The sequence below is a fragment of the Erythranthe guttata genome, chromosome 12 (genome assembly GCF_056151865.1).
Source record: "Erythranthe guttata isolate IM_541 chromosome 12, IM_541, whole genome shotgun sequence".
Taxonomy (NCBI): domain Eukaryota; kingdom Viridiplantae; phylum Streptophyta; class Magnoliopsida; order Lamiales; family Phrymaceae; genus Erythranthe; species Erythranthe guttata.
Window position 1 is genome coordinate 15,903,236 of NC_142544.1, and position 72,089 is coordinate 15,975,324.

At 35.6% G+C, this 72,089-nt stretch overlaps 4 protein-coding genes and 5 long non-coding RNA genes across 13 annotated transcripts; 3 read left to right on the top strand and 6 right to left on the bottom strand.

Annotated features, from left to right (window-relative positions):
- Window positions 1-10,724: 10,724 nt before the first annotated feature.
- LOC148766583 (uncharacterized) lies at window positions 10,725-11,858 on the top strand. The gene is made up of 2 exons (XM_088827345.1): window positions 10,725-10,751; window positions 11,115-11,858. Exons 1-2 carry the CDS (start codon window positions 10,725-10,727, stop codon window positions 11,856-11,858), a joined length of 771 nt encoding a protein of 256 aa, XP_088683471.1.
- An 18-nt stretch (window positions 11,859-11,876) lies between these two features.
- LOC148766584 (uncharacterized) lies at window positions 11,877-13,930 on the top strand. Its single transcript, XM_088827346.1, has 2 exons — window positions 11,877-12,449; window positions 12,559-13,930. Exons 1-2 carry the CDS (start codon window positions 11,950-11,952, stop codon window positions 13,928-13,930), a joined length of 1,872 nt encoding a protein of 623 aa, XP_088683472.1. The 5' UTR covers window positions 11,877-11,949.
- A 755-nt stretch (window positions 13,931-14,685) lies between these two features.
- PHYLLO (2-oxoglutarate decarboxylase/hydro-lyase/magnesium ion-binding protein) lies at window positions 14,686-23,685 on the top strand. The gene is made up of 28 exons (XM_088826285.1): window positions 14,686-14,905; window positions 15,017-15,211; window positions 15,469-15,689; window positions 15,833-15,950; window positions 16,054-16,170; window positions 16,322-16,408; window positions 16,505-16,564; window positions 16,653-16,724; window positions 16,816-16,926; window positions 17,008-17,202; window positions 17,281-17,379; window positions 17,671-18,234; window positions 18,339-18,563; window positions 18,640-18,939; window positions 19,028-19,095; window positions 19,190-19,348; window positions 19,419-19,544; window positions 19,652-19,771; window positions 19,866-19,983; window positions 20,106-20,261; window positions 20,343-20,579; window positions 20,662-20,829; window positions 20,926-21,069; window positions 21,585-22,046; window positions 22,584-22,883; window positions 22,968-23,125; window positions 23,217-23,324; window positions 23,419-23,685. The coding sequence occupies exons 1-28, from the start codon at window positions 14,756-14,758 to the stop codon at window positions 23,651-23,653; spliced, it is 5,073 nt and encodes a 1,690-aa protein (XP_088682411.1). The 5' UTR covers window positions 14,686-14,755; the 3' UTR covers window positions 23,654-23,685.
- Window positions 23,686-24,663: 978 nt separating this feature from the next.
- UBP15 (ubiquitin-specific protease 15) lies at window positions 24,664-30,095 on the bottom strand. Of its 2 annotated transcripts, none has more exons than XM_088826245.1 (15): window positions 29,961-30,095; window positions 28,606-28,984; window positions 28,400-28,477; window positions 28,219-28,306; window positions 27,902-28,124; window positions 27,688-27,791; window positions 27,500-27,588; window positions 27,346-27,431; window positions 27,071-27,233; window positions 26,840-26,963; window positions 26,606-26,763; window positions 26,418-26,502; window positions 26,109-26,321; window positions 25,528-25,589; window positions 24,664-25,400 (listed from the first exon to the last, which is right to left on the bottom strand). In XM_088826245.1, the coding sequence occupies exons 2-15, from the start codon at window positions 28,887-28,889 to the stop codon at window positions 24,896-24,898; spliced, it is 2,262 nt and encodes a 753-aa protein (XP_088682371.1). In that variant the 5' UTR covers window positions 28,890-28,984; window positions 29,961-30,095; the 3' UTR covers window positions 24,664-24,895. The 2 variants fall into 2 exon arrangements, with proteins under 2 accessions (XP_088682371.1, XP_012847742.2); XM_012992288.2 differs by having other exon boundaries at window positions 27,881-28,124.
- A 2,457-nt stretch (window positions 30,096-32,552) lies between these two features.
- LOC148766585 (uncharacterized) lies at window positions 32,553-33,584 on the bottom strand. The gene is made up of 3 exons (XR_016034960.1): window positions 33,458-33,584; window positions 33,036-33,182; window positions 32,553-32,782 (listed from the first exon to the last, which is right to left on the bottom strand). It is a non-coding gene; the product is annotated as an uncharacterized LOC148766585 (long non-coding RNA).
- An 11,361-nt stretch (window positions 33,585-44,945) lies between these two features.
- Window positions 44,946-45,851, bottom strand: LOC105955746 (uncharacterized). 4 transcript variants are annotated; one of them, XR_001172626.2, is made up of 5 exons: window positions 45,624-45,851; window positions 45,460-45,517; window positions 45,301-45,359; window positions 45,150-45,232; window positions 44,946-45,037 (listed from the first exon to the last, which is right to left on the bottom strand). It is a non-coding gene; the product is annotated as an uncharacterized LOC105955746 (long non-coding RNA). The 4 variants fall into 4 exon arrangements; XR_016034879.1 differs by having other exon boundaries at window positions 45,150-45,237; XR_016034881.1 differs by lacking the exon at window positions 45,301-45,359 and having other exon boundaries at window positions 45,150-45,237.
- Window positions 45,852-49,722: 3,871 nt separating this feature from the next.
- Window positions 49,723-50,750, bottom strand: LOC148766586 (uncharacterized). The gene is made up of 3 exons (XR_016034935.1): window positions 50,622-50,750; window positions 50,326-50,454; window positions 49,723-50,035 (listed from the first exon to the last, which is right to left on the bottom strand). It is a non-coding gene; the product is annotated as an uncharacterized LOC148766586 (long non-coding RNA).
- Window positions 50,751-57,058: 6,308 nt separating this feature from the next.
- Window positions 57,059-57,665, bottom strand: LOC148766587 (uncharacterized). The gene is made up of 2 exons (XR_016035045.1): window positions 57,556-57,665; window positions 57,059-57,398 (listed from the first exon to the last, which is right to left on the bottom strand). It is a non-coding gene; the product is annotated as an uncharacterized LOC148766587 (long non-coding RNA).
- Window positions 57,666-59,155: 1,490 nt separating this feature from the next.
- On the bottom strand, window positions 59,156-59,871 carry LOC148766588 (uncharacterized). Its single transcript, XR_016034917.1, has 2 exons — window positions 59,732-59,871; window positions 59,156-59,566 (listed from the first exon to the last, which is right to left on the bottom strand). It is a non-coding gene; the product is annotated as an uncharacterized LOC148766588 (long non-coding RNA).
- Between the last annotated feature and the right edge of the window lie 12,218 nt (window positions 59,872-72,089).

A 72,089-nucleotide genomic window follows, 5' to 3' on the forward strand; every position in this document is an offset into this window, starting at 1 on the left:
GAAAATATCGTAGACTAACATAGTAAAATTTAATAATGTAATATTATTCATATTTTATATAACATTGGTTTTTTTTTAAATCTGACATATTAAGATTTATAATCTAAATATATAGATTAAGATTTTAAAAATCGTATTTCTATCTTTATCTCTTAAGATTTGAGATTTATTGATGAAAAATCGGAGATTGATAATTGTTAAAAATTATAGTTAGAAATTAGTAGAAAAAAAATATTAAAAATAAATAATTACAAAAATACCATTAGGGCTTTTTAGGGTTGCCCAGCGTTTCTTTCTTTTATATATAAGATTAAGATTTATAATCCAAATATATAGATTAAGGAAAAAAAATATTAAAAATAAATAATTACAAAAATACCATTAGGGCTTTTTAGGGTTGCCCGGCGTTTCTTTCTTTTATATATAAGATTAAGATTTATAATCCAAATATATAGATTAAGATTTTAAAAATCGTATTTCTATCTTTATCTCTTAAGATTTGAGATTTATTGATGAAAAATCGGAGATTGGTAATTGTTAAAAATTATAGTTAGAAATTAGTAGAAAAAAATATTAAAAATAAATAATTACAGAAATATCATTAGGGCTTTTTAGAGTTGTCCATCGTTTCTTTCTTTTATATATAAGATATATGCTATAATATTTTTTGAATTAATGCTAATATTTAAAGGGTATAAAAGAATATGGGGTCCTAAATTTTAAGAAAGCCCGAGGACCCTACTTCACCTCCCCTATGAACCAGCCATGTCATACATGTTCATACATTATTGTTGAAATTCAATTTCTTTAGAAGAACTCAATTAATTTTCTTAATGGCATTTGGCTGTTCTCTAAGGTGGTATTTGTGAAAAAGAAATCATAAAATAAAAGTTGGTGATTGCAAATGAAACGTGTGATCGATCATGTACATTTAGTTTTGAAATAATTGGGGTGTTTGTAAATTTCTTCAAAATTTAATTTTAAACCGTCAATTTAGATGTTGAATTTTTTTACAAAATTAACTTGACTTGTCAACTTACTTTTTTTTTTTAAATATCTCTGTTTAAAAGCCCCTTATAAAATGGATATATAAAATTCAGAAAAAAAGAAAAAAAGAAAAAAAAAAAAAAAAACGAACGCGGCTGGACGAAAATTCATTGAGAAGTTGAACAACAAATAATCAACAAAAGTGGGTGAAACGTGAAAATTAAGGAACGTTATTAGCTTCTACAATCTACTCCGCATTCTACCCAAGTGTGTATTATCAATAAATATACACTATTTAATGAATAAACCATAAAAATGAATTACAAATGCTGATATCGAAAAATATAAATATGCTAGATATCAATTTTGTGTGTATATCTATTTAATATACACCTTCAATTTAATATGGTATATATCTATTTTGTATTTTATTGACCATCATTTTTCCCGTGCGATGCAGGGGATAAGCATTTAAGAATTGAAAATAATGATTAGTTTAAAATACGACAATAAAAATTATAATAAAATTTATTAGTGGTATCAATAACAACATCAATATTTATATAAATTTAAGAATACAAACGAGAAAAATATATAAACTTAATTGTCATAATATGAAATTAATCATTGAATAAATGAAGCAAAGAAGAATTAGAGAAAATAGATTGGAAAATAAGAGATAAAAATTAACAATTAGAAAAAGATATAGAGTTAGTTGATTAGGAGTGTGCTAATCGAGATTTAATGTGAAAGTAGTTAGAAAAAAATGGCAGTAAAATAGGAGATTAAAAAATGTATAAACATAATTTTCTTTTTTCTTTTCAAATACGTCATTAGGATTTCTTAGATTGCCCTAACGTCATTAGGATTTCTTAGATTGCCCTAACGTTTCTTTCTTTTATATATAAAAATCTGTTATCAGAATATTTGATAATATATACGAATGTGGGATGCTGGTACGTATTTAGAACTTTTTTACTTAAAGAAAGAACCAACTAGCATATATGTGCACTAGGTAAATATAAACTATTGTGCAATAGTTAAAAATAAATATAAGGGTAGATTCCACTTTCCCCCCATTGTAATTGGCTCGGTATAATAATAATAATAATAATAATAATAATAATAATAATAATAATAATAATAATAATAATAATAATAATAATAATAATAATAATAATAATAATAATAATAATAATTCAAGACAACGAGAAAACATAGTCCACGACATTAGCCACAATTTGTTTTTTAATTTTTAATAATTATTTAAAATGGGAGGGTTGGCTTTTCGATAATTTTCAAACTTAAATCAAATGGTGTTAATGTCAAATGTGTGAAAACTAACGGTGATGGCCACATTGAGACAATTTTTCAAGTACATGGAGCAAATTGATGCAATTGAGAGTAGAATGGGTAAAGTGATATTGAACCAAAGTATAAGAAGACAAATCGATGCAATTAAGAGTAAAAAAAGATAAAGTGATATTGAGCTAAAGTACAAAGAAAAAGTGAAATTCACCCTAAATATAATTATGTACCACAAGTTTGATCTAAAAAATGAAAAATGTAGGCAAATACTCTCTTGCTCTACGAACTAGACTACTTCCGCCGCAAAAAATGACCTATGCGAGAGAGAGAGAGAGAGAGAAACTTCCTTGAAATTAGAATGCATTTTAGGTGTAAAGATTAGAAAGCAAGTCATTAGAAAAGACAGATTGGTACTACTGCAGCTTAATTCCATCGGCACCCGCAGCACTGTGTGATTGTTTTAATTTCTAAATTTTTTTGTGGTGTACACTGCAATATTATTATTATAATTATTTCGCAATATGGAACCCACTGCAAATTCTCCTTGCGCTGATCAACAACAAAATCATCAGCTTATTCTTCATCCTCATCCACCTCCGCGGCCCCCCGGTCGTCGGGTTTCAGGCGGCCGTACACTCCGCAGCGCAAACAAATAGATTACTCCCACCTCATATTCACCAAATTTACCAGGATCAATTACCATGACATCTTTAAATCATTGGACGAATCGGAATCGGAATCAGAATCCACGACTTTCTCTGTCCCAACTGGTCTTTTCTTATCTTCTCTCGATGAAGGAATTTGCAGTACTACTACTAGAGCAGAAATCTCGGAATGTAAGAATTACTTTGTACCGATAATAATAATACCCGATCACGAAAAAGAAGTACGGATAGATATCCGCCCACCGGAATCGGAAAACGGGGGCGTCACCACCGTCGATCACCACCACCATCTGATGACTCACGAGGCCGCGTGGACGACAAAGCACATAAAACAACTGAAGCAATCAAAACTCGGCATCAGCTCATCAACGTCAACAATGGGCGAGACGACGACGCTAGCACTGTGTGGACAGGCCCTTGGCGCTGTCATGGCTAATGTATTATCGACTAATACTAATAATGATAATTCATCTTCTTGTTCGTGGGCCGTGTGCTTAGTGGAGTTTGGTGTTGTGTTAGGGCTGAGCTTCACCCTAGCAGGCATCGGCTTACGCGGAAAGCAGAGGCGGCCGTTTTTGTCTCTTCTGCTGACCAAAATACTTCGGTATTTTATACGCTATTATCTCACTGGCTTTGCAACTTCCGCCGCCCATGGCATGGATTTGCAGCCTCGCCGCTTTCTTCATTGTGGCGGTGGTGGTGGCGTTGGCTTGATCATCATCATCATCATCATATAACACCATCATTTTAATTTGTTGGGTTACCCTCTTAATTTTAACTAGTTATTAATTAATGCAATCATATGCTTTTTATGTATGTATGTACAGAAAGAATTTAAGTAGTATCGATTATATGTTGTGGATTTTCTTGTTTTTTTCTTTTTTGCTTTAATTAACCTTTTCTGTTAGTTAAGTAACACTTCATATATATAATGTGCCGATACTTCCATCTACGCAACGTAACGTATATAAGCGATGAATAATTTATCACTCCATATAAATAATTTCAAAGGGGAGTTTTTGCTAGTTTATTTATCACATGGGCGTTTTTACTATTTAGAGATTACACATGGGTATTTTTTGCAGTTTACTCCCAATTATTAATTATTTTTTAATCTACTCATAAAATTTCATCAAAATCCAAATATTTGATATTTCAATCTAAAACAACTACAATCATATGTGCGTCTCGTCTCCTATTCAGATTGATGCATAATTTTGATATAGAACTGTTAATGTTTACTGAAATTGCATTTCATGTATATGAAAAAACGATATATATGTTAACAACGAGTAATAATTATTAATTAATGTAATATACCATGAAGTATTATTCTTAATTATATATATGATCAATTCATCTGCATAACTAGTGAATCATAGATGCCGAAAATAGCAGCACGGATCAATAGAAGAAAAGCAAAAGAAATCCAAATCACGGCACACAATCTGAAAACTCTCGTCGCGGCCGCCTGTTTCCTGCGAAGAAACACGGCGCTTATTGCGCACGAAAATGCAAACATCACGGCCACCACAAAGGCATGATAAGCAGACGTAATCCCCTCCCCGGAGGAGATGGTCGCCGGAGCATGTCCTTTCAACCGCCGCCCATTGGGGAACAGTGGTAGAAGAAGTGCTGCGGTGGACGTCAGCAAAACGATTGTCGGTGAAATCCAGTCTTGTTCGGAAATTCCTGATTTTGTTGTACTTGTGTAATAAAAAGACGAAGAGTGGTTTTCCGGACAAGTGTTGAGAAGGATCCAGAAATGTTGGATGCGTTTTGCCATCACAATCTGCAATAGTTAAAATCAAGAAATGAATGAAATTTCTTCGGGCTCGATTCGTAAAGAATTATGAAGGGGGGTTTCTCCTCGAAAAGTTAATGGCTTTATATGAAGCTAGTTTCATGAGTTGACTCACATGCTGAAAATTGGTTCTTGGAATAAATAAAATTAAAGGGTCATAGTCATAGAGATATACAATACAATAAGACATGCATCAGAAATTTTTAATTAATTGAAGAAATTAACAGAGTCATTACCTAATTAATGTCGATCGTCAACCAGTCGTCATTAAGGTAACTTCTTGGAATTCACAACAGACGAAGCGATCGTAACAAAGTTGTTTCACAACTTACAAGAAATATGAGCCTCGTGAATCACGGCCAACGTATACTTCATATATATATCTTCTACTCACAGATTTAATTTAATCGTTTGATTAATTAATTATTTAATTTTGACATTTATTGCTCACGAGCTTAGCTTGATGGAGACATCCATGCGTACGTATAGGAACTCGTGAGGAAATTTCTCGATGAGTCCAACGAGAGAAGCATTTTGGCGCTTCTTGAACAATATTGTGACTAGCTAAAAAAGTCTTGATTATATTACTACACTACTAGTAGTATAACCAAGAAAATCTAGAGAGAGAGAGCGCCTTGTGTGTATATCACCTTCGCCCGTAAACCCCGTTGCGTATTTAGCTTTTCTGTGTTAATTAGCACATGGAAAAATCAGGCAAACATCATTATATGACTGAATTCAGTTGGGCTAATTATAGAGCACAAATTCAACAGAACCCTATTTATAATATGAGTGAAAAGATTGATGTTAGTGATTTGCCACCACATGCCGTAGCAGGTCAAGCTTACCGACAGTCAACAAGTCCTTACTACCGTGGACTTACAAGCTTCGGCGACGACATACACGGTGAATCGGTAATTGGAGAAATATTCCAGCAGCCCCATAAGCGGTTCGTTGGGATCATCCCGCAGCGGCCATTAGGGCGGTGGATGGCGGAGATAATAAACACCACACAAAAGCCGGAGGAAGCTGCACGAGCACGTTTGCTTCGTGGGCCCAATACAGGAACAAATTCTAGGCAACGCGATCCCAATTCTTCGAATTTCACAAGTCTTGTTCTCAGCAAGGCTAGTAACACTTCCAACATCTCCAATTGGAATTCGTCCTCGTCTACTTCTTCTTCTTCTACGCCTTTTATGAATCAAATTCACGTAATCCGATTCGCACACGAAGAGAGTAATTTCTCAGAATCCCACTTTACTGATTACGAGCGCCCGAGTCTCGGCTGGGACATAACACAAACACTTGGTGGGCGTCCTGATAACTCTGGTTCAAACCCTAATTATAATTTCAAACTTCTTCTTCCACACACTGGAGGGTCAATTAGCAGTACTGCATCACCCAATGATCATCATGAAGTACTCATCGACATCATCAGATTGATCGAAAACGATTGCATTAATTATGACAGACGAGTACACTCAGACAATTATCACCCGGTGGCAACAACTTTTCATGATGAACTCAAACTCGAAAAGAAACCAAGATTATTATTCGACAGGGGCTACGGAATGATGAGGGAGACGACTGTAGCGCTTTGCGGGCAAGCTGTCGGTGCTGTAATGACTAATGCATTAGCCACCTCTTCATCGTCTTCTTCATCGTGTGCTGTGTGGATGTCGGAGATTGCTGTTGCATTGGGCCTCTGCTTCATCATGGCAGGAATCAGCCTGCGTGAGAAAAGGCGGGACTTTTCGATTATGATGACCAAATTTGGCGCCATTGCCACGTCATGGGCGATTATCATCTCACTGGGTTCGCACCTCCCGCCGGTGATGGGGTGGGCGGTGGCAACGGTGGCTTTCTTCACCGTCGCAGCCTCCGTCGCATTTGCGTGACTGTTTGTTTACCATACTTCTCCCACTGATCGATTAGGATGAAAATAAATGCATGCAAACAAGGTTTAGTAGTTAATTGATTTCAGATGCGTGTTTGCTTTTTTTTTTTTTTTTTTTTTGAATAAATAATTTGATGGGTGATGGATATATAAAATAGACCACAAATTAATGATTTAATTTAATTATATTATCTTATCAATCCAAATGTATGTAGCACGGACACGGAAACGGTGATACTGAGAAACGGGAAACAGACACTGAAAAACGGTATATTCCAAAAATAGGGATACGGGGAGCTTGCGGGAAACGTGCAAATATTAAAAGTATACGTGTTATATTTATAAATATGTTATATAAGCATATTTAAATTTTTATTTGCATATAAATTCTTTTTATATATTTTCATGAAAACATATTCAAAATAAATTTTGCTAGCTATCAACTATCAATTTGCAACTGATCATTAAATCACGTAAATAATTAGGATATTAACAAATATATTTGAAAAATTAATATTCAAATATGTTTCTAACTTTTTAGAAATTGCAAAATGACACATAAGTTTTCTAACATGTATTCTCGAGTGTCCGATACGAAACGTGAAAACGTTAACAAGTTGAAAATTCGGTTTTACATACACCCAAATTCCAAATCATACTTAATATTTACCATTATATTAATGTAATTTGTAAATGCATTAATGCAGCGCCTAACTAGTTTCACCCGCGGTGAAAATAAAGGCATTGACCGTGGTCTTCACAATTTGAGTATCAAAATCTTCTAACCAAACTCAATTTTTAATGATTATTGTTAATTAAAAATTTCAATGACAAAAAAGAAAAAAGAAAATATAGGTGTGTAAGTTGTAACAATTGGTACAATATTTTTCTAATTCGTATAATATTTTATTTTTATTTTTATCATAGACACGTTTGTTTGCGTTAGTGTGTGTTTTGTTAATCCAATATTTTGGACTCTAGTCTTTGGGCTCATTCAATTTAAAGCCCGTATTTTAAGTTGGGCCTCCTAATACATCATTTATGGTAAATTACGATCAACTCCCAAGTTAGGGTCAAATTACGAAAAAAATTATGTTTGAGTAATTACAACCAACCCTTAAATATAATTTTTCTTACACGTCCACTCTTATGGTGTCAGATTTAACATATTCTTTTAGATCCGTGAAATGTTCTCTAGTTTGTACTCTGATGATGCTATAAATAGACCACCTTAAGTAGTTGAGTTGGAAGGAGCTGGGAGAGCAAAGTGGATCACTGCCCACGTGCTAAATGGTCCTGAGATATCTGCGAACAGAGAACACGTGAACTAGGCTGGGGATTGATCCGGGCGAAACCCCTCCGACGCTCAAGTCAGACGTGCAGATAGTAGAAATAGTTGAGATAATACCAATTGTAGAAATTGTCAAGATAATAGGACGTACCTTTAAATGAATTAAATCGTTATTTACACATTGTCGATTGGGTTGATATTAATTTGTTGGGCCCAAACGAAAGTGATTGAGCTTTCGTAATAGTGTTCTTCTAAATCGGGCTCATGGCCGAGTAGGTAGAGAAATTGTAAGCTAATTGGGCTGGCCGAATTAGGCATATCATACTTGTTTTGTACAAAAATGCAGTTTCTGATGCACCACAATCTGATATTTACAAGCCCCAAAACACATTTTATTATCATCTTGTTTCAAAATGTGGTGTTTGGAGTCGAAATAGGGTAAAATGAGTACAAACTTGAGATTATTCCCATAAACTATAAGATTCCGTTAAATTTAACATTGTAAGGATCGTGTAAGAAGATTCATAGTTGATGGAGTGGTTGTAACGACTCCAACTTGATGGATTTTTTCCGTAATTTGACTTTACCTCAAGGGGTGGCCGTAATTTACCCTATCATTATTATTCATAAATTTAATGTTTTGAAAACAGGACCGGTCATTGACCCGGACAAGTTACTGAGTCACGGTTAGATCAGCTCAACCAGAGTCAAATGGATTTATGCATTTTTATTTTATAATTATTTATACATATTTTTTATAGTAATTAATAAAGCATATTTTCTTTCACATACATTAACACATTACTCATTTCTAATTAAAACGTAAATCAAACTTATTTTTCTTGTACATACATCACACCGAATCAATTAGAAATTATAATAAAATATAAAATGCCTTCCAATTTCAAAAACATTTATTTTGATGTAATTGTTTTTTCAACTGCGCATTAATAAGATGTCGTTAGGCCATTTTAATTTTTGTAAAAAACGTACAATTTTGAGCAAAAAAATCCACTTTTCACTCAAGTTCCGATTTACGGTTCAACCGTTCAAACTGGACCAAACAAGGCAGTGGTTTATAATTTAACCAATTCAACCGATCGATCCAATCCAGAGTTCAGAACACTGAAATCTAATGTTATAATATAAAGTTCGTAGTCATATTTGGCTTCCCAATATAATATATCAAATTTCCACCTAATTTCTTTTTTCAATTTGGAAGTGATTAAAATATATATGGCATGTTGCACGTACCAAAGAAGACATGTCACATGCAATTTTGAATCGATCGGGACATGCTTGGGTTGCGCCATTTCAACTTATTAAAATGAGTTTAATTAAGTTTGGAAAGATTTGCCCAACAAATTAATATTCTGTTTTCAAAAAGAAAGAAAAAAAAGATTTCAAATAATTATGCACCCATCTTCTAACAAAATAAAATAAATAGATTTAATTAATAAAACTTAAAAAAAAATTATTATATTTTCAGTAAATTTCAATGAGTGTAGTATAAAATAACGAATAACGAGAATCTAACCTGATTCAAAACTACGTCTCTAAGAAATCTATCTATGGACTATGTAACAAATAATTATTTAAAAAAAAAATAATAATAAAAAAATTTCTCTTGGCAAATATTATTCCAAACATTAAATGAAAAGCACCATAAAAGCTATTTAGTCAACTGCAGCAATTTCACCATAACCTCACCTAACTCATTAACAAATCCTACTAAATAGCGTGATGTTATTATATTATATAAATATGAGTTAAATACAAAAATGCCCATATACTATAAACTTTGTATCATATACCCCATTACTACACATAAATACAAAAATTCTCTCATATTACATTTTTTTTCAAAATATGACGAAAATACCCCTACTCAAGCATATATATATATATATATATATATATATATATATATATATATATATATATATATATATATATATATATATATATATATATATATATATATATATATATATATATATGTTTGATGGGGGTTTTTGTATTTACGTGTTGTAGTACATGGGGATATTTGATACAAAGTCCATAGTATATGGGTGTTTTTGTATTTAACCCTATAAAGATAAATACGGAGGAGAAAGTACAGTTTACACTCCTAAAATATAGGGTTTGTCACAAATATTTCCTTAGATTACAAAAATTACCAAATTGGTCCATGTCATTTATGATCAACGTCTAAAAACCTCACACCGTCAGTTTTCTTGCATAAAATTTGCCCTTAACATAATATGTTGTAAAACTGCAATTTGGTCCCCTTCAGTTGACCCTTATTTGGGGTCAGTTTGAAAGAATCAAAATTTTGATTTACGTCCCCATACTTTCCGGAAGGTATGTTTGGGTCCCCACACAACTTTATTATACAAATTTGAGGGGCAAAAACGTGACAAATAAAATAAAATTCAATAATCATAAAACTGCTACAAAACCACAAAGTCAACACGCCACGCCATCATCCATAAAAAAATGGATGGACTATTTTGATACGTTCTGTGATTTAATGGGGTGTTTGGGACAAACCCTATAAATCAGGGGTGCAAACTGGAAATAAAATAAGGTCAACTAAATTAAGGGGCTTGCTATTATCAGTGCGGTTTTTTCCAGCTACAGTGCGAAATAATTCATTTGTCAAAAAACACTTTAACCTTTTACAAAATCCTCTCAACATCCAAATATTTCGACTTTCGTAGATCGTGATTTGTTTTCGTAGAAATCAGTTAAAACCCAACGATTATCAAGATGGCCAACATCGATCCCGTAAATGAGGTAAAAAAATACGTTTTAGTGTGATTTTTTTCGATTTTCAGTCGTTTCGTGTAGAATATCACGAAATTATTCAAGTCATTTCGTGTTGTTTTGCACGAAATGAACACTTTATTCGTGTTTTCCAGTCATTTCGTGTACAATACTACGAAATTATACCTATTATTTCGTGTAAAGTCACACGAAATAGCAGTAAAACTGTTTTGTTATTCATTTCGTGCAGTACTATACTAAATGTATGAATACATTTCGTGTAAAATTACACGAAATGTATGCATATACTTCGTGTGATTTTACACGAAATACCTAGTATTGTTATTAATTTTTTTTGTGCAAGTATCTAACCTTTTTTTTGTATTTACGCAGCCATATGACGACAATTTGTATTTTGATCCCTCGGTTTTGGATAAAAAGGAATATGAAGATTTCTCTCACTTCTTCCAAGTTGATATTGTGTTCGGCAGTAGGGAAGAATTAATCAACTGGGCGAAAGAAACTGCAGTTAGTCATTGTCACCGTTTGATTTGTCAGTCTAGAAGGGAGAATGCACAGTACATGACGTGTGACAAATACGGACATGGCCGACAAACGAATATCGATGTGGAAGATCCTAGAAACTCAGGAACAAAAAAATGTGGTTGTCCGTTCAAATTGATTGGCAAAAGGTCAAGGTTTGATGAATTATGGCGGTTGACTGTCAGCGATGGCAGGCATAGTCATCGTCCGACTTTGTTTCCTCACGGACAAGGTACGACTAGTCGTATAACTCCGCAACAGAAAGCAAGAATTAAAGAATTGCGAAATTCTCACGTGAAGCCAATGCTGATCATGGATAGACTGAGAAAAGATGATCCGACGATACAAACCTCTATGAAGCATGTTTACAATGAGTTGGCCAAGATTAAATCTGAGGAAATGGAGGGCATGACTGTTATTCAGTTTATGATGCATAACTTTCAAAAAGGCGAGTATCGATATTGGCATCGCGTCGATAGTGAAACGAGCAACACGATTACAGATATTATGTTTGCATGTCCCGAATCTATTCAGTTATTACGGTTGTTCCCGTATGTTATATTGATGGACTACACATACAAAACCAATAAGTAAGTAAAAATTACGATTGTTCAAATTATGATTATTGTGTTTTAATGTCTTGTATTGTTTAAATATGTAAAAACAACATTGTTGTAGGTATGGAATGCCTCTTTTGGAAATAATTGGGATAACTCCAGTTGGGAGGAATTATACAATTGCTGTTGCATTTATGTCGCATGAAGATGCAGACACCTACGAGTGGACTTTGAATTGTTTGAAAGAGTTGCTAGATGGTGTCGAACCTGATGCGATCTTGACAGACAGAGAGTTGGGTCTTTTGAAAGCACTGCCAAATGTCTTCCCATTTTCGTATCATATGTTGTGTATATTCCATATAAACAGAAATGTTGAGGCAAATGCGACGAAATTTATGGGAGGCAACAAGGACCAAGGTCTAATATTCCGACGTGTGCTGTGGGCTAAGCTGGTGAAATCAGAAACCGAAGAAGAGTATCATTACAATTACAATGAAATTGTTGGACGGTATGCAGGGTATCCTAGGCTGATACAGTATTTGAATGATACGTGGTTGATATACAAGGAGAAGTTTGTTCGTGCCTATACTCGCAATGTGTATCATTTTGGCAACACGAGCACCAACAGGTATTACATGTTTTAGTTATTTAAATGATAAAAGATATTATATAAAAATAATATTTATTTTGTAATTTGATTGTCGTTGTATGCTCTGATTGTTGTTGTAATTGGATAGGGTGGAGAGCGCTCATTCTTCAGCGAAGGGTTGGTTAAATGCTTCGACCGGAGGTCTGGATAACGTGCAAGGCAAACTTCGGGACCAAGTTTATATCCAAATTAGTGAGCTGAAGTGCGATTTTTCATTATCATCCAAGATAAGGAAGCATACTGCAGCATGGCCGTGTTTTCAGGGTTTGATTTGTTATGTTACGCATCTGGCATTAGAGAAATTGGATGAAGAGATGGAGTCCCCGGCGATGCAAGATCCGAGTATTTGCACACACTATCTTTGGAATACTCATGGGCTCCCATGCGCGTGCAAAATTGTGCAGAAAATGGAAGATAATGACACGTTCGTCATTTCAGACTTGCATCCATTCTGGAGTACCATGGCAGTTGAGCCTTCGGAGCTACCTGAGTATCAAGTAAACCGCGAGGAGATTGTGGATAGACAGATTGATGACCTGAATTGCAATTTGAAGAAGATGAATTACACGAGTAAGATAAATGCCGTGGCCTCATTGCGTGGCATCGTTTATCCGTCTACGTCGCATCTGTCCGAGCCATCATTTGTTAAGACCAAAGGACGACCAAAGAATAACTCGACAAAGAGAGACCCTTCTGGATGGCAGTATCATATTGATGAGGAGACAATTAAGTCGTCGTGTGGTTCCAAGGGTCGCCAAACCTCATCTGGTGCAAAGATTCCTAAAACAAAGGTTGAGAGAAGCACTGATGGAACGCCTCAATCGAAGATGAAAGGTCGTGGTTCTCGTATTCCCACACAAGAATCTGCTGCCCCTACAATACCTGCACATGAAGGAATCGACTTTTATTCTTTCGTGCCCAGATTTATGGTCCGTCTTATTCAAGATTATGTTAACGTGATGGCGGATGACAACTGTGGGTACCGGTGCGTTGCTCAAGCCGTGTACGGGGATCAAGAAAGATGGCCGCAAGTGAGAGGGGAGTTGCTTATTGAGTTATACGAGCATGCTAGTGTCTACACGGCGATGTTTGGCAGTACCGGATACGTTGAGGTCATACGCAAGTGTGACTGGACCTCAGGGCCTTGTCCACAAGCTTATTGGATGGACATGAATGAAATGGGATTGGCCATTGCTACCAGATACAGTGCATTAGTGGTACTTTTGACTCAAGTAGGGAGTATGACTTACCTTCCTATGTTTGGCAGTGGTCACTTATCATGTATGATTGTTGTGACATTGCACAACAATCATTTCATGTTTGTTAATTTGGCCGCAAATAGTCCACTACCACCAATCCATCCGGCATGGGTACACCATAGAGCTAAAAACTTGAGGCACTTACTCAAAACGTACAAACCCCGACTACTCTTGTACGAACAATTAAAGTCTGGTCGGTAGTTCAATTTGTAGTTGTATCTGAAATCTAGTTCAATTTTATTCGTATTTGAAATTTAGATCAATTTGTAGTTGTATTTGAATTCTAGTTCAATTTGTAGTTGTATTTGAATTCTAGTTCAATTTTTAGTTGCATTTGAATTCTAGTTCAATTTGTATTTGTATTTGAATTTTTAGTTATTTCGTACTGAATTTACCGAAATGTCACTTCATATTTCGTGGAAAAATCTACGAAATATGGTCTTCCATTTCGTAGAAAATTCCACGAAATATGGTCTTCCATTTCGTAGAAAATTCCACGAAATATGGTCTTCCATTTCGTAGAAAACTCCACGAAATATGTTCTTCCATTTCGTGTACGTTTACACGAAATACACGATTTTTTTTAATCTAACAGTTTCGTCCTTCGTGTTCTATAACAATAAACACCGCTATTTCGTGTGAAAAGACACGAAATTATTGAGTGTATTTCGTGTAATAATACACGAAATAGCGGGCGAATTTGGTTTTTTTTTAGGAAAGTTACAAATGAAATAAATCGCACTGCAAGCCGGTAAAAACCGCACTATGAATAGCATTTCAGCTAAATTAATGTATATTATAGTAAAAGATATATTAGACAAATAACTTAAAATACAATTAAATGTCTTTCTACTTGGGATTTCCATTCAAGATTCTTGAAACACAGGCAAACTATTTTTTTCAAATAAAATGTCAGAACAGCTATGCAGTGTATATATATATATATATATATATATATATATCTATACACACACACACACACACACACACACAGGTGTGTTCTTGTACCAGTGACCTCCATTACAGATGAACCCATTCGCCATACACTCTAAAATCACTCTTCCTTTCACCATCCAACCCCACCACAAAACCACACTCACAATCACCAGGCGCGCAATTTTTTTCAAACCGCCATGTTTCAGCCGCTTCAACTACCGCCAAAACCCAGTTTCTAAGGTAATTTCCATTCTTTATAGACTTCTGCATCGTGGGCTTCGTTTTTTTTTTTTTAAATATGTTTTTTTTAATTTTTACTTATTTTTTTTCTGTAATTTGTGATCTCGATAGGTTGTGAGAAGCTCAATGGGAAAAGAAAACAATGTATTGGATGGTAAAGAAGCCGCATTGCTTGTAAATACTTGCATTACGCGTAATTTGCCGCCGGTGTTGAGTTTAGAGCAAGGATTGGATATAATTAAGGATGCCGTCGATGAGATTAAGGCCAATCCCCCTTCTTGTTCAAGTGGGATGTTCAGATTCCAGGTTTGTGATTTGGCTCTTCGATTTTAGAAAACATCGAGAGCATCAGAATCCTATTTTCGTGTCGATTTAGTTAAGGTTGTAGAAGTTGCTTCTCTTGTTACATAATGTGTTTGACAGAATGCCTGAAAGAATCAGCTGGATATATTTCATTTCGTATGTTTTCTGCAGTTTGCACTTTGTAGTGTAAAATTCTCGTTAGAAATTTCGTCGTCTTAGATAGAAAGATTAATCGATTTGTGGTTTTTATATTAAAATAGGTTGCGGTGCCTCCGAGCGCAAAAGCTTTGAACTGGTTTTGCTCTCAACCCGAGCAATCGGAGGTGTTTCCTTTATTCTTCATATCGAACGAGAAGGAGAATCCGACGTATAAATCACTTTCATTAGGCAGAAGCAGAGGGGTTTTCGGTATCGGCTCGGCTGTCAACTTTAGGGGGCCGCCGCCCCCTCATGCTTCAGAAAAAGGCAGTGCTATTCAGAGGTAAATTTTATTTTTTATTTTTTTATACTTATCTGCTGCCATCGTTAATTTGATACGTGCATGTGTTCGTTAATTTTGTTATTGATTTCTGAACTTAGCATCATGAATATTTAATTAGTATGTTGGTTTAATATACGGTGCAGATATCTTAGAGCTGAATCAACATCTTCAAAGGCTTACGGTTTCTTGGATATCGAGTTTGATACGGAGACATCGACTATAAAGCATCAGAGCGGTTCGTTTTACCTTTTCATTCCCCAAGTAAGATATCATTTTTTTATTTTTTTGTATTTCCACGTAGGCATCGTCCGAATAATACAAAAGTACTTATAGCTCTTCTATAATCAGACAATATTTTCAACAGATTGAGTTGGACGAGTTTGAGGATATCTCTTTCTTACATGCAACATTGGCATGGGACGACTCGTCACTCTGTACTTTTACCGAAGCTGTTCAGAAATTTGAGCTCGCTTTCGACCAGGTAGTACAACCGTTTGTTGCTATCTGCCTCTCGATTTTTTTTTGAATAAAATGTTAGAGGCTACGATAGAATGAAAGTTAGAAGTTGCATATCTTGAATTTCATTTACTAGGTTCGTATTTTTCATCTCATCGATTATTTTCTTGTTCCAGGCCAGACATTCCTGTGCAAATAATAGTAGCCAGTTGATTCACTCGTCTCTATCAAAATTCAACATTGCAGAAGAACATACGGAGATGGTACGTAAAAGACGAAACTCATCTTCGAGTTTTTGCCTTTTCCTATGCTTTTTGCTTTTCAACTCAAGGGTAAACCTGGAATTATGTTTTTGGTAGGTACGTCTGAATGCTCTCTTACTGGACCGGAAGAATCTCGAAGCCAGCGCATTGAAACTGGTAATAGAATCTTTCATTACCATAAACAAGTACGCTTATCGATAAATACGCAAACACCTGATTGTTTTAGTGCATATATCACTTACAGGAAGATCCTTCATCGTTTTGCAACCAGTTCTCCGCCAGGCTGTCACCATCTTTACTAATTGCAAATAACATGGTACTGAACTAGTCGCATGACAAAAACGACATCTTTCACTTTGCAACTTAATCCAAATTAATTTTGGTTTATTTTTTTGTCTCTTTTCCAGCACCAAAAAGACGACACGAATAAACTCGACTATCTAACTAAAGATTTTCCCAACATCAATGCCTTGTGGGCATCCCTTATAGTTGAAGAATGTACTCGACTCGGTTTGACGGTGAGACTTAATTATCGAAATATTTTCCGAGCATATTTTATATTTACTCGTCAACTTTTTCTAATTTATTTATGTATCCAGTATTTCTGTATAGCTCCTGGATCGAGGTCGTCTCCTCTTACAATTGCCGCAGCCAGTCACCCCCTCACAACTTGTATTGCATGCATCGATGAACGATCACTCGCATTTCATGCTCTTGGTTTCGCCAAAGGCTCTCAGAAGCCAGCTGTCATCATTACATCATCCGGCACAGCTGTCTCAAATCTTTTTCCCGCCGTGAGTTCTAAATTTCCCGCAACTATAATTTATTAATTTATGTCTTTTTATTTTTAATAAATTTGTCCCGGTATGTAGGTAGTGGAGGCTAGCCAGAATTTTGTGCCGATGGTGGTGCTTACGGCAGACCGTCCACCTGAGCTGATTGACGTCGGGGCAAACCAAGCAATCAATCAGGTACATAATTTTCAGAACGATGAATATATATATATATATATATATATATATATATATATATACATATATATATATGTATATATATATATATATATATATATATATATATGTATATGTATATATATATATATATATATATATATATATATATATATATATATATATATATATATATATATATATATATATATATATATATATATATATATATATATATATATATATATATATATATATATATATATATATATATTCGACTATGAATTATTACAAATGTAATTTTTATCGCAGGTCAATCATTTCGGAACATTCGTGAGGCAATTCTTCAGTCTTCCTCCTCCATCCGACGAAATTTCCGCAAGAATGGTCCTGACAACAGTCGATTCGGCGGTGTCTAAAGCAACGTCTTCACCAAGCGGTCCTATACACATCAACTGCCCATTCAAGGAGCCACTAGCGTACACTCCGAGAAATTGGAATCGCAAATGCTTAAACGGATTGGACTTTTGGATGTCGAATGCGAAACCGTTCACCACGTATATTCCGCTACAAAATTCACTGACACGCAATAACACAAACGGCCACATGACCGAAGCTTTGGAATTAATTCGAGCGGCGAATAATGGGATTTTAGTGTTCGGTTCGATTCACAAAGAAGACGACATGTGGGCAGCGCTTTTGCTAGCTAAACACTTGCTGTGGCCGGTTATTGTTGATGTCCAATCAGGGTTAAGATTAAGGAAGTACTTATATTCGATTCTTGATAGGAAGGATATATTATTCGTTGACCAGGTCGATCAATTGTTGCTGTCGGATTCTGTTAGAGATTGGATGAAGGCTGATGTCATCATACAGGTATAATTCTATTTATGAATTGATCTAAACAAACATCATTTGTTGTTGCTTAAAGTTTTTTTTTTTTTTTTTTTTTATATATTTTTTTTTAATTCGAATAACAGATTGGAAGTCGGATAACAGGGAGACGAATTTCTCAGATGATAGAACAGTGTTTTCCTTGCCCTTACATCATGGTCGATAATCATCCTAGTCGACATGATCCTTCTTACATCATCACACACAGAATCCACAGTAGCATCTCACATTTCACTGAATTCTTGATTAAATCTTGTCTCCCAGATTTAAGCAATAAAAGAAAGGAATTTATACGAGGATTGGACATGACGGTAATTTTTTTTTTTTTAAATTTATTGCTATTTTTAATATAATATATTTGACATTCTATTGTCTCTTATTATATAGGCTGCATGGGAAATATCGAATTTTATTAATTCCGAAAAATCGCTAACAGAGCCATACGTGGCAAGAAAAATCTTCGAAAATATTCGGTGTGGATCTGCTCTATTTTTCGGAAACAGTATGACAGTGCGTGATGCTGACATGTATGGTAGTAATTGGGTGCAAAGCACCCATAATGCTTCCCTTATGATTAGCTCCGGTTTACCGTGCCACGGAGTTCACGTCAGCGGAAATAGAGGTGCTAGTGGTATTGACGGTTTGATTAGTACTGCAGTTGGATTTGCAGTTGGCTGCAACAAACGAGTAAGTATATATATAAAGCATGCTGTGTATGCATTTTGAGTTAGTAAATGAAATGTTTTTGCATTTGTTTGTAATATATATATATCAGGTTCTTCTTGTGATGGGAGATGTTTCGTTTCTGCACGATACGAATGGATTGTCACTACTGAGACAACGGTATGTTTATTTTCTCCGATATATATATACGTTTTCTCTAGTGTAATTTGTAAACTTTAGTGACGTATACATTTTTTTTTTTTTTTTTGTAAAGGACATCCCGGAAACCGATGGTCATACTTGTAGTCAACAATCACGGTGGTGCAATTTTTAGTCAACTGCCGGTTGCAAATACGACGGATAGAAGTATACTGGATCAGTTTTTCTACACGACTCACGATGTTTCGATACGTCATCTATGTTTGGCACACGGGTAAGTAATTAGTATTTTCTTTTTTACTTATTTATGATTATTTTTCATATGTAATTTATTGTTCGTGCAGAGTGAAGCATGTACAAGTGCAGACGAAAATCGAGTTGCAAGATGCATTGTTCGCATCTCAGAGAGAAAATGGTGACTGTGTAGTGGAAGTTGAGAGCGGAATTGATTCAAACGTCGAGTTTCATAGGTAGTTAGTTCACTTCTCAAATTAAAAAAATATTTACATATTTTTTCCCCATATATGTATATATATATATATATACATATGTTGATGTATTTTATGCACGTTTTCAGTAATTTGAGGAATTTTACTCGCCAAGCTTCGGATCATGCTTTAAGCATACTCTCGAAGCTTTCAGTTGAAGATTCCACCTTGCACTACAAAATTAGTAAAATGGAATATTCTTTATACCGGTGAGCTTTTGTGTAACGTACATTTACAAAGATCAATAAAAGCAACATATCTTAGTCTTTTATTTTAATATTATTTTTTCCCAAATTACGACAGGGTTAAGCTAAATGCTCCAACTACTGCAGCTTCTCAAAATTCCAACACCACCACTTCTTATAGAGAAGGCTTTGTTATAAGCCTGTCTCTTGAAGATGGTAGTATTGGATTTGGCGAGGTTAGCTTCAGCCTCGTTTTTTTTTCCTGTCTCTTTTCCATAACCTCTCTCTCTCTCTCTCTCTCTCTCTCTCTCTCTCCGTGCATGCTGGCCCATAATGATCATATTTAATGATTGTACAGGTGGCACCTCTTGAAATCCACAAAGAAAACCTGCATGATGTGGAAGAGCAGCTTCGTTTCATCATTCATGCCATGGAAGGAAATACGATCGATAACAGCCTACCTTTACTGAAGTCGTCAATTTCTTCTTGGATATGGAACAACTTAGGAATTTCAGTAAGTCTTTTTTTTCAATCTTTATTTTGCATGTATCGATTACTTGCGATATTATTATCTTTATTTTCAAATGTACTATAGCCAGGTTCGATCCTTCCCAGTGTCCGATGCGGCTTAGAAATGGCTATCCTCAGCGCAATCGCGAGTACACACGGCACCACTCTATTGGATATAATTCATCCACAAAAAGACGAAATTTCGAAGAATCCCTCTCCAGTTCAAATCTGTGCTCTTATTGACTCTTACGGGACTCCAATGGACACAGCTTTCGTAGCATCAAATCTCGTCGCGGAGGGTTTTACCGCCATTAAAATAAAGGTACCATTTTTCTATCCCCGATTGTACACATTTTCCAATTATCGAATATTCTTATCCGAACTTTTTAATTGTTTCTGTGTAGGTTGCTCGTAGATCAGAACCCGATGAAGATATTGCTGCAATAAAAGAGGTGAGAAAGAAAGTGGGCCCGCATATTGTACTCCGTGCGGATGCAAATAGGAAATGGACTTACGATCAAGCCGTTAAATTCGCTCACTCCGTCAAAGATTGCTGCTTGCAGTATATTGAGGTACGTATGATGCAAAGTTCTTTGAACAATGATACGGTATTCGACCCCGTTTTTATTAATTGAGTTATTATTCTTGGTAACAATTTTTATTTTCAGGAGCCTGTTAATGACGAAAATGATATAGTCAGATTTTGCGAAGAAACGGGCTTAGCAGTTGCGTTGGATGAAACCATCAACTGTATAAGAGAGAATCCTCTTCGGTTTCTTGAGAAATACATCCACTCGGGAGTAACTGCCATTGTAAGTTCGAATATTTTTTTTGTATTTACTACATTTCCTATATTGTTTTATTATGATGCATCAAGAAGATGTTTATAAAATAAAGCCGGATACAAATTACATAAACCCCCCTAAACTAAGGTCAAATTACAAAAAACCCTCATCTATCCGTAATTACAAAAAACCCCTTGAAAATTTGTTGCCATCTTACATTTCCCCTTATGGTGTGAATTAATTTTTCCAATTTTACCATCAGGGAGTAATTGTAATAATATTATTTCACAAGGGGGTAATTGCAATACTTTAAAAAAAATATGACCCGTTTATACTAGCCGTTGTGTATGAGGATTTGTTTTTGGTAATGTTTATCGTTTAAGAGAGTGTTAATTGTGATATTTTGAGCGTTTGACCGTACTAATGTAGTATAAATTATTTCGATTCACATTTTATTTAATTATTATGTTTCTAGAAATCCCCCTAGAAGCTCTTCTTCGTAAATTAGTGGGTTAAATATTTCAACAATGATATTTTGTCAGGTAATCAAACCAAGTGTTATTGGAGGTTTCGAAAACGCAGCATTGGTTGCACGGTGGGCCCAACAGCACGGTAAAACGACAGTCATTAGTGCTGCATTCGAAAGTGCCCTCGGTTTATCTGCCTACATCCAATTCGCCCGTCATCTCGACCTTCAAAACTGTGAAATGCAGAAGCTAACGAACAAAATATCAGCACCAATCACATCTCACGGTTTCGGAACCTACAAATGGTTCAATGAACAAGTAACGGAATATTCTCTAAACATCCGTCACAATCCAAATCACAGCTGTGTAGAGGCAGACGCTATCGAAGCCGGTCAATTCCTCCAAAAATGTCGTCTAAATCCTGATATAGTCGTCAGAACCTTTCTTGCTGACCAAGTCAAGGAATACCAATTAGCAGTCGATTCAGGTGGGGCCCACTATTCGATAAATGTGGTCGAGACTGGTGAAAGCATTGATGTAAGTGATATATATTTATATACAGTTATAATATGGGTAAATTACAACCACCCCCTAAGGTATGGTCAAATTACGAAAATCCCCCTCTTGTTTGGGTAATTACAACCACCCCCCTCAACTATCTTCTTACACGTCCACCCTTGCCGTTTCAAATTTAGTGGAATCTTTGAGATTATATGGAATATTATCACTTTTGTACCCATTTTATTCCATTCGAACTCTACATTTTGAAGCAAGATGATCATAACATGTGTTTTTTGGCTTGTATATATCAGATTGTGGTGCATCATAAACTGTATTTTTACACAAAATGAGTACAAACTAGAGCACATTCCACGAAATCTAGATGATTATGTTGAATTTGACACCATAAGGGTGGATGTGTAAGAAAAAAACATAGTTGAGGGGGTAGATGTAATTGTCCAAACAAGAGGGGTTTTTTCATAAATTGACCATACCTCAGGGGTTGGTTGTAATTTACCCTTTATAATATTTATTTTTGGTGAGATTATTAATGAATAAGTTTCTGATGTGCAGGGTACAACGGTGGTGTTTCTGCATGGATTTCTCGGGACTGGCGGAGATTGGATGCCGATCATGAAAGCCGCCTCGATCTCCGCCAGGTGCATTGCCGTCGATCTTCCAGGTCACGGTGGATCGAAGCTGAAACATCATCAGGGAATCGACGGTTCAGATCGACCGGATTTATCAATGGATGTGGTGGTTGATATCGTACGCAAGGTGTTGGATAATCTTACTTCCGAAAAGGTCATACTTGTCGGGTACTCAATGGGAGCTAGGATAGCTTTATACACCGCCCTAAAATACAGTAATAAGGTATTCAAATATATATAATAATATATATTTGCTCGATTTTTTTTTCTTGCTTCCGAGTGATTAACAATGTGGTATTAAAAAAAGATTGAAGGGGCTGTAATAATTTCTGGAAGTCCGGGTTTGGTAGATGAAGATTCGAGAGAAGTTCGTAAAGCTAAAGATGAGTTTAGAGCTAGCACACTCGTCTCAAATGGCTTACGATTTTTTACCGAGGCTTGGTATGCTGAAGAATTATGGGCTAGGTAAATCGGTCTTTATATTTTTCATTGTTCGTCTGTATTTAATTTTTATATCAAAATCTCGTTAACAATTTTTTATTACATTAAAATGCAGCTTAAGAGGCCATCCACACTTTAAGCAGATAGCGAATAACCGTTTGCAGCATGACGATTTGCTCACTCTTGGCAAAGTTCTGTCCGATTTAAGTATCGGAAAACAGCCGTAAGTTTCCGAAATTTTGTCCATTAAAAAATATATTTATTTATATATATATATAAATCGATCTTTCTCTTTCGTTTTGTTTCTTGTTAAATAGATCAATGTGGGAAGATCTGAAGCAATGCAAAGTGCCACTCCAGCTTATAGTGGGAGAAAAGGATGCAAAGTTCAAGGCAATCGCTCGTGAGATGCAAACGAAGATCGGACACGAAAACGGAATTGCTAATCCCACACCGGTTGTTGAAATTCCAGATTCTGGACATGCTGTACATCTCGAGAATCCTCTTGCCGTTATCGCTGCTATAAATCAGTTTATAAAGAGAGGGAATTAAGAACACTTAATTTCTTTCGGAAAAAAAATAAATTAAAATAATATTATTTCGTTGTCTCCAATCACAGACAACTTACTCTTTCTTCTACACAAAACCAAAAAACCAAAAATAAAATAAAAATAATAAATCGTATAGTAGAGAATAATGTTGGTTGGTTGTTCGGTTAAACGAGCAATTAGCGATCTCGTTTGTTGTGATATAGCTCTGTTGTATGAGCACCGGTGTAAAATGTGCTCCTTTTTTCGATCTGTGTTTTGAGTTTGAATTTTGTGTAGGAACATCTTTATGTATTGGAATGGAGTTTATAAATGAAGAGTGAGTTTTGATTGATTACAACTTACAAGGAATATATTAATCATTTTGATTCCAAAGAATTTTTCCTTAAAAATGTCGATTCTACTCCTACAGCTATGACGTTTCTTTATGCTACTTTTTAGAGGTCAAAATTACCCTCAAGGGTCTTTACACGGAATCTTTATTCTTCTTAGTTCTTAACTAACACCTTCATATTTCTTTGGTAGTATTACCATTATTCATCTGAGGGCAATTTTTTTCTTTAAATAGTAGTGTAAAAAAAATTCCATGTTTGCAAGGGTAGAATTGTCATTTCCTATAAGGGGCGATGTAAGACGAAAACAAAAGTCAGGGCTTTTGGTAATTATAGATAGGTGGGGGTATTTTTTATAATTTAGCCTTAGTTAAGGGGTTTTTATTTTTTATTTTTTGTAATCTACCCTTAAATTAGGGATCCAATATACAATTATCCAAAAAACCTAGTCATTAGTTCATTCTTCTCAAAATTTTAGGATCAACCTATTTTGCAACTTCCGGAAAGTTGAAACAAAACACCAAACAAAGAGTGTTTAGTTAATTATGACTTATCTTACCAACCAAACTCGGTCCTAATTTGACCCGACATTTTATTGTCTTCCTTACCGATAAAGGAAATATCCTCGATTTATTTTACAATCTTTACCAAAATGAACAAATGAAGAAAAAAAAACCAAATGTTGAAACTAAAAAAAATTGATCATCATATGTAGTTTTAGCTTACACGAGCGCATGTCGAAAATCAATTTACGGCGTTTTCGCCCCTTAAAATTCTCTATACTCACCTCCCCCACATGGCAAAAAGAAATGAAGATCAAAGAAAAAAAAATGAGGCATGGTGTCAAACTAGCTAATATTAGCCATTTCAAGAAAGTTATAATAATAATTAAAAAAACCCTAGAAATAAATAAATCACATTGTACAACTAAAATAAGAAGTTAATTGAGGTGCAGCTTCCCCTGCACCACTAGTATAATATACATGATCATGCACACCGTCATCATAGCTCGTGCCACCGTACACCGAGACGAAACCCTTTTCCTCGCGGGCAAATCTGGTCAGAGGCTTACTGCCAGCTGGCAACACGCTGCACGAGATGGTTCTAGTACTGGACGTGGAATATTCTTCTGGAATATTCCAGGAATGGAAGATGGAAGAGAAGGGAAATGTTTCTGTGCTGAAAGAGTCTCTCGTGCTCTCTGTGGTGAAAGACGAGTCGTCCGAGCTTGTTGTGAGGTGGGACCCGTAATCGGTTGATGTTGTAGCATCGGAGAATTCTTCGATGTAGTTTTTTAGGGTTGATGGTGATCTGCTTCTGTTTTCTCTTACAAGGATGCCTCTTGAGATGTTGCTGTTATAGTCGGCATTTTTACCGGTGGCTTTCGTATTGCTACTTTTCGTATGGCGTGGCGATGACCTGGTGAAGTATAACAATATTCAGAAAAAAATAAAATAAATAAATAATGAAAGGGTTTTATAATTGTTAAGGCTGTAATAATTTGCATGAAATAGTGACACTAGGAAATGATGCTGATTATTATTACCTCATATAGAAGAGAATATATGCTCCTTCAGACATCACCTGGCTCGATTCTACCGGTTGGACCTAAACGAGACATAAATGAATCAGAAATGCATCACTAATGAAATTACGAAAACGAGAAATGCAATTATATTACGTGGTTTTATCCTGTATTAGGGGTATAAATCAGACGGGTCGGATCGTAATTAGCATTTTCAGAAAAATCCAGTTTTTTTTTGTTTTGGAAAAAATATAATTTTTTTTTCCGGAAATTGGAATGAAACAAACTTGTTCTAAAAATCAGATATTTTCGGATCGGAATCGGCGGGATTCGGAATTTCTAAATTTTTAGTCACCTACAATATTAAATACATAATAATATTTGATATTATAAGTGCAATTTTCGGAAAACAATCGGAATTTTTGGAAATTAAAACCGGATCGGAAATCGGAATCTGATATGTATTCCAATTCCGTTCAAACCACAATCGGAAAAATCAGAAATTGGAATTTCGAAATGAAAAATATTGATCCACAAATGGATCGAAATTCGGAAATTCAATTCCAATTTCCACCCCTATGCCATTTAAATCAGACTTTTACCTCGGTATCGTCAACCCTAAACCAATTCCCATGCAGATCTTTCACGTACGAGATGTAATGACCCGAAAAAGATGCATTATATGAATCTAGATGCACCACCACAGCATAGAGCACGTAAAGCGGAGGAATATCATCCGTTCCGGTCATAAACGGAATCATATCCAGCATTTCCGGAAACGTTATGCATTTATTTATTTTTCCATAATTTCCCTCCTGATAAAAAAATTTAAATCCACAATTTAATCAATAAAACTTAAAGGCTAAAAAAATAATAATAATAATAATCATAACACTAAAGTGAAAAAATACCTGAAATCTCTTCAAGACAATAGTAAGAATATTAGGAGCCTCTTGTATCTTCAACTGCTTCAATGCTCGAACATACGCAGCGCACCTTTTTATTATATTCGATAATTATTTTCAAGAACCGTAACTAACAATTGAGTAAACTGAAATTTACATTTTCAAAACAAAAAAAAAATGCGGGCCCCACAAACCTCGGACATCGGTACATATTCTCTCCATCGAGATCTTCCAAACTTGTGAACTGCGTTAGTGCATCCTCTAATGACTCAACCCAACCGAATATCTCCAATGTAAGATCCAGCATACTCTCGTACCGCTCCGATTCATGATTACATCTCAAACATTTGACCTGTTTTAAGTCAGTTTTTTTTTATTCCGGGGGGCAAAATGGGTATTTATCAAAAGATTGAATTTTTCGAGCATACCTTTGATCGAAGGCACCCCCCGAAAGTGTGTTGTATAAAAGTCGTATTCTGCAGTACGGGATTAACTGCATTTTCTCCACCGAAACTTTCCAAGCTTATCGATTGCATCGATGCCACAAGCAGCCTGAGTTAATTAATAAAAAGCCATTGCATGCATGAAATTAATTAACTACGTTAATTATTGCGTTAGTCAAATTAAGAATTTCGAGAACACGTTTAAGTATGAACGACCTTAAAAACTCGTGGGCATCTTCTTGGCTTCCGTCACCAATCTGTGAATTAAGACTTCGAATATATATAAGAATATTGACAGGTGTCAACGGGCCCCCATTTTCTCTTAGCATCTGTACAAACTGCTCGAGTTCACACACGAGGCACCAATCTTTCGTACACCCTGTGCATGTAAATATACACATCAATGGTTTTCTTGCAAATAATAATTAAAAAATTAAAAAGAGTCTCTTTACCGCTAATAATAAAATAAGAATTTAAGAAAAAGCAGTTACCGGCAGTAGAATGCGACTGACGAAGAAGATACACGATCAGAGGTTTCGTGTACGTGAGACATTGCAATACAGCATTCGCATAGCAACTGCACAATAATAAAGATAAATTATTTATTCTGCAAGATCGGAATATTTAGAAAATATAAAATTTTACCTGTTACCGCAATTCACGAGTCCTCTCGGTGTAAAATTGAGGGCTTCAAACTGAAAGCACTTCACAAATTCCTCGTATGGAAATATCATCTGACAATTAACACAAGTTCAATACGATTTTGTTTTTTATTTTTTTTTCATGTCTAAAGTCCGAAAAATGCTACAGATTTCATAAACCAATAATCCCACCTTCATTTTTCTTTCTTCTAAATGTTGACCATGGTCAATTTTTACCGACTTCTTCATACTCATAATTCCCGTGTTTGCAGAGTTGTCTGTTACACTAGCAACTCCTGCATGAAAAAAATAGCTTCGTAAATGGAAGAGAAAAAAAAATTGCGTTCGTATAAGGAACAAACTGGACATGATCACACGAACATACTCGACTCGTTTGCAGGTTGACCTTTTGAATTTATTATATCTGAATGCAACGGTTCTTTAGACACTTTCGCCCTCGATTTTGGAGACTTGTGCATTTCAATTCCATTATCACTCAAAACAATTCTTGATTTATTACTCCTTTTAATCAAAGTCCTTTCGGAAGAGCAATTGAAGCTCTTTGTTTTATGCGACACGTTTTCTTTATTAGCGTGATTTTCCGAGACGAAAAAATCACCTTCCGGCACCTGCAACACAAAAAAAATTACCATAATTTTGAGAAATGGCTAATATCTATTTATACATCGAGAATTACGAAAAAAAAAACATATTATTTCTCACATAAGAATCTTCTAGTGGCTTCGAGAAAGTGCCAGTTCTTGAAAATTCTCCATTATTGTCATCGAGCAACGAGTTCATCTCTTCAAATCTTCGATCAAAAGACAGTATTTTTATCAGACCCTTTTCACTTAAGAATTAAGATACGGTTAAATGTTTTTTATTTTTATTTTTTTGTGTGTACCTATGCAAGTCTTTTCCCAATTGTTGGCACTCGAGCTTGTGAACTTGCCTCCAATGAAGAATCTGGCACCTTCCGGAACTATGTACGTACACACATGTTATAAAATTCATAATTAAATTGCGGTCCACGATCCAGCTGGTAGTTCATCGAAGATTCGAATATCTAAATCCAAAAAAAAAAGAGAGAGAAAGAAAATGGCGGCATACCAATACCGAACGGATTTGCACTGTGAGCAACGAGTAGTGGCTTGGCCAGAGCATCTCGCGCATTGATGAACCACACCGTTTGGCAAGTGAACCACTGGCGGCGGTATTACGGCGGCAACAGCCATGTTGTTGAACTGAAGAGATTCGTCAGCGGCAATCACACTTAACCTCTCTTTCGATTTTGCGGACTCGCTCCATTTTCCTAGTAAGAAGTAACTGACTAGTGGAAGCACGATGAAGACAAGAAACAAAGCTGGTAATTCGGTTTCTCTTGGCTCGAGCATGTCCTAACATGCATACTCATATCCAGAGTTTTTTCTCAACTAAAGTTTACTTTTTTCCCAAACGAGAAAGCTTCGGTCAGCCACACAATCTCAATCTGTTTAATTCAGAAAAAAGAAAAAAAAAAAAAAAACTTTAGCATAAACAACGGTTCTTGATATCAGTTGCAAAAACAGAGGATATGTATTTTATTTGGCAAATCTCGAGCCGTTTTCATTGAATTTTCTCGTAACAGAAAAGCGTATGCAAGATTTATATTGCAAATCTCGAGCCTTAATTTATGGCAAGTCGAGCATCCCGACACGTCTCGCTCAACCGGCACAACGTGTCATGTAACTAGATCTACACTTCATTTAATTCGCTACACGACAAGAAATTTATACTTATGATCTACGAACTTGTCTTGTTATAGCTTCTTACACCCATAATTCCGCGACAAATGCCGCTTTTTCATAGATATAAGGTTGCTACGAAATCGGTTATTAACAGAATCATGTGGGACCCAAAAAAAATTATTTCGACAGCTTAAGTTAAAGAACAAAAAAAAAAAAAAGAAACCGCCTACGATTAGGTCATATGATTCTAAAATTGCATAACTAGCAATAATTCCAATGTGAACAAACCATACAACTGTGAAAACTGATTAATACCCGACAGAAACTCGTCTTAATTTAGAATGTTTATCCGACATTCGTTCCATCCAATCTCAACAAAACATTAGAAAACAAACAAACCCTCAAGTTCAAACAATTAATCCACATTAATTTATTTATTTACTTTTTCCCTCCATAAAGATTTAATTTTTCCCCAACATAAAAAAAAAAGATCAAATATTTGTGCAGATTTCAAAAAACCAAAGAAAACCCACATCACAAGAACATTCAATTCAAAGATTTTACACACACACACACACACATACAGAGAAATAGAGACATACACAACATATACGTATTAACGTATATATACACACACATTCAAATATCACAATCACACCATAAATACCAACATTTTGCCACAAAATAAAATCAAGAAAAGAAAACCGAAATAACTGATGAGTGCTTCTTGATTTGTACCTTTTTCTTTGGGTTTCTCAAATTGAAGAAAACGCAGCTAAATTAGCCTTGCACTGCAGAAATAAAAGAAATGAAAAAAAGAAAATCAGTTTCACACTGAAACTTCTTCTTACTTCAACTTTTAGTGGGGGTGGGGGGGGGGGGTGGGTAGGGGGTAGGGGGTTGGGGGTGGGGGTGGGGGGTTGGGGGTGGGGGTGGGGTGCACTCCCATGTAAACTACTCACAGCATGAAACCGGTCGCATTGTCAAAAATATACAGGTGGGAAACGTTGATTGGTTAGAAAGTTGTAAAGTGGGTCCCGTGGCAAATTTCTTGAAAGTGGTCAAAGTGGCAAATCAGGTAATTTAGAATAAATTTACTTTTCCTATTATTTAATTAAGGAGATTTATTGCAAATCTAATTTAATTTTGAAATCCTATTATGGGATGTATGCAATCTTAATTATGGAACAATCTAATTTACTATTTAAGATCTCATGAATAACATACTCATATTAATATAATTTAATTATTTAATTCATAAAATAATGCCTTTAAAATCTGGACAAAATACAACCTACTATAAGTCTTTAATTAGATGTAAATTAGATTTTAAAATTTTGTAAAGAATGTATGCAAGATGTGCTAAAACACCCTTTTTAGTACGTGAGAAGGCAAGATTCAAATAATATTATAATAATTAATAAATTAATTAAATAAATTGAGAGAGTAGAATAATTGTGTTACAGTGGTACAGTACATAGGTCAAACGTTGTCTTATTACGGGATTAATGCCCAGGTGTGGGTCCCACTAGGTGTTCTCCACATGATACGATTGGCCCCATTTTTGTATTAATTAAATATAATTAATTTAAAAAAAAATTGAAAATAATTTGCATTATTTTGTGAAGTGAGAAATGGAGTGCTTAATTATTTCGAATTAAATAGTGCTGAGAAATAAATAATAATTATAAAATTGACTTATATGATTAGGCAGTGAGATGAATGGTACAAAGATTGGGTTGATAAGTCACAAATATAATGATGAATGAATGATTTGATTGACAGCTGACGTGGAAAGAATAGCATGTGATTTCAAGAATAATAATGTGCTTAAATTTGCATATGGAATATTTGTTTAAAAACAATATTCCATTTACATATATATAATATTTTTTTTTATAATTCATTGGTGTATATGTATGCAATTTTATTCAAATATTTTTGTTGATTCTCCAATTATTTATATAATTTAATGATCAACTGTAAATTCATAATTTATTGTAAAATTTATTTTGAATATGTTTGTATGAAATCATATACGAGTGTTTACTTTTTATTTATATATAATTTATTGTAAAATATATAAGGAGAATTTTTTTAGACAAATATATAAGAAGAATTTATATATAAATAAAAAGTAAAAACTCATATATATTTTTTAATAAAATATTTATAAATAAAATATTTATAAATATACCCCTATACTTTTAATATTAACACGTTTCTCTCAAACTCATGTATTCCTATTTTTGGAACATGCCGTTTTCCCGTATTTTTCCCGTATCATTGTTTCCGTGTCCGCACTACGTAGATTTTGTAATATAATTATACATGACAGACATTAATTTATTCTCAATTTTATATTGATGTAATTCCCAGCATCTAGAAATATGGCGATTCATAGACATAAAAAGTTATTGCATACCCCACTTTTATATTTTCTTGGAGAGTACTAAAATAGCGTTAGTCATCATGAATTAAATTGACATGGTACTAAACTACAATTTATTAGATGCAGCAACCCCATGAAATAAATTGGATGATCTTGTACTATTGATATTTTTTTTTTGATAATTAATCTTGTACTATTGATATACGCATAATAACACACGTACTTATGTGTATATGTATTTTTTGAATAGTTGTTTATATAGGTTTATAGTACAAAACTGTCCAATGTTTTTCACTAGATATAGCATCATCTCGCAGACCCGAAGCTAATATGTCTTTTCATGACAGTTATGGTAGATTGGTTATTGAATTTTCCGAAAGGCCATTAACCACTTTTCTTCTTAGGTATCGAAAAATCAAGTAGTTTGGTGAAACATTCAATCAATTTCATAAAATAAAACATTTTAATATACTTGTATAAATTTATTTATTTCAAATTGTATCATTGTATAATGGCAAATTATATATAGTGCCCACATATCTATCCTTTTATGGTATGAAAGTGATATATATATAGGACCATGTTGTCTTTCTGAGAACATGTAATCATGTTTGTAGTTAAGAAACCAACTCTCATACATCATCACTTTACTTTTGTAAGAATCTGAGAATTGCTAAATAATAATTTGAACTTAATCAATTAACACGATAATATATTTTCGTTTAATACGAAGCCCGACTGCAGGAGCATAACTTATTTAGTGAATATGTCGGAATATGTAAAGTCACTCGAGCTAACATTGCGTTAAACTCAATTGATGTTCATTTCGTTTTCCGATGTTCATTTCATTAATTCTATGTCCTATGACAATCTTTATAATATTATATGATCTTGAAATTCAGCCATATATTGAACATTATTAGTAGAAATTGTCACTGTATCATAATTCATAAATCTCTAGTATAAATCTATTAAGGAAAAATAGGCTACCAAATTCGTCTCGTTTTATTAATTTATTTAATTTCTAAGCATTGTGAAAAGCTTCGTCAACATGGAACTATTGCCCCTACACGCAGCTGCAAAAGCCCGATTATACCTATGCATCGGAAGTTTTCACTACAATCTTTATTCACCCATCAAGCATGTCGTGGAGGAAATGCAGTCGACACTGTCAACAATTAAAATAGAAATAAAAAATTAAGAGAGAAACAATAGTAAACAAATTCAGATCATATGTTTAATTAGCTAGTCACAAGTTATATAAGATTTTATATCTTATGTATGATACTTCTACAATTTCTAATAATTTTTTTTTTGTTTTTTTTGTTTTTTAAAAATAATCTCTAGTAAAATGAAGCAATAAATCAAATTTATACTAATGTCGGATATAATTAATTTTCACAATTATGCTTGGTACGTACGTGATTGTTCCCCGTCAGCTTTCGTTGCACTAGGGTGACAGCTGCAAAAGCCATTCACGCAATCGACTTGTCCGTTGAAGCAGTCGATTCTACAATCCTTAACGGACTGACATTTTAGCGACACCACATCAGGATTTCTTGCCGACGCTGTATCACCATATATATATATATATATATATGTTCACACAATTTAATACAATATTATTTATATGTTTTAATACCAAGTGTAAAATGTAATGTAAACTAGCAGAGATCTTGTCAAACAATTTAGTTAGATTGAAATAAAAAGGAAGAAACTAAAGTATATAGAGAGAGAGAGAGAGAGAGAGAGAGAGAGAGAGAGAGAGAGAGAGAGAGAGAGAGAGAGAGAGAGAGAGAGAGAGAGAGAGAGAGAGAGAGAGAGAGAGAGAGAGACTAATTACCAAGTGAAACAAGCAGAAGAGTGACCAAGAAAATAATCTTTTGGGAAGCCATATGAAATTCTTGACTTGTTTATTTTTGATAAACGAAATGAAATAAGTATATAGTATAATTATTTGCACTGAGTATGTATTCAGTCATTCGGAACCATGTATATATAGGTGATCGAATGTAATAATAATAATTAACAAATCAATCAATAAATAAATAAAAGGTAATTTCAATAATGGGATATTGCCTTGACACAATCTGGGCATCCTAACCATTACCAAATATGGTTGTGGATATATCATAGGTTCCATGGAAATTTTAATGCTTAGCGGAAATTTCAAAAAAAAAATCGGAAATCACAGAAGTATTAAAATTTCAAAATTTAGCGGAAATTTTCTGAAAATTTATATTTCCAAAAATAACTACTAATAATCACTAAATTTCAGTTAAAAAAATAAAAAATAAACCACATCTTAATATCCAATAAAACTTTTAACAACAATTCAATATGTCAAAATCCTTAAACAAAACTTAAATCAATTACTATTTTAGAAAACATAAAATAAGTATTATATAGTATATATTATTTATAGGTGTATTTTTCGAGAAAAAATCGGTATTAATTTTGAAAATTAAACCGTATCGATAATTCCAAACTTTTATTTTATATATAATTCCAACTCCGGTCCAAAAAAATAGAAATCGAAATTTCAGAAGTCGGAATGAAAGAAGTTGTTCAAAAATCGGAACTTTTCGGATCGTAACCGGCGGAAATTGGAATTTCCGTTCCAAACTACATCCCTAGGAATGACATAGTGGTTGAAGTAAGTGAGATTGTGTCGATTGACCTAAGTTCGAATTCTTTTACGCACCAACAATGAAGATTTTGGTAGTACAAAAGGAGGCAAGTGAAAGTTTTCCATTAGTACGTGGGAGGTAAATGAAATTAGTCACATATATATTTGCAAACTGATATGCTAAATCCCATACCAATTTTACCAAATCATACACACAATTGAAAAAAATTCTCTCTCTAAAATCTCATCTTCTCCTTCTCCACCCTTATTTTTTCTCTAAAATCTCATCTTCTCCTTCTCCACCCTTCTTTTTTCCCCTAATTTTTTCACAAAATCACACTCTGAAAACGCCCATATCATTCCAAGTTCGAATTTGAGAAAAAAATTCATGTGTTCAAACTAAAATAAAGTTGGAATTAGAATAATTTTTGAATTGATATAAATCTAAATAATTAAAAAGGCATAATGAAATTGAAAAATATTAAATAAACCTAAACTCACTTTTTATGATTATTCACGTGAAACATTAACGAATTTTGATTGACTTGGAAAAAATCATCATAGAAAAAAGTTAAAGAGAATATAAGTAGATAGAGATTTTATTTTTTTAATTTATGTGTGGGATTTAGTAAATTTTAGTGTGGGAATCAACATGCCCCAATTGCAAATTATAGTTCTCCAAATCCCACATATCTCTTCCTTTTCTGGTCCAAAATTCATAGGACCATGTTGTTGTCTTTAAAATAACAATTTGATCCCAAATTCGTGCCAACATATAAATGATGTTTGTGTTAAGAAACCAAATATTTTACAACTAATTAAGCAAATCTCTAATTGTAACATCACAAGTCGTGTCCTATTAAGCAATTGATACTAGAATCCGTGTACGGATTCATGCAGACGTTGTTACCGTATATTTTCACCGTATAGGATCATATATTATTATTACTCAATTTTCACCGTATATTTACTCATTTATGTTGTTTATTCTTACTATTAGCGTATATATTATATATATATATTACGTATATTATTATTATTATTCTTATTTATTCTAGTTACCTTGTATAATAGGTTACCTTGTGTAGTTAGGATTAGGGTTTCCTACATGTAACTATATATATATGATTAATATACGTGAGAGACAATTCATTCTCTCTTTTGGGTGGTCCTCCAAACGACAGGTCACTACTTCTCGATCGAGTGCGGAGGCCGTATATCGAGCTGTCGCAAATGCCGTCGCCGAAACGACTTGGTTACGCAACCTACTTTCTGAGCTGCTCTGCCCACTTTCGAAAGCCACTATTGTCTACTATGACAACGTCAGTGCCGTCTACCTATCAGCAATCCCATTCAACACTCTCGTACGAAACATGTGGAGATCGATATTCACTTTGTCCGAGACAAAGTTGCTTTGGGACACGTTCGAGTTCTTCACGTCCCATCCGCCTACCAGTTTGCCGATATCTTCACGAAAGGACTTGCTACTCAACTGTTCCAACAGTTTGTCTCCAGTCTTCACGTCCTCTCCTTTCCCGTTTCGACTGCGGGGGTGTATTAGCGTATATATTATATATATATTATGTATATTATTATTATTCCTATTTATTCTAGTTACATTGTATAATAGGTTACCTTGTGTAGTTAGGATTAGAGTTTCCTACATGTAACTATATATATATGATTAATATACGTGAGAGACAATTCATTCTCTATTTTCTCCAAACCTAATTCTCCTATACTTACTTTAAAAATGCATGCATATATACTATACGAAATTATTTAATTAAAGATCGATCATTAAAAAATCATTGGAACTTAATCAATTAATATAATAATAATATGTTTTTGTTTAATACGACTCCCGGCTGGAGCATAACTAATTAATTACTAAAAATAGTAAATATGTCGGAATTAATATGAAGTCACTCGAGATAATACTTAATACGTTAAACTCAGTCAAGTATACAAATTGGACATTTGAATAAAATTTTCAACAATTAACGATATATAGTTGTAAGATATCAGACACCACTAGTTGTCCTAAAACCAATTAGTGTCAGGAAAGACGTAAACCCTAGAAGCTGTTCATACCTGAACCTTCCACGGAGGACAATTGCTGCCAAACCCAGGCTAACAATAGTAAAAATAACTCTGAAAATATAACATGCTAGAGTACTCAATTTATTTTATGGGTTAATGAGACGAAACCCCCTCATTAAGAAAAATATTAGAACTAACCACCCCTCATTATTTTTAATAAGTCAAACCCCCTCCATTAGTGTCATACCAATACTACCCTCACATTTTATATTAGAAATCAGCCCCCCCACCATCTCTACCTGAACTACGGAATTCATATCAAATATTCATGGGAAAAAAATCTCTCCCCCCTAAATCACGGCAATATGTAGAATATCATCCCAATAATTCGCTAAAATCTGCCCATGATCTATGGCCTTCGGTGGAACCCTAGTTTTCTTCATTTGTTGGAAAAAAATTCACAAACGTGTGAATCGAGGAGAAGCAGACACAAAAACATGGTGAAATCAAAAAAATCGAATAAAGGTAGGCTGCTATGAAATCCGTTTTTCCTATAACATATAATTAGATTTCTCTGTTTTATGTCATAATACGAAATATTTCCATTTTTTTTTTGTTTTCAAATTCAGCGACTATGAAGACTGCAAATATCCATCCATAGTTGCCTGTAAAATTGAAGTTGACTAAAAACTTCGTAGTTCACTATAATCTTCGTAGTTCACTTCAGCGGCTATGAAGACCATTGAAGTCCCTGACAAAACTTTGAGCAAGGGTTGAAGTGAACTACGAAGATTATAGTGAACTACGAAGTTTTTAGTCAACTTCAATTTTACAGGCAACTATGAATGAATATTTGCAGTAACATTCAAAGATTATTGTGAACTATAATAGTAACTTGTAAACTTGTAGTAAACTTTCAAGATTATAGGGAACTATTAAACTAATTTGCAGTATATTTATATTTTAAAGATTATACTAACTTGTAGTACGCGACGACCATATGCGACGGTTCGGAATTCTTCCATGGTTGATTATTCAAAAATGGAGTTTGTAAACAAGCTTGTTTTTTAGATCTACATATCTATGGTCGCACTATTTGTTGACTCATAAATATTTGTTTCGTATGAAATTTGTTTTATCAGAGTCCACAACAAAGAAGAGATCATTGTTGTCGAAAAACTTAAAAAATTACGGTCATATACACTCAGAGTTAACTATAAAATCGGATAGTTCACTATATTTTTTCCAGAGTCAACTATAAAAATTAGATAGTTAACTATAATTTTTACGATGTCAACTATAAAAAAATGGTAGTTAATTTTGTTTTGAAAACATATAAAATTGAACTACAAATATCTCAAAATGTGGGGGGTATTTGACTTCAAGTTAAATAGGTTCTTATATGTCCTTGAGGGATATATCGAAGCAACATAATTAGAGATTCAATTTAAAAACAATCAATTAACAATTGCTCTCATACTTTACGATAGCAAGTCTCGACATATTCATCGTAGACATATAACGCGATACATTTTCTCTCTAATGGAATAAATTTCCATTGATTTTGAGAAGTCCAAAGATAACCTAGCGGATCCATTTAATAAGGTTTATCTAGCGAGAGAGTTAAATGTGCATCGAGGGGAATAAGTTTAACGCCTAAATAATTAAGTTACCTTATACGGAAACCTAACTTGGCGACTGGAGATCCCACGGACCAAGTTCAATAGGACAACCAGTTCTGTGTAACTTAAATAAATGGAGCACTTAGGAGTTTTAACTCCATCTTATTCCTATGATGCAATAAGTGCAACCTACGACGTTCAAAAAGGTTAAGCTATTGCTTTTAATGACGTCTATATCTTGTAAATTACAAGTGGGGTATAGTAAGATACTCTTTATAGATGCGGTCACCTATGTTAGTGTGAGCTGGGTCGGCTCGTTGAGAATTCTTAAAGGCTGGAATTCTCTAAAGCACTCGAAGAACCCGAGGATGTTCAGGGCCAAAACGAACACAACCGAGAACTTGAACAAGTTCGTTTAGTATGGTGTTAAGTTTATTGTCTTGGTTTACACAAACAGCCGACGGTTTAAGATGAAATAATTCACCGATTGGCTAAGTGAATCCGATAAGCTTTAACTAGGGAAGGTTTAAGATGAAATATTTCACCTATCCCGATGTTGTACTATTCACTAAGGAATTTTGACAAATAGATCTTATGCGATAAGATTAGAAGAACAATTTTATTCATGTGGGGGATTGTTGGAATTTTTATAATTTCCAATAATTAATATTGAGTAATATTAATTCAATTATTTAAAGACTAATTTCATTTATTTACTTGATCAAAATCATGAAGTAAAGTGAATGAAAATTGTCTTGATTAAATGGTTAAAGTTCAAAAGATGTGCGCTCGCAGTGATCGAATAATAGGACTAGTTTGGGTTTAGATGTCCACAAATATTACTTTTGGGGACATTTAGTAATTAGTCAAATTAATTGACCCAAAATCTAAATAATAAAATATTTGGCTAAAACCAAATATTTAATGAATTGGCCCATGACCAATTAATTTTCCTACGTTTTTTGAACTCGTAAAAAGAACAGACACAACCTTCTGCTTCTTCTTCAACCATTGCAACCCTCCATGAATGGATCTCTACCGCCTATAAATAAAGGCAGAATCTGGCCAATCATGTACTGAATTTAATCGGCAATTACGAGGTAGTTCTTCATATTCTTCTTTCCCTCCATCAAAGTTTCGTTTGTTGTTCAAGTTCGCCGTGGGTCGAATATTCGTGCAAATATTTGACAACCGATCGTTGTACCTTGGGAGACTACCGGGAAGAGACTGTGCACCGTTGACAACCCGAAAATATTGTCTTAAGGGAATTGCTTTGGCAAGCCTCAATAGTTCTTTGTGTTTTTCACAATTCCTCTTTTCGACAAACAAATAAGTATTTTTCGTTTACGCAGATTGTTATTAATTACACCAACAGAAGAAAGGGTACGTACCCGTCGAGGCAAAGGGTTTTTGTGGAGGAGATGAGATTTGTGGCTACGAAGCTGCACACAAAGGACCAAGCTAAGGAAAGGGAGAAGGAGCCATGTTTATTGTTGTTTACGATATTTTTATAGTTAATCCGGAAGAGAAAAAAAAATTATAGTTGATTGCGTAGGTTTTACATAGAAATGTTGTGAATTCGTTTAAACAGTTTATATATTCAAATCAATAAACAGTAAACCATAAACGAAGAACACTCAGATATAATGTGGAAATCGTATCAGTGTAATGCTACTACCACGGGAACAACATCATGGCGTTTCATGATCAAGATTAAACGATTTTACAAGCCTACACACTCACACCAAGAACACTCTACAAACTCTCCAAGAAAACCCTAATTTATAATTTAATTTCAAAGAAAATTCAATTCTTTACAAGTGTTTTTCTAGCTGAAAGAATAACTCTCACAATTTATTCTCTCTCTCTCGGGCACCAAGCAATTGATACTAGGATCCTTCACGAACTCACATTTTAGCGACACCCGTGTAGGGTTTCATGTTAATTACCGTATATTTTCACCGTATATGATCATATTATTATTACTGAATTTTAAGGATATTGTATGTAAGGGTAATTTACTCATTTATATATGTTGTTTATTCTTAATTTAAAAATGCATGCATATATACTTGAATCATTTTATTTGCAACTCAATGACAATCTTTATAACAACTTGAAATTCATTGAACAATTGTAGAAACTCTCACAGCAAGGAATATTTTTTTTTTATAAAATTCATTATTTCATTGCCCGATCGAGCAAATACATATGGATAAAGATAAGCTATAACAAAATCTCATCTCATCTTATTAATTAATTTATTTTCTCTATTTATTTTGTAAGCATTATTAATGAAAAAAGCGTCGTCGTTATGGAACTGGCACGCTCCTAAGTGCAGCTGCAAAATCCCGAAATACAGAAGCCCGTACCAAATTCGCAGATGTTCTTACGACAATCTTGAGTCGTCCGACAAGCTTTTCGTGGAGGAGATGAAGGCTTCACTGTCAATATATAAAGAACAAAAAAAAAAAAACAAGTTATATAAGATTTTATATCTTATGTATGATACTTCTACAATTTCTAATAATTTTTTTTTTTGTTTTTTTTGTTTTTTAAAAATAATCTCTAGTAAAATGAAGCAATAAATCAAATTTATACTAATGTCGGATATAATTAATTTTCACAATTATGCTTGGTACGTACGTGATTGTTCCCCGTCAGCTTTCGTTGCACTAGGGTGACAGCTGCAAAAGCCATTCACGCAATCGACTTGTCCGTTGAAGCAGTCGATTCTACAATCCTTAACGGACTGACATTTTAGCGACACCACATCAGGATTTCTTGCCGACGCTGTATCACCATATATATATATATATATATGTTCACACAATTTAATACAATATTATTTATATGTTTTAATACCAAGTGTAAAATGTAATGTAAACTAGCAGAGATCTTGTCAAACAATTTAGTTAGATTGAAATAAAAAGGAAGAAACTAAAGTATATAGAGAGAGAGAGAGAGAGAGAGAGAGAGAGAGAGAGAGAGAGAGAGAGAGAGAGAGAGAGAGAGAGAGAGAGAGAGAGAGAGAGAGAGAGAGAGAGAGAGAGAGAGAGAGAGAGAGAGAGAGAGAGAGAGAGAGAGAGACTAATTACCAAGTGAAACAAGCAGAAGAGTGACCAAGAAAATAATCTTTTGGGAAGCCATATGAAATTCTTGACTTGTTTATTTTTGATAAACGAAATGAAATAAGTATATAGTATAATTATTTGCACTGAGTATGTATTCAGTCATTCGGAACCATGTATATATAGGTGATCGAATGTAATAATAATAATTAACAAATCAATCAATAAATAAATAAAAGGTAATTTCAATAATGGGATATTGCCTTGACACAATCTGGGCATCCTAACCATTACCAAATATGGTTGTGGATATATCATAGGTTCCATGGAAATTTTAATGTGAATTTTTTTAATCAAAACTTAGCGGAAATTTCAGAAAAAACCGGAAATCACATAAGTATTAAAATTTCAAAACTTAGCGGAAATTTTCAAAAAAATTATATTTCCAAAAATAACTACTAATAATCACTAAATTTCAGTTAAAAAAATAAAATAAAATAAACCACATCTTAATATCCAATAAATTTTTTAACAACAATTCAATACATGTCAAAATCCTTAAATAAAACTTAAATCAAATTACTATTTTAGAAAACAGAAAATAAGTATTATATAATATATATTATTTATAGGTGTATTTTTTGAGAAAAAATCGGTATTAATTTTGAAAATTAAACCGTATCGATAATTCCAAACTTTTATTTTATATATAATTCCAATTCCAATCCAAAAAAATCGGGAAAAAATGGAAATCGAAATTTCGGAAGTCAGAATGAAAGAAGTTGTTCCAAAATCAGAAGTCGGAGGGTAACCGGTGGAAATTGGAATTTCCGTTCCAACCTACATCCCTAGGAATGATATAGCGGTTGCAGTAAGTGAGATTGTGTCGATTGACCCCAGTTCGAATTCTATTACGTACCAACAGTGAAGATTTTGATGGTACAAAAGGAGGCAAGTGAAGGATTTCCATTAGTACATGGGAGGTAAATGAAATTAGTCACATATATAATCGCAAATTATAGTTCCCAAATCCCACACATCTTTCCTCTTCTGGTCCGAAATTCTAGGACGGTGTTGTTGTTTTAAAATAACAATTTGATCCCAAATTCGTGCCAACATATAAATGATGTTTGTGGTTAAGAAACCAAATGTTTTACTACTAAGAGCGAACTCCAATGCTAAATATCAAAACTGGATTATCAAATGCTCATTTGATATTTAAGATAATATTTTAAAATACATTTAGAATTCATCTACTCCAACTATGGTTATCAAATTTATTAGTAATTGGAAGTTTTTTGATAATTTTATATGTAATTGCCGCATGTCAATTTGTGAATGGCTGGTTAGGTGGTTATTTTTTTGATAACTCCATCCGCAGGAAATATTTTTAGATTCAAAGAGGAAAAATATCAAAATGCAAACCCATTTTAATAACCCCTTTGAAGAACAAAATTTTTAAATTTTAGGAGTCAAATGGTAGTTAAGAGATTTGATAACTCATTTAATAACTCCATTGGAGTTGCTACCATAATATTCAATAACTGTAAATTTCATTTTGTAAAATCTAGGAATTGCTTAATTGTTCAATTTTTTTCAATAATTTAACTGTGGTCGCTTGGTGAAATTGATTCGAAAAACCGAAACCGAAAACAAAATTTTAATGATTTTGTTACTGCAAAATACTCCATCCGTCTCAACTTAATAACGTTTTAATTTGTTGCGCATATATTAAGATAATAAAAAATGTGTATATATTATAGAAAAAAAAATATAGAAAATTACTAAAATATCATTAACAGTGTAATTACTGATTTTTAAGGACATAGTACGTAAGGGTCATTTATGTTGTTTATTCTTATTTTAAAAATACATGTGCATGTACACTTGAATCATTCTATACCAAATTATTTAAAGATCGACCATTAAAAACTCATTGGAACTTAATCAATTAATAAAATAATATATTTATGTTCAATACGAATCCCGGCTGGAGCATAACTTAATTACTAAAAAAATAGTAAATATGCAGGAATTAATATTAATTAAATCACTCGAGATAACAGTACCACGTTAAACTTAATCAATTGAACGAATTGGAATTTTGAATAAAATTTTCTTTTCTTTTTTTGAGGGAAAAATAACTTTATTTAGGCATACCTTGCCAAATCTGAAGGAAGGGTATAACCTTCGTTACAAGAGTCACCATAATTTTTTGCTATAAGATGAGCTAAAATATTTCCCAAACATTTAATAAAATTAAAGACACAACTTTCAAAAAATTTAGCCACACACCAGCGATCTTCGACATAAGCACCAAACGAGCATGATTGAGCATTCTCTCCTTGAAGAACTTCGATAACTTTGAGACAATCTCCTTCCAAAATAATTGCTGGCCAACTTTCCTCTTTGGCTCTAGTCAATGCGAAGAGTCACTACAACATTTATTGCTTTAAACGACGGACAAAAACCGTCAGGAAAGTGGAAAAAACCGTCGGCAATACTATTCTTGACGCTTATGAACCGTCAGAAAACCGTCAAGAAAACAGGCGTCGTATATACTTTTTAATGTAAAAAAACCGTCAAGAAAAGATTTTCCCGACCCTTTAAAACCGTCGGGAATACTAATATATATATATATATATATATATATATATATGTATATATATATTTTTTTTTTCTTTGAATATCTATTTACTATAAGATAGTTTGATGCTAAAATCTGTAACAAATACTCAACAGCAAAGAAACCTATTTATCATTAATAGTAACAGTACAAGATAACAAATTACATTCAGAGTATATTTTTTCAAAACAACATCATTATTTCACGCTCTCTACAACATGAATTCTTTTATTTTTTTTTAATAATACAATATCCCAAATAAAACCTATCTTAGAAATAACAGCCACGATGTGCTGTCACCCAAAAGTCTTGATCACTAGGATCTTCACCATTTATGTATGTACCTGAGGAAAACAAAAGTCAAAAGAAAATACCAGTAATCACCAAAATAAACCTTGTGATGAAATATCAACTTCAATGCATCTTAACCTGCATAAAACTCAAAGTTTCCAAACCCTGAACATCTATACCATGATAAACGATTAAGCAGTAATATTTAAACCAAGCAGAGTTCTTAGGAAACAATAAATGGTGCAGAGGATTTCATTAGATCCTAAACTGTTTTAGTTGTTTTAATTTATCAGCATAGTAAAATGAAGGGTTCGGTTACCTCTCTTTTCCCCGTAGCCTATTTACGAATAGGAATCAAGAAATAATCACAAAATTTATAACAACGTAATATATATTATCACATTCCTTGCTAAATGGATTGCATTGGCATTCTATCCATGATCAGTTCAAGGATAAACATAGGGCATCAAATTACATAAATCTCAACCCAAACTCAACCATCCACATAAATGTTGAAACGTAAATCAGCAGTTTCACTACTCTCAAACGAACAAATATGCTACAAATAATAATCAGGTTCTCAGAAATGAAACTAAGAAATGTAACTAAGCAGTTCCAAATGAAAATACAAAAAGAGTGCAAGATAATAAATGCATAATAGAAGTGATGTATAATAGAATAAAAGAGGTACACTTGTATACCTCTAATGCTTCAACAACCGTCTTTTCGGTTACCCTTGAAAGCAATAACCAACTACTTTACTTTCAGAAGTTTCTGAAGAATACAAAACAACATACGAAATAGTTAGATGATTAATAAATAAATGAAGATGATTGCATGTAGTTAGAGAGCACAGCTCCTAAGTACTGAAATCTAAGAATTTAACACAAGTATATGATACAATTCCAGCCATTTTCAATGAACGAAGCGAAGAGTTTTGGTGCAGACATATTTTACTATTGCATACGTGAAATCGGAGTGCCAACTACTTTCAATTTGTACTACCGCTAAAATCAATAGTACACCTGAAAAGGGATAAGACCTTTGAAGCTCAAATGGAGAAAAATAAAACTACCTGCATATGTTAATGTTCTTGCAGAGTTTATCGATGTTAAAGCCAGCCACCATCTCGTGTACATGCCTGCATGTTATTGAATCTCTTGTATTATACTTGGTTCCAATGGAGAGGGTTTAAAAAGAAAATATATGTCCATACAACTTTTAAAGGTTTAATTTGGAGACTTTTCACTCACCGAACTAAGCATGGTGCAAAACAACTTTTAACCCCTCGGCAGCAGCTTGCATTAGGAATAGCATTGGAATATCACATCATGAGCTAACCTAGAGAAAATAAAGTGTGAGGTCGTAGCAAACCTAGAGAAAAAAGTGAATTTCATCACTCACCCATAACCAATCTTGATGATTAATGATTTAAGCTTCCCATCAAAATATAACACCATGATCTGAAAGAGCATGTATCATAATTTAGTACAATCATATGGAAAATCTCAAATTAAACAGAGCTCATCCAAAGAATGGGGGCAAATCTCAAATTAAACTAACCTAAAATTTTGACAAATTCCTTAAATTCCAATAGAGTGAACAAACCTCGGTATTGATCCTGATTTTGAAAATTAACGATATCAATATCAACAATTATAATACAATCGGAAAGTTGAAATAAAATATCCAAAATTACTCCAACAAAATTAGATGATAGATCTAACCTAAAATGGCAGCTTCATCGTCGCGGTGGAATTGAGGCGGCTGATGTGCACAATAACGACATCGTTCCCGCTTCTCCTCAGCCTTAAAGAGCCGACTCTGATCCATCGATGCGCTGCACCTCATTATTTTCCTCAATTAGAAACACAACTACTTTCCTTTAACTTTGATTCAGTCACTTCACTTAATGTTTTGTCCGGGGGAAAGAGATGGAGGATAGCCGGAGATAGTAAAATATATTATTTTTATAAACTCTTACTTGACGGTTCTAATGCGTCATAAATGTTTTGATAAGTGTCAAGAATACGTGTTTATACAATGGTTTTAATCCGTCATAAATTATTTAATAAGTGTCAAGAATACATGTTTATACGACGGTTTTGAAACCGTCGGGTAAATAAAGGGTCGTATAAAGCCTAAATTGTTGTAGTGAGTGCAGCGTGAGCTTCACGATCGACTGCCCTTGGTCGGCCTCTAAAGCTTCTAGCTCCCCAAAAAATACAGTCACCCTGCCAATCTCGAGCTATCACAGACACCGAATAATGGTCTGTACCAGCTGGAAGAGCTGCATCAAAATTCAGTTTAATTATTCCTTCTCGAGGTGGTTTCCACTCCGTTGGAAGAGCGCGTTGCTGTATGGGAGTACGTGGAAGTTGTGCTTGTTGATACAAATTGAGAAAAGTCAGACCCCAGCTAATAAACTCGTTCGTCGCCATCCCTTGCTCTCCATGCATCTCTCGATTTCTTGACTCCCAAGCTTTCCACACTACGACGACCGCCAAGAGAAAGGAATCCTCTGTTAACTGTTGCTGCCATTGAATTATCCAATCCCACATAGACACTAGTTTTGGCTGCCCTATAGTGCCAAAAGGGTGTGACTTCCATATTTTTTCCATTCCTCGACAACAGAGAAAAACGTGCATATATAGGTGTCTCCCACTCTCTCCCACAATGGTTGCACATTGGAGAGGTGGCAATCTTTCTTCTAAACAGCTCGGCTTGTGTGGGGAGTATATATATTAGAACAGGCCCTCCAAAGAAACATACGAGTTTTCGGGGGAAGTGCCAAATTCCATATGTTCTTCCATCTTCTGCTTGATAATTCACTCGACGATTCATTCGCTAGACCCCTATTAGCATGATAGCCGTGTGTTGTTGCTAGGGCGAGTTGATAACACGACTTAACCTTAAATTTTCCATCCTTCGTGTAGTGCCAAATCCATTTGTCCGATGCATATGAACTTCCAATTGGTATAGCCAGAATACGTTCTCGATCCACTCGCCAAAACTGCTCATTAATAATTGAGATATCCCACGACTTTGAAGTCGGGTCAATTAAATCTTCGACTCTAGCTATCTGGGAAACACGAGTGCATAGGTTTTCGAGTAATAACTTTGAAATTTCCATCGTCACCGAGCCATGGGTCCCCCTAAATAGATGTGGTTCAGCCATCACCAATTCTCTTTCTTAAACCTTTAAACATATGAGATCGTGCCTTAACTAAACTCCGCCAAGTCGCTGAACGCCGCGAACCTAATTCAGCCCTGAGAACTTCACCATTGGAGAAATAACGAGCTTTCAGAATTTTGGATAACAGAAGGTTAGGGTAATTTAAAATAAGGGTAAATAGCACTTAACCCCCTTGTGGTTGGACATTTTGCACATGACCCCCTTATGGTATGAATTTAGGGACATAACCCCCTTGTGGTTTTGGCATTTTGCACATGACCCCCTTATGGTATGAAATTAAGTACATAACTCCTTGTGGTTTTGAAATTTTGCACATGACCCCCTTATAGTATGAAATTAGCACATACCCCCCATTGAATAGAGAAGTAGAAAAGACTAAATTACCCCTATCAAGTCAAAAGTTCTTGTTTTAATTTGAAAATAATTATTCTATAAAATGAAAATTCAATTGTTTACAAGTGTTACAATTTTCTCACTTAATTAACAACTCTAGTTGTAATTAAATAGCACGATTAATTTGCTAACTTCAGTTTCTCCATTGTAGTACACACAACTTTCATAGCTGCTCTCATAAATTTAGCCGTATATTTAACGATCGTAGAAAAGTCAAAGTATCGTAAACAAATCTCTAATTGTAACATCACAAGTCGTGTCCTATTAAGCAATTGATACTAGAATCCGTGTACGGATTCATGCGGACGCTGTTACCGTATATTTTCACCGTACATGATCACATATTATTATTACTGAATTTTCACCGTATATTTACTCATTTATATATGTTGTTTATTCTTACTTTAAAAATACATGCATATATACTATACGAAATTATTTAATTAAAGATTGATCATTAAAAACTCATTGGAACTTAATTGATTAATATAATAAGGGCAAATGACAAAAAGGCCCATCACATGAGACTTAAATGCATTTTGGTTTACAAAAAAAACAGTCTCTCAATTAAGACCATTCCCATGTCTTTAGTCTAAAATACCCTCAATAATATAATTCTTATCAATTCCACCCATTATGATCTAACTTTCTTAATATTACACATTGACCCCGAATTTAAACAAATATATCACATTAACCCCCAAAACGTTTTTTTTTCAGAAAATAATTTTTTTTTTCTGAAATGTCCAGATTCCGGCGTTGACTTTTTTTTTTTTTTTTTGAACTTTTTTTGCTTAGAAGAAAAAAATATTTTAATTAATATTACTGTTTTAGCTACTAAATTACTGTCTCAGACTGTAATATTACTGTTTGGGACAGTAATATTATGAATATTATTTTTTCCGAACAGTAATATTATGAACATTATTTTTCCGAACAGTAATACTATTAATATTATTGTCTAAGACAGTTAAATTACTGTTGAAGACAGTAATTTAGCATCTAAGGCAGTACTATTAATTAAAATATTTTTTTTAAGAAAAAAAATGAAAAAAAAGCCAATTAACAGTTACTGTCTCCGACAGTTAAATAACTGCTGGAGACAGTAATTTAGCAAACGAGTACAGTAATATTAATTAAAAATATTTTTTTTAAGAATAAAAAAGTCAATTAACAGTTAAATCACTGTCTCCAACAGTTAAATAACTGCTGGAGACAGTAATTTAGCAACGAATACAGTAATATTAATTAAAATATTTTTGAAGAAAAAAAAAAGTCAATTAACAGCTAAATTACTGTCTCCGGCAATTAAATAACTGCCGGAGACAGTAATTTAGCAGCCAAGACAGTAATATTAATTTAAAAAAATTAAGAAAAATCAAAATTATAAAAAAAAAAAAAAAGTCAACGCCGGAATCTGGCCGGAAAAAAAAATATTTCAGAAAAAAAAATATTTTCTGAAAAAATAAAGTTTTGGGGGTTAATGTGATATATTTGTTTAAATCCGGGGTCAATGTGTAATATTAAGGAAGTTAGAGCGTAATGGGTAATTGATAAGAATTAGGGTTAAAATTGGGGTCAAAATTGAAATTAGGGTTAAAATTGGTTAATTGATGAAATTGGGCTAAATTGGGTGTAAATCATGAAATTGGAGTTGAATTGGGTTTCAATGAATTGGGGTAATTTTGGTATAATGAAAAGGATTTTCCTTATTTGCAAATAAGTTTGAATGGGGTGGATTTATTTGAAAGACAAAAATGTTGGATGTCCCTCTTTTAATTAAGTGCCCTTGTCATGGGCCTATTTGTCATTACCCCATATAATAATATATTTATGTTTAATACGAATCCCGGCTGGAGCATAACTTAATTACTAAAAATAGTAAACATGCCGGAATTAATATTAAGTCACTCGAGATAATACTTAATAGTACGTCAAACTCTGTCAATTATACGAATTGGACTTTTGAATAAAAAAATCTCAACAATTAATGATATATAGTTGTAGGATATCAGGCACAACCAGTTGTCGTAAAACCAATTAGTGTCAGGAAAGACGTAAACCCTAAGAGCCGCCTATATCCAAACCTCCCACCGTGGACAATTGCTGCCAAACTCAGGCTAGCAGTAGTAAAAATAACTCGGAAAATATAACATGCTAGAGTACTCAATTTATTGTATTTGCAACTCAATGACAATCTTTATAACAACTTGAAATTCATTGAACAATTGTAGAAATTGTAAATCACAAGGACTTTTTGTTTTTTTTTTTTTTTTAAATTCATTCTTTCATTGGCCGATCGAGGCAAATACATACGGATAAAGATAGGCGAACAAATTCTTCTCATCTTATTAATTAATTAATTTATTTTCTCTATTTAATTTCTAATTAAGCATTAATGAAATAAGCGTCGTCGTTATGGAACTAGCTATTGCTCCTAATTGCAGCTGCAATATCCCGAAATACAGAAGACCGTACCATAGTCGCATGGGTAGTTACCACAATCTTGAGTCACCCGACAAACTTTTCGTGGAGCAGGCGAAGGCTTCACTGTCAATAATTAAAGAAGAAAAAATAAAATAAAAATTAAGATCACAAAACAATGATAACAAACTAATCTTGATCATATGGTTTAGGTCAGGTGTAGTTATATAAGATTTTATATATATCTTATGTATGATAGATACTTTTAGGATTTATAAGATAAAAAAAATTAGGGTTTATGTTGTGTAATTTTATTAAACAAAAAATTATTGTGTTACGCTTTTTTTTTTTTTTAAACAATCTGTACTAAAATGAAGCAAGAAAATTAATTATGCAGGATATAATTTATGTATTACCTGATTCTGATTTTTCACTAGCGTGACAGCTGCAAATGCCGTTCGTGCAATGCACGAATTGTTTTATGCAATTCATACGCTTGTAACAATCGTCGATCGACTGACATTTTAGCGAAGCCTTCGCGGAAGCTGCATGCCACCATAAATATTGATCACACAATTTAATATCAAGTATAAAATGTAAAATTAGCACACATCTTATCAAACAGTTTAATTTGATTAAAAATAAAAGAAGAAGCTAATTAAGAGAGAGAGAGAGAGAAATGAAAATGCATTTAGAGAGAGAAACTAATTACCAAGTGAAACAAGCAAAAGAGTGACCAAGAAAGTAATCTTTTGGGAAGCCATATTCTTGAATTGCTTAATTTGATTTTATAAACTAAATAAAATAAGTACTATACAGTATAATTATTTGCACTGAGTATGTATTCAGTCATTCTAAACCATTAACCATGTATATATAGGTGTATAGAATGTAATAATAATAATTAATTAATTAAATGGATAAATAAAATAAAATAAAAGGTAATTTCATTAATGGGATATTGCATCGACACAATATTGGCAGTGTATCACCCCATTACCAAATATGGCATGGAATATTTAATCTTCAAATTTGAATAATATTGCATACCATAATTAATTAGCTATGAGAATTAGTTAGTTGGGATAATTATTGAGAATACCCAACACATTAGGATCGGATATATTAGGATGAATCTACACCATTTTTATTATTAGTGAGACTTCCTTAATTATTTAATGAAATTAATATTAATGTAATTATCAAATATTATCCTATATTACCCCTAATTGTCACATCTTATAATTACAAACCCTAGCCACATATTTTATATTCAACCTTGTCACATCTTATAATTACAAACCCTAGCCACATATTTTATATTCAACCTTTATTGAAATATACGTGCTTATATTAATATATTTGAATCATTCTATACAGAATTATTTGAAGATCCTTTATTGAAAACTCAGGAAGTTAATCAATTAATATAAAAATATCTTTTTGTTTAATACAAATATTCCTGGCTGGAGCATAAATAATTAATTACAAATAATATTAAATATGCCGGAATTAATATGTAGTCACTCAAGATAACAGTTTGTTAAACTCAGTCAATCTTACGAAGGTTACACTGGGTGTTGTTTTACCGTTGATCTACACATACCAATGTGAGTGTGTTGGAAAAACCGATAAAACAGTGTTTTTCATTTAACATAATCAGAATGTTACAACTTAAATATAAAACTAATTAACAAATTTATCCTAATTTTAAGGAACACTAACCCACTACTAACAACTAACTAAGTATCCTACAATCACGGGATACTATTTTGAATAATTATTTTACTAAATTAATATTAATCATTTAATTAAATAAACAATAAATCTCATATTTTAACACACTCCCTTAAACTGATTTCCGCGGAAAACAGTTTACCATGAGATTTATTCTTCTGCTTCGATATATTCTTTTGCGAAAGAACATATATCAAATTCCTCACAACGAGAACCAATGCCTCAAACACTCCAACTGGGGTGAACGCCAATTTTTTCGAACGCCTCCGTCAATCTTCACTGTGACTGATTGACACTCCATCCATCAAACACGAGAACTTCTAATTTCTTTTGCGAAAGAAATACATTAGCTGCTGCTAATCGAACACTTCTACTTCAATGAAGTATTCCACCATATTCTCGTACTAAAGATGGACACATCAGCTGCGGCTGATTTCACCTCATTCTTGAGGCAACATTAATCCTCTCGTTGTACCAAATCGTCTTGAAGATTTCACTTATCTTCACATTGTTTAACAAGAGTTCCTGTCAAGATTTCAACATTCCTTCACCTCTTCAGCATTCCCATCAAGTGTTTGGGATTTTTGTCACCCTTCAAGATTTTCTTGAATGGTCTGCCATGCCACCACGGTTTTCTACCAGGCCTAACCAGCACCACCGAACATGCTTTCCTATGCCGAAAATATTTGCATCTCCTCATATCTGTCGGATCTGGGCTGCAACTTTCACCTTCGACGTAGCCTCCTTCGGAACTTCTTCCACTGTAAGATTGGTGTTGTCTCAAATCTTCTAATTTTCGCGCCGAGTTTGCCAAACGTGCTCTCCGTTGCCCAGTGTCGTCTCGTATGTGTCGGATTTGGCCTTGGCTGCCTCGACGGTGTCACAAATGGGCTGATTCATCTTGCCCTCGCCAACGTCATCAATCCTTCGCGTCTTTGGCATGGATCTCAACATCCACGGCTCTATTTGGTATGGCCTCGTAGTTGTCGAATCTAGCTTGCCTCTGCCACATAGATATTAAGAAGACCGCCTCACTTGGATAACCGAGTGTTCGCCGCAGAGATCAAGGTTTGCAGACAGCTGCATCTCAATATTCAAGAACCTTACTTTTCTTTGAATAAGTTCCCTAGGTCATTCATTCACGTATGAAAGATTCAATAGCATCTCCTATAAACCTTCTGCTTTGTTCTTCATATGGGGAAGCTGTCTATTTACTCACAAAAAAATGTGACTCTCTCGATTCTTCTCTATTCGCTCTCCTTTTTTTTTTTTTTTTTTTTTTTTTTTTTTAAATACACCTTTCACACACTAGAATAGAAAAGAGAAGTATCGAGACATCTCCTCTAACGAGGAATATGTGAACCCTTTCACAATAAAAGAGTCGGATCACAGGTCAGGATCCAAGCTCTGATACCATGTTGGAAAAACCGATAAAACAGTGTTTTTCATTTAACATAATCAGAATGTTACAACTTAAATAAAAAACTAATTAACAAATGTATCCTAATTTTAAGGAACACTAACCCACTACTAACAACTAACTAAGTATCCTACAATCACGGAATACTATTTTGACTAATTATTTTACTAAACTAATATTAATCATTTAAAAATAAACAATAAATCTCATATTTTAACAGGGTGTGTGTGTGTTTGTGTGTATATGAATGGTAAAGATCTACCCGGTGTATTTCACCCGGTGTAGCATAGTATAAACCATGGATAACGATAGGCTAACAAATTCGTCTCGTATTATTAATTTATTTATTTTCTCTATTTAATTTCTAAGCATTAATAATGAAAAAAGCGTCGTCATTTTGGAACTACCTATTAATCCAAAATGCATCTGCAAAATCCCGAAAGACAGATAGCCCTACCAAATTTGCATGAGAAGTTTTTACGACAATCTTGAGACGCCCGACAAGCTTTTCGTGAAGGAAATGAAGGCGCCTTCACTGTCAATAATTAAAGAAGAAATTATTGTATAATTTTAGTAAACAAAGAATTATTTTGTTTTTGTTTTTATAAATAATATAGGCAATCTCTACTAAAATGAGACAAGAAATTAAATTTAGAGTTATTATTATTATTATGTAGGATATAATATATGTATTACCTGATTCTGATTTTTCACTAGCATGACAGCTGCAAATGCCGTTGGTGCAATGCACGAATTGTTTTATGCAATTCATACGCTTGTTACAATCGTCGACCGACTGACATTTTAGCGAAGCCTTTGCGCACGCTGCATGCCACCATAAATATTGATCACACAACGCAATTTAATCAAATATTTCTATATTTTAGTATCAAATATAAAATGTAAAATTAGCAGACATTTTTTCCAACAATTTAATTTGATTGAAATTAAAAGGAGAGAGAGAGAGATGAAAACTCATGAGAGCATTTAGAGAGAGAAACTAATTACCAAGTGAAATAAGCAAAAGAGTGACCAAGAAAGTAATCTTTTGGGAAGCCATACTCTTGAGTTGCTTGTTTCTAGAGAAATGAAATAAAAATAAGTATACAATAGAATTATTAATTTGCACTGAGTACGAATTCAGTCATTCTGAGCCATGTATATATAGGTGTATAGAATGTAATAATAACTAATTAATTAAATGAATAAATGAAATAAAATAAAAGGTAATTTCATTAATGGGATATTGCATCGACACAGTATGGGCGTTGTATCACCTAACCATTACCAAATATGGCATGTAAAATTTAATCTGAAAATTTAAATAATAAATATTGAATACCATAATATATTGGATAAAAAAATTAATGTGAAAATTTCAATAATTAAATCTGAACGACATAGTCAGTCATTTACGTACCTATTACCGACGTTTTTAGGCGGATAATAGTTTTTTACCGATCTATTGGATCGGGTCAAAAATTTCAATCAACACATGCATCTATAATGGATCGGTTAGTGGTTTTTAATATTATCAAAAGTTTGTTGATCGTCGGTCAACCAACTATATTATTAACATTTTATTAAAAAAATATAATATAAATGATGTGTTTTATTAATTACTTTGAATGTCTTAATTATATTTTGTGGAAATATGCAATACCCCCCTCAAATTGAAAATATTTTGAACTAATTCCAATTGACTATTAGAGACTTTTGCCTACATCCAAGTTTCATTCTTAATTAGTGAGACACCCCTAACCAGACATGATAAGACTAAAGTGCCCTTCTGTGATTAGGTTTTTAACGTGATATAATTTATTTCACTCTTTCCCTCCCTCCCTTTCTCGTTCTCGATGTATCATCTTCTTCTTCTTTTTTTTTTTTTTCTTTTTCTGTCTTTCTCCACATCTGTACCGCGGCGCCCTCCTTCGTCGTTTTCACACCACCGCCGTAGTCCACTCACCATAGCCACCGTTGTTCGTGCACTCGTCACCGTCGGAGTAAAAAATACCTTTCAACCTCCGGTCGACCGAAACCTAATCCAGGAGGCCCTCCTCCGTACAAGTGGTGGCGTGGCGGTGCCTTCCCAACCTCGTCGCCGCCCTTCGTCGGATGCGTTACATGGAGATTTCCTTTTTTTCCTTTTCTCTCGATTTCTCAATTTTTTCTTCTTTTTTTTTTTTCTTTTTTTTCCCCCAGATTTGTCCACCACCGCCACCGTAGCCACGTCCCCACTCTCTCTGTCATTCACCGTCGTTGTCGTCGCCTCCCCAGGTTTTTTCGATTTTTTTCTTTTTTTTTTCTCTCCAAATCTGAAACAGCAGCATCAACGTGACTACTCTGGTTCGAATATGACTATATTGTTGATTCACTCGATTAGTGATTTATTTATTTCTCGTGTTCGTTGTTTCTCTCGATTTCTCTCGATCTGTTTACACCACCATCGTCTCCACATAAATTTGTACACAACCATTAAAGTCGCCGCTCGTTGCCGCCGCCTCCTCATTCGTTTCCACGTAAGACTCTTTCTCTCTTTTTCGTTATCTTTCTCATTTTTTTTTTTTTCCAGATTTGTCCCCCACCACCACCACCGTCGCCGCCTCTCTCACTCTCTTTACTTCACCACCGCCACCATCGCCGTTGTCGTCGACTCCCCATGACTCTCTTTCGTTATTTTTCTATCTTTATGTATTTTTCGATTTTTTTTCATAACAGGACTATAGTCATGTTCGAATATGACTATAGTCATATTTATGTATTTTTCGAATATGATTGTAGTCATATTCGAATATGACTATTGTTGAATATGACTGTAGTCATATTCGGATAACTAGATTCAAAATTGGTATTTTTTGTGTGAATTTTGATTGGATTGTTTTTGTAAACAATAGGGGAATCTTCTTTGTTTTATATAATTTGGTAAACATGACTATACCACATTATATAATCGAAATTTTTAAGTTGAAAATATAAAAAAATGCAATATAAAGAAAGAATATGTCTATATAGTCATGTTTAACTATAGTCATATTCGGAGTTGTAAATCTGTCAAGGAAAAAAAATTCAATTTTTTGTTTAAAAAAAATTTTAAATTTTTTTATTAAAAAAAATATTAAAAAATAAAAATAAATGAAAAATGGCTAGAAAACCCGAAAATAATAAAAAATAAAAAAATAATTTTTTTTTTTTTTTGATTTGGTAGCAAAATTTTTAGGAATTTGGAAGGAGATTTTTAGGAATTTGGAAGGAGATTTTTAGGAATTAGATTATTGTTATGGAAAGAGAGAAAAAAGGAATAATTGAGACTAATTATCCTAATTGACATAAGGGTACAATTGGGAATACAAATTCTAGGGGCTATCACAAAGAAAGATTGAAGGGGTGGACATATCACCATTTATTATCTATATGAGGGGTTTATTGCTAATGACCCCTTATATTTTTTTGTTAAATTGCTATTAATTATTTTGAACTAATAAATGATGATCCCGTAGTGGCATTACGCAAAATGTGCATATTTTTACTCTAAAGTTTGATTTGTTTTTTAAATGAATTAGGTGGCGGGTATAACCCAACCCATCGACCGAGTCATTCCGGAACCAAATATTTGGTTGTCAACCATCAACCGACCCACAAAGATTGGGTCGGCAACGTACGGTTTTCAAATTTGAGTGTGGTTTGTCGGACCGATCGATTTTTCGGCTAGTAATCAACCGACCCAACCTAGTTTCAACCCTAAGTGAAATATTTATAGTTATAGAACACAAACCCCAAACATTAATAGTAGAGGAAGCTATTTTAAATATCGTTTATTTCTTACTTCAATACTTATACATTTTAGTTTTTTTTATTCCAATATTTTCTTAGTTTAATATCAATAAGTACAAAAACACCATTTACTCATAAAATTTAACTTATACCAATTTATGTGTTTGTCTTGCAAAGTGACACACCGATCTCTTGTAAAGCCAAAAAGGGGGAAAAAAAACTTTTAATATTTTTTCTTCCTTAATTATTACATCATTATTAATGATGACTCATCATTTTGTTACATGAAATATTTAATTTAACAAGCGCAAACGCATTTACCGTTAGCCAAACAAGCGTAGTTCGGACAAGGACAACTACTCTTGCAATCGGAAGTGAAGACACAAACTTTTGGCTTGTCCATATTAGCATCAGCATTACCATTAGCGTTAGCAGCAAAAACCGGCAGATAATCGCAATAGCAAATGTGATTCAAACATATCGGCAGACGATTGGGATCTTCGCATGTTATATCTAAACAGTCAATTGGCTTGTTGCATGGTTTTATCGCTGTGCCTGAGACTGTTATCATTTATTCAATAACCTCAATTAGTTACCATCATTACATATACATAAATGAGAGAGAGAGAGAGAGAGAGAGAGAGAGAGAGAGAGAGAGAGAGAGAGAGAGAGAGAGAGAGAGAGAGAGAGAGAGAGAGAGAGAGAGAGAGAGAGTTACCTGATGCAACAAGCATGAAGAGGGCTACAAGTTTTAGTTTTAGTGAAGCCATTATTCTGAACTTTGGAATATTAGTTTATATAGTTGGGAGAGAGAGAGAATTTCTTGACAAGAATTGAGTCGTATACTACGATGAATATATATACGCACGAGGTAATGGTTGTTACTAAATTAGTCAGCATCTATATATATATAATTAATTAATTCACATACCTCAATACTATTTTTACAGGTTGCCTTATGATTCACTTACTATTAATGAGGATTGGCTTATGATTCACTTACCTAAAAAACTTCTGGATAATTGCATTTTAGCCCTATACTTTGGATAGATTGCACTTTATCTCTCTACAGTAGAACATCGATATAAATTAATAATCTTGTTTAATTGATATTTTTTTCCCTGTCCCAATTTGAAGAAAACATGTTGAAAATTATATCCTTAAATTTTAAGGATATATTTCAAGCATCTATATGTAAATAATTAATTAATTCACTTACAATTCACCTACTATATTTCAATGATGATTGGTTTACAACTCACTTACCTAATAATTGTTTGGGATAAATTCCATTTTAGCCCTATGTCTTTCATAGAATCCATTTTATCTCTCTAGTCTTATAATTAGTATTGCTCAATGTTATTAAATCGAAAATATACCGAACATATCATTTTCCTCGGCATATCAAATTGTAAAGTTTTTTTTATCGTAAAATGTTTTTTTACTAACTATTAAATATAGTACAAAATATATATCTATGTAATAACAATTACAATAAGCATGTAAAAATTAATATTTTAATGTCAAACACTCATTCAAAATAAAATTTGACATTAAATTATTAGATAGGACATCAATCATAATTGTTAGAAATGCTGGTGCCATTTAATTATTACATTTACCGAATATAAATTGCTCCAATTTATGTGATGTTATAAACAAATTTGTTAGTCTTGACTCTTGATTGAGTGAACAATATAATGTACCGACCAATTTATTTTGATTTTGCTTTAATTATGAACTAAATAAACAAAATAAACACAATTATTGTAAAAAGAAGGGTAAATAGCACTTATGCCCCCTGTGCTTTCACTATTTTGCATATGACCCCTTGTACTTTTAATATAAACACATGACTGGTCACTTTTATTATCAATATAAGTACATAACCTCCTTTTACTTTCAAAATGTTTCTCTTCCTAATGAGCATGATTAGTTGTCGAAGTGAAATACTACACGGGGGTTATGTATTTATTTCAAAAATACAGAGGGTCATGTGGTTACATTGAAAGTACAAAAGGGTCATGTGCAAAATAGTGAAATCACAAAGACCTTAAGTGTTATTTACCCTAAACAATTCTAATTTTTTTCTTCTAAATTTCACGCATGTTTATTATTTTTTTTTTAATTTATATTCATCAACCCGAAATGATACTTTAGAACCTCGATAAAATAATAACCTCGCTTAAATAATAGTTTCTCTCGGTCCCGACTCGATGAATATATGTTAAATTATCAACTTGATAATTTAATAATTCGCTAAATTAATAGAATTTCCCTAGTCCCGACTGTATTAATTTATAGAGGTTCAACTGTAGTTTGAAGCGGATGAAAACGAGAATAATAAATTAATAATAAACTTTGCATATCAAAATGAAAAGATTAAATACCAAAAAAAGAAAAAAAAAATTAAGCACCCTGACACTATTGAAGAAAAGCCCCAATTATGATTTATTCTTTTTTTTTTCAGACAAAATTAATATATATTATAGATAGATATATAATTCATCTCTAGTTGCAGAAACAGGCGCCAAATTCACAAAAGTAGTTGGTACAACCAGGAACAAAAAGCTTTTTCTTGCATTCGTCGTCGACGCTGCATTCACCGTCTTCACCCTGATCGATTCGAATCGCGCATTCGCAAACTCCTTTCGAACATGTCGCGAAACTTCCTTTGCATGGATTCTCTATACAGTCTACTTGTGTCTGACATCTTTTTGCTGATACACCTGTCATTAATAATTAATTCATATTATTTCAATAATTAATCTCATGTTATTAACACTAATTACTTATTAACATCAAGAGAGAGAGAGAGAGAGAGAGAGAGAGAGAGAGAGAGAGAGAGAGAGAGAGAGAGAGAGAGAGAGAGAGAGAGAGAGAGAGAGATCTACTTGTCGCTACAAGCATGAGAAGGGCTAAAAATGTGAGCTTTAGTGAAGACATTGTTCTGAATTTCGGAATTGAGTCGAATTCGATGTACCGTGCGTGTATGTATATATTCGAATGAGTGCTTCTTAGAGATGTTTTTCGTTTGAATGAGGATTGGTCAGTATTTATATACAATTAATTAATTCAAAAACCTCAATAATATTATTATTACTATTAATGAGTATCGGTTATAATATTTTTCTTTTTTTGAAATTAGTATTAATTGGTTATAATTAATTCACTTACTATTTATGAGAATCTGTTATGATATTTTTCTCTTTTTGAAATTAGTATTAATTATTTATAATTCACTTACCTTATAATATAATTGTTTTGGATATATTCCACATTTTTCTCTTTAATAATTTATTGACTGAAAGAATAACTCCATTGATGAGCAGAGCTCGTGTTTGTTACGAAATAGAATCGACGAATACAACGTGTTATAAGCTCCATGTAATACGTATATAGCTTTATATCTAGGGGGAATATGTCAAACACCCTCCATTGGGTTTTTTATTCTTGATAAATCTTTAATTAATTATTGGTATTTGAGATAAATCCATTGGACTTAAAAACTCATATATGCCCCTACTTATTAGTATAATTATTAAATTAAATATTACGGTAAATTAATACCAAATCCAGGCCTCCCAAAAATAAATCAAAAATCAATCCCAAAATCACATTACCGTATAATTTGCCCCTCTTCCGGCCCCCAAATCACGGTAGAAAACAAACATAACCGTATAATATGCAGTCTTTTTTTTAAAAAATAGTTTTTTTTATATTAATTTAAAACATAAGTTTTTTTTTATTTTACTTTTTTAAATGGTTCATATTTAAAAAAAATTAAAATCCACTACTTACACATCGAAAACCACTAAATTTATCGAAAACCACTGTGAAATTAAAGTAAAAGTTACTATAATATAAGCATAATCCACATTAATATTAACATAATCCACTATGTAATTAGTGAAAACCACTATGTAATTGTGAAAACCACTATGTAATTAACAAATTTCATTACAAAAATTCACTAAAAACCTATCAATTAACAAAAACCACTATTAAATTAACGAAAACCACTCTGTAATTAACGAAAACCACTGTATAATTACAAATTCCTAGACTTGTTTGTTTATTAGTATGGGTTAAAAAAAATGAATCTTTACAAATATTCACCTCGAGTCGAGGCAGATGAATCATTTTGCTTCGACTTAGTAAATAACTCAAAATTGATTTATTATTATTATTAAGTAAATGTATTTAAAAAAAATTATTAATATTTCCATTAACCATGGAATATTTTACATCTGGTTACGTCATCATCACAATGAACCTTCACACGGGATAATTCATTTTTTCTGCACCTTTGGCTTCTCATCTACTCTAAACAATTTACGAGTTTCTCCACGGTGGTCCTCGGCGATGGAAGACATATTCTGTGCACTTCCACCGCAGCGGCCACCGCTCCTCCACATGCAAATCCTCCTCCTTCCGTCGCCGGACCTGGAATATTTATAACCATTAAAAAAAATTATTTGCTCCAATCTTTAATTAGGGTTTCTGAAATTTCCTCCAATGGAGTCGCTGATTCTCCAAGCCCAAAAATGGAGGAAGAATCATAAAAAAGAAAGAGATAGGCAAAGATAATACAGATTACTTTGAAACGGTTTCTCTGTAATTAAGAGGTGTAATCGTGGAATTATATGAGGATGTGTTGTTACGATAATAGGAAAAGATATTATAAATCTTTTTTAAATTTTTTTTTTAATTTCCAATCCTAAAACATACATTACTTTTAAGTTAAGGGTATAATATTGATAATTTATTATTTTTTATTATTTAATGCTGAAATGGATTTATCTCAAAAAGTTCTAAAAAAATTGGACCAATTGTAATTAGACTTGTGTAGTGGGGGTCTTTTGACAAATAATCCCTATCTAGTCTAACTAACTCTAACGGCTTTACTAAATGCAGTCTAACTATTACTAATAACATGTGAAAGTGCTACCACGTTTTTCTATAGTAAAATAAAATGCGACTTTACAAGTGTATTTAATATATCAATTTCGATGTGCTTCCTTCATTCGTGTAAGATAGGGTTATTTGCAAATGTAGATAGCGGCCTGATTATTACAATATATAACGGTGGATCTCGAAACATTTGACATTTGTGTGGAGATCTCTGAGAATGTTGGAGCCAGACAAGCTCGCTTGCAAGCAAGCGCGGCTAACGCCCTATATATAGTACTCAGCTTTAGCGGAACTACGAGAGATTGTCGCCTGCTTTTTTGCTTTCCGATAAAAAAATAGTGTATCGCCCTGATATACCTAAATAGGCCGGCCCAATGGGCCCTCAAATTTATCTACCAAGTGGGCCCATCACGCGAAAGCCCAAGCTCTTTCAAAATAAGGCTTGGGCCCAACAAAGTAAGCCCAACCCATTTAACGATATATAAATAGATGGTTTATTCATTCGTAAAGGTACGTTCTCATTATTGATAATCCACCACGAATTTATTCTCTCTACTCTCCCTACGATCCGTACATCTGACTTGAGCGTCGGAGGGGTTTCCGCCGGATCAACCCCCGGCTTAGTTCACGTGTGCTATTTTCGCAGGGACCTCAGGAGCATCGAATTGACTAGCTACTGATCAGCTTTGCTCTCCCAGCTCGTTTTCTACATTATCCTAGGTGAGCTAAACTTTAGCATCATCATTTTGGCGCCGTCTGTGGGAACGATGCAAACCAGATCACGTAGCCAACAAGATCCTCCTGAGGCATCAGCTCGGAGAGAAAACGACACGGCTAATAACCTCCCCGCCCGTGGAGGATCTGGCATCCCACCTCCTCCACGCGCCGCGGAGCAACTTCCTCCACGTGCCGCGGAGCCAGCTCCCCCACGTACTGCAGATCCACCTCGCGAGGTTCAGGTGATCCCCCCTCGGGACCCACCACTCGCCGATCCACCACTCCCTGCTCCTCGAACGGTTCAGATAACCGAGGACGCACTCCAACGTATGATAGCGGAAGCTTCTACTCGCGCCGCCACGGAGGCCGTAACTCAATATATCGCCACGATGGGAGCAAACGCTCCCAATGCGATACCAGCACAAGCTCCACCTATAGCACCACCAGTGGCCCCACCGCCGATCCAGAATCAAATAAGCGTCTCTTCCTCTACGTCGGACCCACGGTCCCGAGTGCAGCTATCTACTAATCACAGAGGAGCACAGCCTAGACAACAACGTCGGCGCTCACCCCTACGGGGGAATGCATCGCCACCAAGAATCCCTTTCTTTAATGAGGGAGAAGGCGAGGTAAACAGCCGAGTGTCTCGCCAAAACCTTTTCTCCCAACCAAATAATCAAATGGGTGAGAGGATGCCTCTCCCAGCAAGACGCAGTCCCTTCACCATAGAGATCCTCAACGAGGTATTACCTCAAGGAGTAAAGATCTCGGGGTTACCTCAATTTGAAGGGACCACCGACCCACAGGAACATATTGAGAAATTCAGTGCCATGGCGGATTTATACGGCCCGACGGATGCGGCGATGTGCAAGATGTTCCGCACCACTCTCTCCAAGAGGGCAATGAATTGGTTCAACTCCCTACCCATAGGGTCCATTGACACCTTCGCTCGGTTGTCGACCCGATTCACCAACCAATTCGCCATCAACAAACAATACGCCAAGACCCCAGCTCATCTTTTCTCTGTAGTGCAGAGAGACAACGAAACACTCCGCAACTACATCAAACGTTTCGTAGAAGCCGTCCATGAAGTCCCCAGTGTGGGGCAAGACATGCTCTCAGGGATTATGCAACAGAACTTGAAACCGGGTAGATTCAAGGAATCTATTGCCGGAAGACCACCAGGCAACCTAGAGGAGTTGTTAAACCGAGCCGAAAAGTACGTCAGGATAGAGGAAGCTTCCACCCACGCTCCCCCTAAAAGGAAAAGGGAAGATGACCGTCAGGACAATAGGAGGCGTGATGACCGACGTCCACCACTTCCACCTCCAAGCCAACCCTCCTGTTCCTACAATAGGTTCACTCCGTTAAACGCTCGCCTCACTGAAATCCTTCACGTGATAGAACAGAGAGGTTTAGCGGAGCCTCCACGTCCTATGCAGCCTAATGCAAAGCGAGAAAAATCGGATCGCTATTGTCGATTCCATAAAGACAAAGGGCATACTACGGAGGAATGTGCACAACTTAAAATGGCGATTGAGAGGCTGATCAAACAGGGCCATTTAGGCGAATACATCGATAAGCCGCGAAATAAACGCCGTGATGATCCTCCACGCCGAGATAACAATCGAGATCAACAACAAAGACGAGAAGATGGGGGTCACCGACGTGACATAGATAACAATGATAACCAGCCTACCCGGGGAATCATCTCCTTCATCTCCGGAGGACCAGCGGGAGGCGATTCACAGAATGCAAGATGCACACTCGCTCGATCAGCGCGCATGAATCAAGAACGCGCTTCTCCATCCGAACGCATATATCAAATACGAAGACCTGATCATAGCATAGTCTTCAACTCCTCCGACCTCGAAGGTCCAGATGAAGACCATGTCGATGCATTGGTCGTAACAACAACGGTGGCCAACTTCTTGGTCAAGAAGATATTAGTGGACGGTGGAAGTTCGGCTGACATCATGTACCTTCACGCTTTTAAGCAGCTGGGTATAGATAATGCCCGATTTAGTCCCGTCTCCACACCCCTGAAAGGATTCACAGGAGAAGGCATCTTATCCATGGGAGAAGTGGAGCTGCCTGTCTCTTTAGGGGAAGACCCCTGTCGAATCACGAAACTAATCAAGTTCCTCGTCGTCGACAGGCCATCACCCTACAACATCATTCTAGGGAGGCCAGCCATCCACACATTCAAGTCAGTACCTTCCTCCTACCATCAGAAGTGGAAGTTCCCTACTCCCTATGGAATGGGAGAAGTGCTTGGAGATAGACGTCTCGCTCGAGAATGCTATGCAAGGGCCCTACGAGAACCCTCAAAGAAGCCTAAACCGCCCGGAAAGGGAGACGATACCCAAAAATCCGACAAACGGAAGTGGGTCAATGCAATCATTGAGGACAATAAAGAAATCCTCATCAGTGTACCAGACGATAGCATCAAGCTAGCGGCTGTCGAAGAGCTTAAGTTCATAGAGCTCACACCTGGAGATGATTCCAAACTCCTGCGCATCGGATCTGATTTAGATCCTGAGACGGAGCAGCAGCTAATCAACTTCCTGCGACACAATGGAGATGTGTTCGCATGGAAAGCCCAAGATTTGTCGGGCATTCCCCCTCAGGTAGCCCTACATCGGCTTAACGTCGACAAGAGGATGAAGCCAGTCAAACAGAGGAAACGAACGTTTGGACCCGAACGCAACAAGCATATCAAGGCAGAAGTGGCTAAACTTCTAGACGCGGGTCATATACGACCAGTTCAGTATCCTGAATGGTTGTCGAACGTGGTACTCGTTCCCAAACCTGGGGGAAAGTGGAGGTTATGCGTGGATTTCACTGACCTCAACAAAGCTTGTCCCAAGGACCCATTTCCTCTACCCAGAATCGATCAACTCATCGATTCGACCTCGGGGTGTGAGCTCCTCAGCTTCCTCGATGCATACCAAGGATATAACCAGATCTTACTCGCGCCAGAGGATCAAGAGAGGGCTAGTTTCATCACTGACCAAGGCATCTACTGCTATCAAGTCATGCCCTTTGGATTAAAAAACGCAGGAGCCACATACCAACGTCTAGTGAACACAATGTTCGCAGATCAGATCGGTAAAAATATGGAGGTGTACATCGACGACATGCTCGTCAAAAGTGTCAAAACCTCAGATCACCTAACCGATCTGGATCAGTGCTTCGCTACCTTGCGAAAATACAAAATGAAACTCAACCCCCTCAAATGCTCGTTCGGAGTTCGAGGTGGTAAATTTTTGGGATACATGATTTCACAGCGAGGAATCGAAGCTAATCCCGCAAAAATCGAAGCAATTACCTCCATGCCTCCACCAACATCCATCAAAAAAGTCCAACAGCTTAACGGTTGTTTGGCATCTTTGAATAGATTCATTTCTCGATCAGCGGACAAGGCCCTACCCTTCTTCAAAATCTTAAGGGGAGGAAAGAAATTTGAGTGGGATGAGGCATGTCAAAAGGCATTCACAGAGCTAAAGTCGTACCTAGCATCCCCACCCCTACTCACAAAACCTCACCCAGGAGACACCCTCCTACTGTACTTAGCTACCTCAGCTAATGCCATCAGCGCAGTCCTCATCCGAGATGGAGGAAAAGGCCACCAACCCATATACTACATAAGTCGCGCCCTCCAAGGAGCCGAACAACGCTACACCAACATGGAGAAACTCGCTCTCGCCCTCATCAACGCAGCTCGGAAGCTTCGACCTTACTTCCAGTCGCATCAAGTGGTGGTTCTCACCAATTATCCTCTGAAGCAAATACTAAGAAGTCCTGAGACATCCGGGCGATTAGCAAAATGGGCGATAGAGCTAAGCGAATACGGGGTCGAATTCAAACCCCGCCCGGCTATCAAAGCGCAAGTATTGGCAGATTTTCTAGTTGAAATGACCTCCGTAGAAGAAAGTACCTCTCTTCCAACTTGGTCCGTCAGCGTCGATGGATCGTCCACTGCCACAGGAGGGGGAGCGGGTATCGTCCTAACGAACCCTGATGGAGATGAGTTCGAATATGCTCAACGATTCGAATTCACAGCCTCAGACAACGTCGCTGAGTACGAGGCCCTGATAGCGGGAATCCGCCTCGCCCTAGCAGCTGGAGCGCGCAAGCTCCTAATCCAAAGCGACTCTCAACTCGTCGTTAACCAAGTACTCGGAGTTTACGAGGCCAAAGAAGACACCATGGCGAAATATTTAGCTCTCGCACACACTCTCCTATCCAAATTCGAGAGCTACGAGATAATACAAGTACCCCGCTCCAACAATATCCACGCTGACAAGTTAGCTAGACTAGGAAGCTCCATGGCTAGCATCGGAAGTCGGAAGGTGACGCTCCTCACATCACCTCAGCCGGAGATAACTTCACCCACTGAAGTACAATACACCGAGGAGGATGAACCATGCTGGTTCACTCCAATCCTGAAGTATCTCAAAAAAGGAGAACTTCCAACGGATCCCGCCGAAGCACGAAAGTTAAAAACGAGAGCCGCACGATTCGTCATAGTGGGAGAAGAGTTGTACAAACGAGGGTTCTCATTCCCCTACCTTAAGTGCCTCGACCCAACCACGGCGGATTATGTACTTAGAGAAGTACACGAAGGCATCTGCGGCAATCACTTGAGCGGGAGAACCTTAGCTCTCAAACTACTGAGGCAGGGCTACTATTGGCCAACGATGCATGAAGATGCGAAAAGGTTAGTCCGGAGGTGTAAGCCCTGCCAAGAGCATGCCAATATCACTCACATGCCAGCGGCGTTAATGCAACCAATTGACAGCCCAATCCCTTTCGCCCAATGGGGGATGGATTTGGTTGGACCATTCCCGTCCGCCACAGGAGGACGCAAATACCTCATTGTAGCAGTGGACTACTTCACCAAATGGGTGGAGGCTGAACCCTTGGCACGCATCCGAGAAGAAGAAGTCATCCAATTTCTATGGAAGAACATCGTGTGCCGCTTCGGAATCCCGCGTTCCATCATCTCGGATAATGGAACTCAATTTTGCGGGGACAAGGTAAAAAATTGGTGCATCGGCTTGAACATCAAGCAGTTCTTCACATCGGTAGCAAATCCACAAGCTAACGGCCAGACGGAGGTTACAAATCGCACTATCCTCCAACACCTTAAGACAAGGCTGGGAAGTGCCAAAGGAAAATGGGTGGAAGAATTGCCTAACGCCCTATGGGCCTATCGCACAACCCCACGCGCAGCAACCGGAGAGTCGCCTTTCAATCTAGCTTTTGGCACGGAGGCTATCGCACCCGTCGAAATCGGAGAACCATCTTGGCGAGTCACCAACTATGACCCAACAGCTAATGAAGAGGCTATGCGGGGAAGCCTAGACCTCATAGATGAGTTACGTGAGATCGCATACATCCGACAACAGATGTATAAATCACGCATGGCCAAGGCATATAACTCAAAGGTCCGCCCTCGCTCCTTTCAAGTCGGAGATTTAGTCCTCCGAAAAGCTGAAGCCTCCCACCCCATCGGAAAGCTCGACCCAAAGTGGGAAGGACCGTATAAAATCACAAAGGTGGTCAACACTGGAGCATATCGCCTCGAGAACATTGACGGACACCCTATACCCAGAACATGGAATATAGGGAACCTCAAACGGTTCTACGCCTAAGGTATACATCTACCTTACTTCTGATCATTTGAGATCATCACCCATATCTCTACTAAAGAAAAATTACTTACAAATTTTCACCCATGCAGGCTCCACAACCTTCCACGTCACTCGTCTTGTAAAGCTGCTTAGACATGGTTGGAAATTCCGCACCACATAACAAGGTGCGTTAATGTCCCTCCTAAACTGGGGGGCTAGTAATTGCTACTTACATCAGAAATTCATAATCACATCCCATCGTCTCCTTACAGGTCGAGAACCTACTACGTGAGGATGTATATTAAGCAATCAATGCGCTGCTTGCTCGACGACACTCCATACCACATCGTCAAGGGTAACTATACTTCTACTAGAACTCAACACACAGATAATCTCATTTACGATTACTAACGTGACAAAATAATCCCACTAGCAGGCACGATCGCATAGCAACTCGCGACAACTCACGACTTCATTTCATGTCTTGGAGTGCGAGAAAGAAAAATCAAATCCGTAGTAGGGTACGTGAAAGCGCAATACGCATCCCCTCAGCTTCAATTACTAAGTCTTCAATACAAATGCTTAGACAAAATTCTTTTTTCTCAATTATATTTGACAGGCATAGAAACGCCAAATGAATTCATTTTACCATCAACGCAGCAAAACGAACGAGTACAAGCAAGACGTGGAAGAAGAAGAACAAGTGTAGTACAATCACTTAGAACAATTTTTATCAAGTCAATTTTTTTTCTTTCTCGCTCCACCAGTAGTTATTTACCTTTGCCTCACGTAGGCCCATCGCATTAGTCATTTACTTACATTCGCCTCACATAGGCATGTAACAATTCTCCTATGCTATCGTTTAATATATATTTTTCGCTTTACTATCTACGCCTTTACGTCTATACAAATAACCTCTTACCATGAGTTCAAATCAATACCACCCTACAAACACTTAGAGTGATTTGGATAATCCGTATAGCCTGGCCAGCTGGATTAGCTAAGTCCCTTTAACTGTTTCACGAGGTGCTACTTTTAAAACGTGGCCACGGACAAAAATATTATAGACCCAAGTGGTCAAAAACAAAGGGCACGACCCCTAACAAAAACCTTGGGAGACTGATCCCCTCCTCAAGTACATCGCGTATAATGCTAATGTAAACACATAGAAGCAACGCATTAATTCTTGACAATGTCAAAATAAATAAATCGAAATCTTATACTTCAAAGTCAAACGAGGAAGAAATTAAAATAAAATAGTAGTGGACATACCCAACTACATCAGCGATAAAAATAAAATACGAAATCCATAAAAAAAATAATAGCAATAAAAAAGTTAGCTATCCTAACAGATAAGTCTAAGCTCCCCTACCGCGAGCGGAAGACGTACCCGCAGTAGAGTCACCCGCAACCATGTCATTCACGAGCTCTGTGCCCGTCCCATTGACATCTACCTCTTCCTCCTCTTCATCGGATATGCCAGCTTCCATCCCACGAATCACTTCCTCGCTGATCCCACCCGCATCGCGCAGATATTTGCGACAAGCACGCACTAATGGCTTATAAACCACAGCCAACGCATGCTCCTCAATCATAGCAGCACACTCATCACTACCTCGGAAACTAGCTTTAGTCTCCTCCACAATGGACTCCTTATAAGCCACACCACCTGATGTCGTGAGGAACCTCTTCCCCGTCGCCTTCTCAGCTTCATATTTCTCTTTCAGCTGATCGTAGCACTCGTTCAACTTATGAACATCATCCTTATACGCCTTCGCATCACCCCGGATAACCTCGAGCTCCTCGGTCCTCTCAGCAAGCTCCTCTGTCCTCCGAGCAAGCTCTTCAGAGCGTAGAGTGAGATCGGACCGCGCTTCCTCCAACTGGCTTAGAAGCTCATCCTCACGCGCTTGACTTCGAGCCCGATCCTCTTCCTTACTAGCTTCCACATTCCTACCGTGCTCCACGAGATATCTCCAAGTCGCTACCAACTAAAAAAAAAAAAAAAAAAAGAATTACACAAGGAAGAGAGGGAATAACATCTAGCCTCGTTTTAAATAGGCAAGTACTCACCCGACATATGTCTCCACCAGCTAACTCTAGCATATGAGAAGGACCCTTACCAGACATCCGAGCACGATCATACTCTCGAACGAAACCCTCGGTACTCAACATCGGCAAATCATAGTCCGACACATCCCAGTACGACTCCTTACCATCGCGGTTTACTCCATAAGTAAACAGCTGTTTCCCTCCTCCACCATGGAAAGCATAAGTCTCCTCTGGGTCTACCCGTGGACGCTTAGGCACAGCCACATACTCGGTATCCACCCTCTTCCCCTTGCCACGATCCCTCGTCGGTGGACGCCCCTCCACTTCACCAGCACTGCTACGATCATCTGCGACTACTCGAGCAGCTTCTACATGGACCTCCCCACGAGGCAAACCATTTGAAGAACCTCCCAAGGTAGAGGGTACCTTCTTCGATGCCTTCTTCGATGCCTTCTTCGACGACCCATTCGCCTTAGCTTGAAGCGCCGCAAAGGTGATGCCCCCATCTACAAGAGATAACGAACACATAAGAAACATGGGATATACACTACAAAAAAAAAAAAAAAAAAAAAAAAACAAACAACAAAGAAGAGGAACACAAGTCAAGGCAACAAAAGGATATACGATGCTGACCCTTCACCGTCGGTATCAAACTCCTCGGATCAAATTCCACATCACACAACCCAGATTCCTCAATCCTCTTCGCCATATTTGCAGTCATTGCGAAACTCTCACACGTAGGATTCCAAACTACGGGAACATCAAAAGTGGGAGCCCTCACGTAAAAAAAATAGGTCTTCCATTTCCCCAAAGATAGCTTCACACTCTTCACGAATTGGTAATGAACGCGAGGATGAAAGCAAAAGAAAGGCATCTGATTGGGCCGATGTAACGTAAATAACGCCTTAAATAAACTCACAGACACAGGCAGACCTACTCGAGCCACCCTAAAATGAAACGCCTGGAAAATCAGAACAGCACTGGGCGTTAACTGACTATACCCAATCTTGAATTCCTCGCAGACCTTCAACAAGGTCGGATGCGGTGTAATCTGAGATGTACACGTCAAGTAACCTAAAAACACCGTATGAAATCCATCAGGTGGCGAATACAAACGGTCACCCTTTTGAGGCAACAACAACTCAACGTTACTTGGCGCTCCAGATAAATGACGAATAGAGTGCAGATGCTCTTCCGTCAACACACTATCAAAATCAACTAAGTCCAAATTAATTGGCTTAATTTTCTTTTGCTTCCTCTTATCAACCTCAACATCACCTGGCGGAATATCATCTTCCTCCCCCTCGTCATCCGTCGGCTCAACTTCACTACTTGACACCGGATGTTCACTCGCCAAAGGAGCTTCATTCGAATCATCACTATCGCTCCCAAAATCTACGACTCGATGCCCATAGCGACGTCTACTGTAATCCGCTTCATCAACAGTAGGGCAAATATTAATATTGTTACGCACTTCTACATCGTCACTCCACGATTCAATAATTTCTCGCCGACCAAAACTTCCCCCGTTTAAAACACCAAGTGAATCAGTACCCTCGGAAATTTGCCCCTCAATTTCGGACAAACCGGGCTCAAAACCGGGCTCTAACGCGCCCCCACGCGCGCGCGTAGCCCCAAAAGGGTCAGATACACGCGCGCGCGCGTCACCCACCTGCCCAGCGACACGTGCACCCACCCCACTGGCCCCCGCGCGCGCGTCCGCTTCACCAAACCCACCAGACGCGCGCGCGCGTCTATGCAAAACCCGCCCAATCACGTGCCCGCCAACGCCACCTGGACCAATAGCGCGCGCGCGTCCACCCAACTCGCCAACCGACGCGCGCGCGCCTCTTTCTCTCTCCTCCACCGACGCGCGCGTGCGTCTATCGGGTGGCGTGCCCGACGCGCTTCCCACCTCAGCTGCTGACCC

What these genes read in the sequence shown, in the direction of transcription:
- PHYLLO (XM_088826285.1), top strand. Translation starts at nt 14,756, where the DNA reads ATGAACCCATTCGCCATACACTCTAAAATCACTCTTCCTTTCACCATC. An exon ending in CAGAAGAACATACGGAGATG is followed by an intron (nt 16,409 to 16,504) that starts GTACGTAAAAGA and finishes TGTTTTTGGTAG; the next exon opens with GTACGTCTGAATGCTCTCTT. An exon ending in ACTCGGGAGTAACTGCCATT is followed by an intron (nt 21,070 to 21,584) that starts GTAAGTTCGAAT and finishes ATATTTTGTCAG; the next exon opens with GTAATCAAACCAAGTGTTAT.
- LOC148766583 (XM_088827345.1), top strand. Translation starts at nt 10,725, where the DNA reads ATGGCCAACATCGATCCCGTAAATGAG. An exon ending in ACATCGATCCCGTAAATGAG is followed by an intron (nt 10,752 to 11,114) that starts GTAAAAAAATAC and finishes GTATTTACGCAG; the next exon opens with CCATATGACGACAATTTGTA.
- UBP15 (XM_012992288.2), bottom strand. Translation starts at nt 28,889, where the DNA reads ATGCTCGAGCCAAGAGAAACCGAATTACCAGCTTTGTTTCTTGTCTTC. An exon ending in TTAGGGTTGACGATACCGAG is followed by an intron (nt 25,590 to 26,108) that starts GTAAAAGTCTGA and finishes TGTCTCGTTTAG; the next exon opens with GTCCAACCGGTAGAATCGAG. An exon ending in TATATTCTCTTCTATATGAG is followed by an intron (nt 25,401 to 25,527) that starts GTAATAATAATC and finishes ATACTTCACCAG; the next exon opens with GTCATCGCCACGCCATACGA.
- LOC148766584 (XM_088827346.1), top strand. Translation starts at nt 11,950, where the DNA reads ATGCCTCTTTTGGAAATAATTGGGATAACTCCAGTTGGGAGGAATTAT. An exon ending in GGCAACACGAGCACCAACAG is followed by an intron (nt 12,450 to 12,558) that starts GTATTACATGTT and finishes GTAATTGGATAG; the next exon opens with GGTGGAGAGCGCTCATTCTT.